At 44.4% G+C, this 60,898-nt stretch overlaps 2 protein-coding genes across 2 annotated transcripts; both read right to left on the minus strand.

Annotated features, from left to right (window-relative positions):
* Nucleotides 1-16,474: 16,474 nt before the first annotated feature.
* LOC121922335 (tubulin alpha-1B chain) lies at nucleotides 16,475-25,313 on the minus strand. The gene is made up of 4 exons (XM_042451628.1): nucleotides 25,162-25,313; nucleotides 20,360-20,582; nucleotides 20,123-20,271; nucleotides 16,475-17,663 (listed from the first exon to the last, which is right to left on the minus strand). The coding sequence occupies exons 1-4, from the start codon at nucleotides 25,162-25,164 to the stop codon at nucleotides 16,683-16,685; spliced, it is 1,356 nt and encodes a 451-aa protein (XP_042307562.1). The 5' UTR covers nucleotides 25,165-25,313; the 3' UTR covers nucleotides 16,475-16,682.
* A 16,413-nt stretch (nucleotides 25,314-41,726) lies between these two features.
* Nucleotides 41,727-50,123, minus strand: TUBA1A (tubulin alpha 1a). The gene is made up of 4 exons (XM_042451561.1): nucleotides 49,976-50,123; nucleotides 45,868-46,090; nucleotides 45,130-45,278; nucleotides 41,727-44,629 (listed from the first exon to the last, which is right to left on the minus strand). Exons 1-4 carry the CDS (start codon nucleotides 49,976-49,978, stop codon nucleotides 43,649-43,651), a joined length of 1,356 nt encoding a protein of 451 aa, XP_042307495.1. The 5' UTR covers nucleotides 49,979-50,123; the 3' UTR covers nucleotides 41,727-43,648.
* Between the last annotated feature and the right edge of the window lie 10,775 nt (nucleotides 50,124-60,898).

The raw sequence follows: 60,898 nt of genomic DNA on the forward strand, positions 1-60,898 counted from the left end.
AGAGTATAATATATCACCCCAATCGGCGGCCCAAAATTGCTGTAAGACAACCATCACCTTTGATTTAAGCAAAGGGAGAAGCATTTTTTTAAAATCGGTTCCGCAAATGTGAACTCTCATATGGGAGAGAGCAGCAGATTTGAAAAAATTTATCGGTGCGAAATAATTACGGAAAATTACATGCGTTCCTCGCCTTACGCAGGGATCTTCTGGATCCCTCTGGTAGGTGAATTATGCTATGCTCAAGCCCTTGTAAACAATGGGGCTAGTGCATGGCGCGCATGCGGCAAGCAGAGCGCCGCGGGGTGCAACGGGCACGCGCACCCATACAATTGAATGGACAAAACCACCCCTTATGCCCCGCGCAGCCCCGCGGCTTGGCACATATGCTCAAGCTGCGTTAAGCGCGCCCGTGTATGACCCGGGCCCGCTGTCTTATAACTGACTCTGGAAATGGTTTGGACACAGTGTGGCTACATACTATAACAAAGATAATTCAAAATATTGTTGGGAGAGCTTGTCAGGAAGTAGGGTCATATTCCAATGTGGTTGGGCAATGTAAATATTGTACAAAAATTTTGGGGGAAATGAAATAGTATATTAGCGATAGAAAATATTAATAATATAAAGATACGATAGAAAACCAAATCATCGTATTGTTCTCACTTACAAAAAATTCTCGGGAAGTGGAATGGAAAGAAGAACAACAAACCTTGTACCAAATTTGTTTACTGCTGCCGATTTTCCTAAGCCAAGAAATGGGAAAACAAAACATAAATGTGAATGAAATTGGATGATTGGTATAAGAAAATTGGCGTTAGCATTAATGATAAATTTACATGTAAATTGCACGTGAACAAGGATTCTGGACAAAGCAATGTTTTTGATGAACATATGGTAAAAATTATTGAACATGTACTAAGAAAAAGAGATGTGCAATACCTCCACCGGGAGGAATTAAAAATTTTGGATGGAGTATAAGAATGGAAGGGCTCCGGGGGTGGGGTGCACATGAGGGGATATTTAGGTTTTTTTTTGTTAAAAATGAATAAGATGTAAAAAGTACATATATGTATGGATAAGAAATCTAACTCTGTTTTGGTTTGTAAAATCTCAAAAATTACTAAATAAATAAAATAATACTAATCCTTAACTGTGATTCTAAGTTTCTAGATCGTTTCAAACGATTTAAGAGGGCGCAACTGCTTAGCCCCTGTTTTATTATGTGACGAGGGTCTTATGGGGATTGGAGCAAGCTAGTTTTCTGCTGCTCCAGAGAAAAAGGACCCGGAACAATGGAGCAAGCTGCAGGAGAAAAGAGATTTACCTAAACATTAGGAGAACTTCTAAGGTAAGTACTGTTTCACCCGTGGAACTGGAACACACTGGAAGGTGGGGAGTCATCCTTCATTTGGAGTGGTCTTTAAAATGTAGAGGTGGATGCAAGGAGGAGTCCGGGGGGGGTGGGGGGTCTGGTCTCACCTCAGTCAGGCCTGGGGGAGTTAAGCGACTTCCTCACCCAAAACTCCTCCTCTCCATTAAACACGGCGCTCGAAGAGGGGAAAGGGGAACGACAAACCAAGCTCTTTCCCTTGCGTTTCCTATGAGTCGCGCTTCCATACTCTCCTTGGCTTTTGCCAAAATAAAAGTATCTTCCAGGGGGGGGGAGTGATCAAGGCACTTTAAAACTCCTCCGTCCCCTCCATCAAAAGGCACGGCGGACTAGAGGGAAAAACTTCGCTCGGGAGCAGGGAGGGCTGGAGGAGAGCGAGAGAGGGAGGGAGGGGCGGGGAATGGGGGTGAGGAGGCGCTCTCCTCCCGCGCCCTGGCACGCCAGGAGGAGCCAGTGCCCCACCCTAACGTCTGTGCGGGGGGCCTGGAGGGGAGGGGGGCCAACAAAAGCCCGGAGGAGGAGGGAGCGATGGGGAGGCGACAGCGGAGGCTGCCTCAGGCTGGCCATCCCACTCAAGACAATAACCAGGGTTTGGCAGCGATTACTCTTTTGGGCTCTTGGCTATGGAATTCTGGGAGGTTAGCATGTTCTGGGGGTCCAGACGATCAAGGCTGGCCCCTTTCGGCTCCTTCCAGCCTTGTTTTTTCTCATTTTTAAAATAACAAATCAAAATAAAATACACTGAGCGGCCCCCCTTTTCAGCTATCAATGGGGGATTGCTTTGATTGAGAGTCCTGCATGCCGCAGCATGGGGTTGGGACTGGTCAGGGCCTCTTGGGGTCTCTTCCAACTCTAGGTTCTAGGATTACATAATTAACCCAAGGACTCAATCTAAAGTCTTGGCCTCTCTGCCCTCCTGCCTTGGAAGGCAAAGTCCTGGAAGCCTCTGCGGTTTTACTTGCAGGAGTTTTATCTTTCCTTATTTTGCCCTTCTTTAAAGGAGTTTCCCAAATTCGCCAGAGGATGGAATTGGGCTCTGGGCGTCCTATGGCTCTGCTCCAGGCCCTTGCTAGACTGCCGGTCCCATCTCCGGCAGCACCCAGCCGGCTGGGAACTGCCGTCTATAAGGCTGCACCCAGCGCAGAATAATCCGTTCAACCCACTTAATGCTATGGAAATCCTGGGATTTGTAGTGTGGTGTGGCACCCGCGCTCTCGACACGAATGCTCAATATCGCACAAACCTCCACTACCCAGTGTCTGTTCGTTGTTGTTGTATTTTCTTACATCCCGCCCTTTCTCCCCAATACCGACTCGGGGGGATTCCATGCCTTCACTATGATATCTTTCTAGGGATGCCGATGGACCCCCCATACCTAATTTGTGCAGGATGCTTTGACTGGGCGTTCCTGCCATGGCAGCGGGGGGGTGGGGTCTGGACTGGATGGCCCTTCTAGGGGTCTCTTCTAACTCTAGATTCCCTGATTCTGTCGCCACTCTGCGCCTACTGTGCTTTTAGTTTTAATGCTAACATTTAAAGTTATAAAGTCTTTATGCAAGCCCTGCCTGATGGACCTATTGCACAATAATTTTGTATTTATTGCTTTATACCCTGCCTTTCTCTCGGAATAGGATTCGTCTAACGGGTGTTTGTTTTTTAAAAAGAAAGGCCGGCATAATGTCTTGGCAATTAACATATGCAGACAGCAGACAGCGACAGACGGACAGATAGATGGTCTTGGAATTCAAAGTGCTGTGTGTGTATGTGAGAGGTGGTGTGTGTGGTGTGTGGTGTGTGTGCTGGAATTAAACTCCCTCTTGCGGAAGTGGGAATGACAGGTGTGTGTGGATGCAGCCTGGGTCTTCGCTCAGCTCAGAAGTGGCCTGCAGGTTCTCAAAGCATGAGCCCGAGTGTCTCTGAGCCCGAACAGAGTGGCTGCGTCTCTGCTTGAAACCGCTGCGCTTGCTTTCCGCGTGAATTTATCGTGTGTAAACGCCTTCAGCGGGGAGGACTCAGTTGCATCTGCCACTGAAAAAACTAATCCCGTTTGATGGCCCACTTTAGCTGCCCTTGCGCACCATTGTGGAATGACTCGGGACTTGTGTTGGTTGTGGCCACCTGCACAGCGAAGGCCCAACGCCTTCTCGCAACTACACACTCCCAAGATCATCAGCCCGGGGGGCCATAACGGAAGTTCAGAAGTCGGGCCCTTGCCATTCTAATGTAAACGCTCACCCCCTTTTGTGTGGGGGGGGGCTCTTCGCCTCTCAAACTGCGTGTCACTTAGTCGTGGACCCCCCCTCCAAACCTGGCTACGTCTCTTGCTGCGTGGCCTCTGCCAGGGATGCTTGATGTGATTTCCTGCAGACAGCCTGGCGTTGGACTGGATGGCCCTTGTGGCCTCTCTTCCAACTCTATTATTCTATGATCTACGATTCTATGTCTATGCTAGCCAGCTGCCACAAAACTGAGGGGAGATCTTCGGGGGGGGTCTGGGCAAGTGCCTGCCCTGGGGGGACTGGCCAGGAAAGCCGCGATGGTGTAGTGGTCTGCGTGCTGCTACTGACTCTAGAGTTAGGGTTCCGTTCCTTGCTTGGGCATGGAAACTCCAGCTGGATGCCTGGACAACACACAGTCTCAGTGCATGACACTGGCCCCCTATGAAGGGACACATGCCAAGCAAACTTAGCCCATAGGTTCACCTCAGGCAGGGATTGTCGCTGGCTTTCTGGAAGGGCGGGCGGGTCCCGACTACCAGGCCACCCTTCAATGGGGCTTGGGTGCCGGCGGCGCCGCCGCCGGCACACACCCCATTCATTTTCTAATGGAAGGGGGGAGGGGGGTCCGGACCCCAAGACCCCCCCCCCCCCCCCCTGGCTAGCGACGTCACTGCCTCAGGGTTGCCCTAGTTGGCATGCCCTGAAGGCACCCAACACCACTAACTGCCATTCCCAGGATGTGGCTGGCGAAGAGTCAGGAATACCTCTTCCAGAACATGGCCACCTAGCCCCAAAATCCCACAAAAAACTATGGAGGGCTGGCCATGAAAGGCCTTGACTCATCAAAAAGTAGACAGCCTCTGGACGCACTGTGAGGCCCTCAGTCCTGGACTATGTGGGCCAATTCCCCCTACATAGCTCCCCACCCATGCGAGAAATGCCAGCCAATAAACTCACTCTTTGGGGTGCCTACACAAAACAAAGGCAGGCAACCCAGTCAAACCTGTAGTTCCTTAAGACAAGCTTTGTTAGTTTCCATTAGAAAAGAACGGTGGGAGGAAGGACTCTGTGGGGCTGTTGAATTAATATTTTTTAAAAACCTAGATCCAATCCCTATTCACATGCATTATGGAATACACTTGTACCTGTGGTCTGATGTGCTCCACACTGGATTTAAAGCACGTGGCAGCCCACCAAATCCTCACGGAGCTGCACTGTCCATAGGACAGGCCTTGCCAGGTAGCATGGCGAGCCAGGCCTTGCTGTCTCCCTCCCTCCCTCCTACCGCTTCTGTTGACCCACTCTCCCACTCTCCATTCACTGTCTCGCGTCCCACTGGTGCGGCCTGCGCCCAACCTATGCACACCCTGGGAACGTAGACGTCCTTTCTCTCCGCCCCCCCCCGTCGCTATTTCTGCTTCTTCTACCTCTCACAGAAAACAAAACAAACACCACCCTATCCAATCATAGTAAATATTTAAGAGTCAATTATAATAGAAATTGATATACCGTAAATAACTAACAAAAAAATCATAGTAATGCCAATCTTACACTAGCCAATTTATCTTTGCACAGTTGAAATGATATAATATCTATAATGTAAGGTCTTTCCATTTCTCCTTCTAGTACTTTACTACTGGAAGACAGTCTTCTTCAATGTTTAAGAAATTTGTTATTTAACAGATTAGAGAGTTTGTTCAGTGCTACAGAATCAATGAGCTTCACCAGCCATTCTCATTGTGCACTTCTTATCTTTCCACTTTTAGCAAAGAGAATATGAGTCGCTGTAATCATATATAACGCTATTCTCCAATATTTACTTTAATTCTTTTTACCTAAAGTATCTGTCATATTTAAAGAAATACTCTTGCTTTAATTGAAAATTCCTTCCAATAGTTTGGCATATTACTAAGGGCTATACAGACCAGCACTTTGTGCCGGCCTTGGGTGGAGTCAGGTCACCGCATCCTCACGGTGGATACCCTAACTCTGCCCCCCAGGGCACCATTTGGTGCACGCTGGTTCCACAGCATGTGCCATCATGGCGCGGACTCCAGCACTGCATCCACATAATGCAGCAGCAAAGGGGTTCATAAAGCTGCGCCATGGCGGCTATGGTGCCCCTTGAGGTTGCAAAAAGGAGCCACTTTCTTTTTGGTCTTTTTTGTGCCCTCCAGAGCCAGATCAAGCCATGGTGTGAGGTTGCCCTGGCCCCGATTCAGCCAGTAAAGGGGCAGCTGCAGGACGCCTTGGGACAGTCTGTATAGTTCTAAGTGTATATCTTTCCAGTATTCTTGGCTTTTGGGACAACTCCCACAAAGGTAGAAGAAGGTCTCTTGTCTTCCCAAGGCCCATTCTAGGCCTGCTTGCTATTAACACTGGTTGTGGCAACGTCATAGCCTCGGCGTTAACATCCTGAAAGGAAGAGATCCTGACTGGACAGACATGTCTGAGAGAGAGCTGAGGTTGCCAGCCTTTCACTTGACACGGCTCCTGGCCTTGGCTGCCTTGACAGTAGAGTAAGAATAATGGGTGTGGTGTCTCTCCTGGCTAAGGAGAGACACTGCACGTGGGGGAGGTGGGTTGGTTGGTTTCTGTGTCTGTGTGTTTTGGTTCAGAATGGCCCCCGATGCATTCTAGGTGACGGGGAGGAAGGCTATTTCCACTTCATTTGGAGCCTCCCTGAGCCTCCCAAGCAGTCAAAAACAAGTACTGTCAGCCTTTTCTGTATCCCACAAGTTCTGCATCCATGGATTACAACCACGCCCGGTTTGGGAAAAAAAATATATATTTTACAATTCAAAGAGCAAACTTGATTTTGTCATTTTATTTGATGGACATTTATTTTACTAACCCTTGCATTTATGGGCATCCATGGATTTTGAGCCTCCATGGATTTTGGTTACCCATGGGAAGTCCTGGAACCCTAACCCCAGTGGATAACAATGTTTTAAAAAAATTAATTCTCCCAAAACATCTCCATAGGGGGGCCAAGAGGTGCATTTCCACCACAATTTGCTGCCCTTTGACCAATTTAAACCAGGAGAGGGGGTTTTTTTAAATAAAAAAGAAGCCCAAAAACTGCTGATTGAATTTGCCACACAACATACTCTACATCCACCAACTGTACCCTAAAAGCATTTAGGGTGGCAAACTTCTTCTTCTTTCTTTCTTTCTTCTTTCTTTTGCCTTTTTTAGCCTCCTAGGGAGTTAATTGTGGCCCCCTAGCTTTCCATAGTTGCCCACCCTGCCCTAGGGAACGCCACAAGTATCCTGGTCCCTTCTGTGCTGTTGACCCTCCCCCCAACAGTTTAGGGAAGTTATTTCGTTTCTACAGCTCCCAGGTTTCTTTTGTCAGAATGCAGGGCAGGACGTCTGGGGAATTCTAGGAGCTATGGTCCAAATCCCCAACTTTACCAAATCTCCTCTCTTTGATCAGCTTCAGGTATGGCCACAGATTCTTTAGTGTGGGAGAACAACCTGGGGAGCGAGCAAGGACAGACAAAAATATTATAATGGTCAATAGCTTGTTTCAAACCAGTATGGACAGTAGGGACTTGTGAAATGAGAGGGGGGTGGCACCACCTTATCCTGCCTGCTCCAGGACTGGAAACCTCTTCCTCAGCAGAAGATTGACATGAGCCCCATTTATACACACCTGTACAGAGTGGATGAGTGTGTGGGATGTTGTGTGGTTATATTGCGAGAGAAACTGCCCAGCAATCAGCATCCTGTTTCCTTGTCTTTTGAGGACAGTAGCTCATGTGTACAAATTTCATGGGCAGGCATCCTTCCAACCTTCTTCCTCATCGTCAGTCCAGGAATAATCAGAGAGGGGGAGGGAGAAGAGAGAAAGAGAGACATCTAGCGTGTCCTGCAAGAAGTTTTAAAGACTCGCGAGGGCTTTGTTCCAAGGCATGCCATCAGAAAGTTTGTCTGTGTTTACTCAAAAGGCATTCAGTGTCTAGAATGTGCATTTTAAATTCTTTGAGAGATGACTTCCGGAGCTGCTCTGAACATCCTGTTAAACGAGAGAGCACCTTTGAGTATGCACAGGTGCATTTCATTTTAACTTGATTTCAAGCCCGTACGAACCCACCAAGAAGAATATGTCCAATAATAACCGTGTTGCAGCTAGCTAACTACAGGTGAGTCTCCCTTATCCAAAATGCTTGTGACCAGAAGTGTTTTGGATTTTAGGCTCTCTCTCTCTCTCTCTTTTTTTTTTTTTTTTTTTTTTTGGATGTTGGCATATTTTCATATGTCGTTGCTGTTGCTAACTCTGTTTTGACTCATGCAACCCAGAGACATCTCCAGATTCCTGAATCCCAATTAATTGCTCTTCTCAGCTCCTGCCGGCTGAGCTGAGGCATCCCTGATTGAGTCTAACCATTGGCATGTTCTTCCTATCATTCTACTTGTTCTTACTTTTTCTAGCATCATTGTCTTTTCTAATTATTTAGTTTTTTCATGGCTGTGACTAAAGTATAACAGCCTCAGTTTTGTCATCTTGGCTTCCGGAGAGTTCAGGACCCATTTTTAATCTTCTTGCGCCCATCCAGGTCACCTCAGCACTTTCTCCAGCACTCACACTCGAATAAATTTATTTTATTTCTCAGCTTCTCCCCTGTCCGCTCTCACATCCGTACATGGTGATGGGGAATACCAATGGCTTAGGATGTCTTCACTACAGTCTTCAAAGCTATATCTTTACACCTTAGGATCTTGTCCAGTTCCTCATAGTGCTCTTGCCAATCCAGTTCATTTTGGTTTTTAGACTGCAGTCTCCATTCTGATCATATTTGATCCTAGGCATGGGAAACTCTTTGACTATTTCAATTTCTCTGTATCTAGTCATTCTCGTTACGCACTTTTGTAGATCTTCTGCAGTCATTTTATTTTGTTTCTTAATGCTCAGCATTAAGTCTACTTAGTGCTTTCTTTCCTTAACTTTTTCAGTAGTTGCTTCAGATCTTTGCTGGTTTCTGGTAGTACGTATTGTGTCTTCTGTGTATCTTAGGTTGTTAATTTTCCTTCCTTGTCTTCTCTCTCCTTCTTCTGAGTCTTAAGCGCTTTCATATGATCTTTTCTGCTTCTAAGCTGGAAACAATAGGGTGATAAAATGCAGCCTTGCCTGACCCCTTTGCTGATTTGGAACCATTTTTTTTCTCCATTTCAGTTCTGATTGATGACTGACTCTTGTCTTGAGTACCGGTTACGCATGAGGGACAACCAAAGTAGTGGCACACCCATTATTTGAGAATTCCATAGCTTTTTTTGATCTATTCATTCATTATTGTATTTGCTGCAGTAATCATGTGCATGCAGTCTTTTTCTGGATGTCCTGTTGTTTCCATTATTCCATATGTTTGCATGTGATCTCTAGTGTCTCTTCCTTTCCTGAATCCTGTTTGCCCTCTAGGGTTTTCTCTCCATATATATGGCAAGAGTCTTTGTTCAGAATTTGAGCATGACTTCACTGCATGGGACAAATCAGGCAATGTCCTGTAGTTATGCAGTTGGTCTTTAATTATAAAATAGAAATATTTTGGAGATGGGACCCAGTCTAAAGATTATTAAACTCCACGTATGTTTTCTATCACCCTTATACACATAGCCTTACGGCAATGTTTTATACATATATTTTACATTTTGAACAAAAACAAACCTGACACAAAGTTTGTTACAATAAAAATCCAAATGCAAAGGTATCACTATCGCAGCCAATGGACAAATTTGTATTTGAAGTTTTGGATTTCAGATTCTGGATAAGGGAGACTTAATCTCTGTACTTGAATGAACCCTTTATTGCTCAGGGAGACTGAAAGTTGGGGGTAAAGAGATTCTAAGGCCAAACCATCCCAGGGCCACATTTTTAAAAGCCCTGAAATTAATTTTCTAAGTGCTTTTTATCATTTAAGCAGAGTAGTATCCTTCTGCGTCAGGATGCTCCAAAAGGTTGCCTACCCCTGCCCTATAGGAACCTGCCAGAGTCTTAAGATTCCCCAGGAAAGGTGTTTCTCTCAGTCCCACCACCATCATAGACCTCATCTGGTGAGGACTTGGGACAGGTGGCTTCCAGTGGCTGCTCCCAGTCTGTGGAACTCTTTTCCACTGGAGGCTAAGCTGGTCCCTTGTCTATTCTACTTTTGTTAACAAAGAAGCTTTTACTTTTCTAAGCAGGCATTTCATTAATAATTGGTAACAGGGAGCCTTTTTACACTGTGTGTGCACTGTATTTTTAACTATTGTTAAGTGTTCAAAATTATTTTATAGTTTTAAAATGTGATGGTTTAATTGTGTTTTAATGTTTTTTTTATGAATCAAGGTTTCAGCTTGTTTTAGTCTTTTGTAAGGCAGTCCAGTCCTATGCTGGGAGAAAGGCCACATATAAATAAAATAAAATAAATTATTCAGTCTCTTCCCTTGTTCAGCTCTGTTTCTTAAAGGAAATATATATATATATTAAAAAAAGTGATCCTAGAGTAGGGGTGGGGGGGAAGATAGTGCTCTGAATGAGATACAGTCGGCCTTTCATATCCAAGGATGTTTTATCCATGGCTTAAAAACATTAAATATATATATACACAGTATATACCGTATTTATTCGACTATAAGTCGACCTCATGTATACTTCGAGGGCAAGTTTTGGAGGCAAAATGATGGCTTTTGATATGACCTGTGGATAAGTCAAGGGTAAAACTTAGTGGCATATAACAAAGGATCTAAAGGATGATGCAAAGGAAAACGATGCCAAAAAAATTCTGGCAGGCATAACTGTTTGTCTGCATCCTAAAGGCTAGATGGATGAGAGAGAACAGGGGACCCCTGTTTCTTTTTGGTGCTCCCAGGATGGACTAAGCTCTCACCTTTTTGCACTCTTTTCAGAGAAAAGGGATCTCTCTCTCTCTCTCTCTCTCTCTCTCTCTCTGTGTGTGTGTGTGTGTGTGTGTGTATATATATATATATATATGAGTTAAAGTAAAGTACATTACTTACATTGACTCGTGGATAAGTCAATCCAGGTTTTTTGGGACAATTTTTTGACTAAAATTTCTAGACTTATACATGAGTATATACAGTATACACACATTCCCAAAAGCAAACCTGTTTTTTGCCATTTTGCACAAGGCAAAATTGTATTTAATGGGACTTGGAACATCCACCGATTTTGGTTTCCACCGGGGATCCCTGGAACTAAATCCCAATGGATACCAAGGGCCTACTATATAAATATACAGAACCATTCTAATGCATTTAAAATAGAAATCAGTACAAAAAGGGAATGTTTAAGGCTAGCTTTTTTCAAACATGATCCTTAAGAGGGAACATGAAAGAAAACTGATCCACTTCAGGGGGCAAGTTTCACACACATTGCAGCAGAGCACTCAATTAAACAGTGATCCGATTACTGTCAGGTGGCCAGATTTTTTTTTTTACCCACTGAATACACAATGAAGCTTTGTCATGCTGCCAGTTGTAATGTGCACTGAACTCAGAATGGAAACAAAACTTGTTTTCTGTGGTCTAAATCAGTTCTAAAAGGTTTCCAAGCTCCCATCCATTTGCTCTCTGTATTGTCAGTATTTACATAGTTTACCTCTCATTAGACTAAGAAAAAGGAATACAGTTATATGCTCAGCATGGGTGGAAGAAGAGTTGTGTTAAAGTATTATGCTAAGAAACCTGGTTTCAGGTCTGGTTAAGGGATGGAGACAACATTGATCACCTTGATAGATAATCTTCTCATGGAACTGGACAGGGGGAAGTGTGTCCCTGTTGGTTCTGCTGGACCTCTTGGTGGCTTTTGATACCATCGACCATGGTATCCTTTTGGGCTGCCTCACTGAGATGATCATTGGAGGCCCCATTTTATTATTTATTTATTTATTTATTTATTTATTTATTAACCTTTATTTATGAAGCACTGTAAATTTACACAGCGCTGTACATACAATCTTTTTAATTAGACGGTTCCCTACCCTCGGGCTTACAATCTAAAAAGACATGACACAGAAGGAGAAGGGAGCGGTGGAGGGAAAGGGTAAGAGGTCCAGCAGTTCTTCTCTACCTCCAAGGCCTGGACCAAGGGAGATGGACTGGAGGGAGGGTTTGGCTTCATAACGGATGGTTACATTCCTTCCTGTAAGGCCAAACCCAGAAGGTAATGCTTTGGGATTCCTGTTCAATATATCAATAGCAAGTACATTTCTATACCACTTAGCAGTGCACTTAAGCACTGTCTAAGCGGTTTACAATGTGTAAGTTAATTGTCCACAACAAACTGGGTACTCATTTTATCAACGTAGGGATGGATGCAAGGCTGAGTCAATTCTGGAGCCTTGCAGGATCAAACTCACAACTTTGTGGCTATGACAGGCTCCAGTGCCAGCATTTAACCACTGCATCACCATTCCTTGGTCATTGGCCTGTGGAGTCCCTCAGGATTCTGTTTTGTCTCCTATGCTATTTAACATCTACATGAAACCAATGTGAGAGATTGTTCAGAGTTTTGGGGTTAGATGTCACCAATATTCTGATGATTGGTGTTGCTGTTGTGTCATTTCCAACTTATGATGACTCTAAGGCAAACCTATTATGAGGTTTTCTGGGGTTGAAAGTATGTGACTCATCCAAGGTCATCCAGTGGGTTTCCATGGCCAAGCTGGGAAGCAAAACCTGTCTGCCAGTCTTAGTCCAATGCTCAAACCACTATACTATGCTGATGGTACCCAGCTCTCTTACTCTTTTCCACCTAATTCCAAGAAAGCCATTTCTGTCCTAAACTGGTGCCTGAGAACTATAATGGACTGAATGTGGGTGAATAAATTGAAGCTTAATTCAGACAAGATAGAAGTGTTCCTGGACAGTTGAAAGACGGATCTAGGAATAGGGATTCCACCTGTGTCAGATGGAGGTACACTCCCCCTGAAAATGCAAGTTTGCAGTTTGGGGTACTCCTGGATTCAGTTTGGGATACTCCTGGACCCCAGAGAATGGATGCCTAGGTTTTGGCAGTGACAAGGAGTGCATTTACACAGTTAAAGCTAGCGCACCAATTTGCAGTCATTCCTGGACAAGCCAGATCTGGCCTCAGTAACACATTCCTTGGTTACATCCCATTTGGATTACTGTAAAGAGCTTTGTGCAGGGCTGCCTTTGAAAACTGCTCAGAAATGTCAATTGTTCCAAAGAGCTACTGCCAGATTGCTAACTAAGGCTGGGCCACAGGGAACAAGCAATTCCCTTGTTCCAACATCTCCATCACCTGCTGGTCCATTTCTGGGCACAACTCAAAAGTGCTGGTGGTAACCTTAGTTCAGGCTGTTTGGAGGACCATATCTTCCCTTGTGAGCCCATTAAAGTACTAATATCTTCTGGAGAAACCTTTTCCTCCTTCTCAGCCTCCTTTACTGAAGCAAAGGAGAGGCCTTCTCTGTGGATGCTTGTCTTTAAACTCCCTCCCTGGGACAGCCAAGAGGGCTCCTTCCTTGCTTGCTTTCCTTCAGCAACTGGAAACATTATTGCGCCACCAGGCTTTTGGAAACTGAATTGGTTTTTAATGATGTGTTGTGTTATTTTATTTTTAATGTTTTAATTTTAAAATTGATTCAACTCTTTTAAAAAATAACTTTTATATTTATATATTTATCATACTTTTGTAGTTTTTAAATATGTTGTTACCCACCATTTATTTATTTATTTCATTTATATGCCACCTTTCTCCCTGAAAAGACCCAAGCTGCTCACAGATTTAAAAAAAAACATTATAATAAAATTTAAAACAGTTAAAATAATCTAAAAACAATATAAAATCACATTAAAAATATACAGAAGGTAAAAGGCATGACAAATACACATGTTCAATATAAAAACCACTATGGCATGGTTATGTTTTAAATGCTTGCTTAAATAAAAATTACTAAGCCTGCCATCGAAAGACAAGCAGCTCGGAAACAGATCAGTAGCCAGTTAAGCTGTTCCAGCAAGGAAGTTATATGTTCCCTATAACTGGCTCTGGCCAGCATTTTGGCTGCAGCATTCTCGACCTGCTGAAGTTTCCGAACAGTTTCCAAAGGCAGCTCCACGTAGAGTGTGTTACAGTAGTCCAAATGGGATGTAACCAAGGCATGTGTCACTAGCGCCAGATCTGGCCTCTCAAGAAATGGGTGCAGCTGGAGCACAAGTTTTAGCTGTGCAAATGCATTCTTCCTGGCCACTGCTGAAACCTGGACATCCAGGCTCAGAGTAGAGTCCAGGAGCACACCAAAAGTGCAACTTTGAGATTTCAGTGGGAGTGTAACTCCATTTAGTACAGGCAATGATTTGCCTTATGACTGATGAGCAGCACCTCTGTCTTGTCTGGATTAAGTTTCAATTTGTTTGCCCTCATCCAGTCCATTAATGACAGCAGACATTGGTACAGTACAGATACAGCTTCCTTGGAATGAAATGGGAAGGAGAAAGAGTTGGGTGTCATCTGCATATTGGTGACACCTCACTCCAAAACTCCAGATTACCTCTCCCAACAGTTTCATATAGATGTATAATATCATGGGGCAAAACAGAACCCTGAGGAATCCCACAGGCCAATAGCCAGGGGGTTGAACAGGAGTCCCCCGACACCAATTTCTGAGTTCTCCCCTCCATGAAAGACTGGAACCAATGCATAACTGTGCCCCAAGTCCCATCTCAGACAGGAAGTCCAGAATATCATGGTTGATGGTATTGAAAGCTGCTGAGATCTAACAGGACCAGCAGGGATACTTCCCCTGTCCAGCCCCCTGCATAGGTCATCCATCAAAGCAACCAAAGCTGTCTTTGTGCCATAGCGAGGTCTGAAGCCAGACTGAAATGGATCTAGACAATCTGTTTAATCCAGAAGTCCCTGGAGCTGGGAGGCCACCACTCACTCCAGAACCTTGCCCAAGAATGGAATATTAGTGACCTTGAGTCCCATTATTGGGATAAAGGCAGAATATAAATGAGTAAAATAAACTTGTCACATAACTAGAACTATTTAAAATGTAGCTGATTGGTCATCCATGTAATAAAATCATAGGGAGAGATATATTGATGCTTTTTCCAGAATTTTGACAGTATATTTGGAGTAATAATTCATCATTTCTGTGTGGTTTAATGGCTTGAGCACTGAACTACTAAATACCAGGGTTCAAACCTTCACTTGGCCATGGAAATCCACTTGAATAACCTTGGGCAAACTACTCTGTTTCAGAGCAAGCCAAAATTCTACCAAGAAAACTCCATGCCAAGTTAACTTTAGGGTTTACCATAAATTGGGAGGCACACAATTTCATTTTGGATGTCAAAAGTCTGAGAATAGTTCTCTATTGCTTGACCTGTAGGTCTTGTCACACCACAAATTACCAGCTCTAGTGTAATCACTGCTTACAAGGGAGGCAAACTAGTTCAGTCCTGAGAAAAGCAGACAAATTTACCATAAACTCATAGGCAAGTACAATTTAATGATATAGCCATTTTAGTCTCTGGAATCAGAGATGTAGTGGCTAGTTTCTCATGCCAATCTGCTTTTGCCACTTCATTTCCAAAAAGGTTACTTCCAAATGACTTTGTTCACAAATGACCAGTTAAAACTGTGCTTGCCACTTCATTTCCATACACATACGATTTGAAATTTGAATTGGCATTCTCACATACCAATGGCATCTGTATCTGTCCCTGGCTTCCACTCCACCACATGCATCTGAGTCTACGAATGCTCATGCTCCCAACTTCCGTTAGTCTCAAAGATGCTACAAGATCTCTCTACGTCTCATTGGTGCATTCCGGACAGGCCCTATGGGGCACCGTCGTTACACGTGAGGGGCGGTGCTTCCTGATGTGCCTTGCCCCTCGCGCGTAATTATGTAAAAATGGCGGTGCCGCATACAAATGGATGCTGCCATTTTGGCGTCATGGATGCATAGCATCCAAACATTGCGCACCGGAAGTGGCGCCGCGAGTGCCACCTCTCGCCTTGTGGCGCCACTTCCAGGGCCCAGGAAGCGCCATTTTGGCGCTTCTTTCTGGCTGCGCCTGGGAACTGTGCGGTTTGGCTGCTGCGGTTCCCGGATGCAGCAACCGGCGGTGGCGGCAGACCGCCCATTTTGGGCAGTCTGTAACACACCACAGGCCCCATACAGACAGGCCAAAATAAAGCTGCTTCAGGTCACTTTGGAGGTATGCTGTTTCAATGATGCATACATCCTAAGAGTCCAAAGTTGTGCACCAAAGCCACGATCTAGTCCTAAAAGCTGGTGCACAGCTTTGGCGCAACTTCCGGACTCCAAGAACGTGTGCATCATTTAAACAGTATACCTCCAAAGTGACCTGAAGCAGCTTTATTTTGGCCTGTCTGTATGGGGCCATAGTAAAATATGCAGTTAGACAATGAACTTAACACTGGGAAAACCTTGGCGTACCTTTCAGGGCTATACTAACCTATTAGAAGATATGAAATGTCAAGCTTGGTTTTACATACTACAGACAGGTTAGTGTGCTGGATCTGTGGAGAGATTACAAAGGGGACAAGTGGGGTACAGCTACCTTTCTTTAACACAAAACCCTAAGCCACCAAATGGTACTCAACGCAGGACATAAAGTGGAAATATTCAAGGTAAGACTGATTAGAGGCATCACCTATCCACAAAAAAATTCTAATTTTTGTTATCCAGTTTATAATAGCAGTGTACATGGGACTGAGTAGGGAGTCATGTCAAGGAACTGGATGCAGAGCAAGTATCAGGAAGAGGAACATGACAGGAGCCAGCACTTCTGATACCTTCTCACTGAAACACATTATTACTTATCATGACCATGTTTTGAATTAACACACAGCCACTATGTTTTTAAAGCCTTTTATTTCACAGACATGATACGTTTACAAAGACATGGAAAAATGACATTCACATAGTGGAATGGCAAGACATCCTACTGAAGATTGCTGCACTCCATAGTAACACTGCCCCAGTTAACAAGCAAGCTAAGTGTGTTAAGCTGAAAAGAACATGGAGATGAAGCATGCAGCCAAGAGATGTAAGGGAGCATGTCTAATATTCTTCTCCTTCCTCCTCCCCTTCTCCTTCAATAGAATCCACACCCACTTCTTCATAATCCTTCTCAAGGGCAGCCATGTCCTCCCGAGCCTCTGAGAACTCTCCTTCCTCCATCCCCTCCCCAACGTACCAATGGACAAAGGCACGCTTGGCATACATCAGGTCAAATTTGTGATCCAGGCGAGCCCAGGCCTCAGCAATGGCTGTGGTGTTGCTCAGCATGCAGACCGCACGCTGTACTTTGGCCAGGTCGCCTCCAGGGACCACAGTGGGGGGCTGGTAGTTAATGCCCACCTTGAAACCAGTGGGACACCAGTCCACAAACTGGATGCTACGTTTGGTCTTGATGGTGGCAATAGCAGCATTGACATCTTTGGGAACAACATCACCACGGTACAACAGGCAGCAGGCCATGTATTTACCGTGACGAGGGTCACATTTCACCATCTGGTTGGCTGGCTCAAAGCAAGCATTGGTGATCTCGGCCACAGAAAGCTGCTCATGGTAAGCTTTCTCAGCTGAGATGACGGGGGCATAAGTAGCCAGAGGGAAGTGGATACGGGGATAGGGTACCAGGTTGGTCTGGAATTCTGTCAGATCTACATTCAGGGCACCATCGAATCTCAGGGAAGCTGTGATGGAGGACACAATCTGACTGATCAGGCGGTTGAGGTTGGTGTAAGTGGGGCGCTCAATGTCTAGATTCCTGCGGCAGATGTCATAGATGGCCTCGTTGTCTACCATGAAGGCGCAGTCGGAGTGTTCTAGGGTGGTGTGGGTGGTCAGGATGGAGTTGTAGGGCTCAACTACGGCTGTGGAGACTTGAGGAGCTGGGTAGATGGAGAACTCCAGCTTGGACTTCTTGCCATAGTCAACAGACAGCCGCTCCATCAGCAAGGAGGTAAAACCAGAGCCCGTGCCACCACCAAAGCTGTGGAAGACCAGAAAGCCCTGCAGGCCTGTGCACTGGTCAGCCTGTGGGAAAGAAGAGATATCCAAGGTTTTTTTTTTTTTAAATAAAAGATTCTGAATGTAATATTAAATATCTGCTTCAAACCTCATTGGTATATAGGAAATAACCTTTTCTGATTATGCTTTAATTTGTGCACATGACATTGGGCAATGGCTACACTGAAGCATCATTTTGTTCAGCTGCATGGTTTGTTGCAGGTTGGTCTCTGCAGCCACAGAAAGCCCGCATGTAATGTAAGTTTCCCAATCAAAGCACTGACTGCAGGACCAGGTCAGTTTTGTCTGTCTTGCACCTTTCCAATTTGGGGGGGGGGGGTGAGTCCAGTAAAACACTAAGGGGGATCTACCAGCTGTTGTTTCAGGTTATGTATCTCTGCCCAGCCATAGACTTATTAATGAAGCAGAGCCTGCTTCCATAGGTCTATAGGGGCACTTTTCAGATGGACTGGAAAGGATAGCAAGGGCTGCTGCAATGTACATTTCCTACATTTGGCAGGCTGCACAATTCCTATCCCTAATTTTAAAAGTAGTTGGTGCCGTTTGAACTAATGTTATTGTGAATGCTACCATCTCACTTCAGTTTTGCTTTGGACTTCATGGCCAAATCCTCGGTACTAAGCTGGTGATGACAGACTGCAGTAATTTCATTTCAGTTACTTTGCTGTTGGTTTATAAAAAGGCATAAAAAAATCCAGTAGCATCCACGAGAATAACTGAAGAAATGTCTGCCATAAGCTTTTGTGAACTCAGTCAACTTCATCAGAGTTTTAAGATGCCCAGTTCAAATTTGTTTCCTTGTAACCCCAATCAGGGATGCTGGGGTAAAGAGAAGAGCAAGGGGTCTGAGGAACTACATGCTATATCACAATAATATCTATGCATAAACTTGCAACTGAGAATGTCAGGCAACAAGAATGGAAATGCCAGCAAACTTGTGTCAACTGGCTATTACTAAAGTGTGCTGCAAATGCTTTCCCACAACCTTTAACTATTTCCATATGCCATGTGTTGCTTGCCAAGTAAATTTAAAGTATGTTAGCCCTGCAGGGGATGGGGGCTTTTTAGGACTACTGGCTCTAAACTATGCCAAGTCCTTCACCAAGGAAAAGCTGTGAAAATAAAGATAAAAAGAGGTCCAGGCAGATATGAGAACAGGGATATTCCTTCTATAACTGCCCCCCACCCCCAGCCATACTTAGCTCTTTTAACTTGGTGCCAGAAATGTACTGGTAAAAAGTAAAGGATAAAAAAGGCAGTTGATGCCTAGGCCTTATGTAAACAGCAAGCTACCAAAGCACCACTCCCTCTAATGCTGAACAGAGGCCCAGGTCAATTGTTTTTTAGTCAAAACAGGACCACCTACACAGAAACAGGATGATTAAGTATTGGGGGAGGAGCAAGTATGCATGTAAAAACCTAGTTCTGCAAATACAGTTTTCTATCCTTTCACTGCCTGGCAGCTGTCAGGCCCTGGGTTGGGCCCTTACTGCTGTTGCTTATTAGCAAGGAGGGATTCGGACCCTGGAGCAGCTGGTCTCAGTTGAATCGGGTGAAGAAATGAGAGTGCACTCTACATTGGAGTACACTGGTCTTTTTCTTCCCCCATAGAAGTCTTATCTTCATTATTTGAATCACTTCCTATCTCCTCTCTGGTAAGAAAAAAACAGCAAAGGCCCCTCCTGGGAGCTGACAACTGCAGGATGGTGGGAGACTGCTAGACAAAGCGCAGGAGCAAGAGCACAGGAGTATCCCATCCAAAATGGGGGCTGAATGCAAAAATTCCCACAGAAGTAATAGAAAATGACAGCACACGTAATAACCCCTCATAATTTCTCTTCCATTCTGACCAAAGATCATACTATTGACTTTCTGGGTCTTGCCTTCATACGTACGTATGTCTAGAGGTTAGGAAGCAAACAGTGTTGGGTGGAAACACTAAGAGAAGACATAAATAGTGAGGGGGAAAGCTGGCTATTACTTCATGTGGAAACTGCTTTCAGCAGTTCCAGTATGGTTGCCCATGTTTAAGACAAAACCACTATTAAAAGGAGAGCACTTAAACCCTTACCAAGTAGGTTACAAGAGAAATAGTCCTAGCATTTTACAGTCCACTAATTTTTAACTGCCTATGGCCTGTTACAGACAGGCCAAAATAAAGCTGCTTCGAGTCACTTTGGAGGTATGGCATTTCAATGATGCATGCGTCCTAAGAGTCCAAAAGCCGCGCTCCACTCATGCATCATTGAAATACCATACCTCCAAAGTGACTCGAAGCAGCTTTATTTTGGCCTGTCTGTAACAGACCTATGTGTCTATGGGCTATTGATTTCAAGGCGCAGACAATATACACATTCTACCTTGAATGTCTTCAACTCCTGAAATAATATTTTCTGAACCCCTGCATACATTCTCCAACCAATCATCCACCAATCTTGATTCAAGCCTGCCCCCAAGTTATTTACCAGCTTTCTGATCCTGTCAAGGACCAAGTCAATGATCTCCTTGCCAATGGTGTAGTGGCCCCTGGCATAGTTGTTGGCTGCATCTTCCTTGCCAGTGATGAGCTGCTCAGGGTGGAAGAGCTGGCGGTAGGTTCCAGTGCGCACTTCATCTGTGGAAAGATTTCAATAATTAAGATATCCTTCAGTGTATATATGCAGAGAGACTAAAATGCTGTTTGGAGTGGCTCCTTTGCTCACCAATCACAGTTGGTTCCAAATCTACAAAGACAGCTCTGGGGACGTGTTTGCCAGCTCCCGTTTCACTGAAGAATGTGTTGAAGGAGTCGTCTCCTCCCCCGATGGTCTTGTCGCTGGGCATCTGCCCATCAGGCTGTATACCATGTTCAAGGCAGTAGAGCTCCCAGCAGGCATTGCCAATCTGGACTCCGGCTTGGCCAACATGGATGGAGATGCACTCACGCTGTATAACAGAGGGGGGGGGGAGAGGGAAAGTAAACATTTGAGAAGTTTAATAGGTTTGTCTTACTAAGACCAAGCAACATATATAGGTTTGCAAATGCATGAACATTTATGACAAAGAGGCTGAGTGGAGAACTAACAGAGAGCCTTGCCAACTGTTTATGTAGTCCTACTCTTCCCAATTTTCCCAGTTGCAAAAAGCCTCAAGTCTAGACTGGAAGTTTTAAAAAAGATTGGTTGCGTGAACCAAGGAAGACTCTATGAATGCCTATTTGCAAAGTGTAAGTTCAGACAAGATATGCTTCTGAATACCTGTTACTGGTGACAAGAGTACTACTGCTGTGCCCTTACTTGCTGGATTCTAGGGCACATGGTGGGGGGGGGAGGAGGAGACAGCATGGTGGGCTAGACATGCATTTTCTTCTGTTAGCAACTGTTAGAAGCCACCCTGCCCACTCCCTTTCTATCCATATAAGAGTTTTTATACCACATTCTGCCTATTGGTATACTTGCCCTGCTAAACATACTGAGACTGCAGAAAAAGGTGGCAATACTCTAGACCTTAGTACCACTGGGTGCAGTTTATAGCTCTCTGGCAGTTAGCATATCCATAACCTCTACTCAGCTGGATCAGGCTGGGTTAGAAGCTGGATGGAAGAAGGCACGTGGATTCTGCTTACAGGTTACTCATAGAACCACAATCCACTTGGCCTCTCCACGAAAAATTACTAGTGGCAGAAGATGGAGGCAGCAGCAAACAGATCAGTGTAACCATTTAGGCAGGAATGCTCACTGGTTCTTAACAACTGCAGCATCATTTTTTTCTTAAAGTGTAGTCAGGCAAGGATCATGTTTACTATTTTTGCTTTTAAAATATTTTATCTTTTTCTTACGACAAAATGGTATTTTCCCCAAAGCAGATGTGATTATTTCCTTTTACTGAAGTAGCCAGAATGAGTGTTATGATTTATGTCACCTTAAAATGTGTTGCTGCACATTTTCAGAATATTTTTTAAATGAGGGTTAGCAAATTGCTTTTTCTTTATTGGTCTAACATAACTGGCACACAGAAGCATTTGCAGAACACAGAATAGTGGGCAAAGTGTTAGTTTTGTGCTCAAGACAATGGAAATAATACAAATGGCCATCCAAGTAGAGCTCCTGTTAAGTCCAGGGTCTAAAATTACCCAGTTTAGTGTGCAGCTGCCCTGATCAGACCGTGGTGAGTGGCATCAGAGCTCTGGGATGAAAACACTTTTTTTAGACTATAGTGCCCAGAATCCCCAGCTAACATAGTGGCCGTGAGGAGATTCAGTGTTTCTGTGTACAAAGTGAACTTTCCCAAGCTTTTCCTGGCATTCTGGAGCACAATTAGCACTACAGAAACCAAATTCATTGATACTGTTTGTTTCTGAATTTTCATCTTAAAAAAAGGATAGCAGTGTGGCAGTTAAAAATTGCAAGTTTTTTTTTAAAAGAAGAGAAATTGGGTAAAATTTTGGTATTTTGTAGAAGAATTCTCCCAAGCAATTTTTAAATCAGCAGTTCTTTAAAGAACTTCTTTAGAATATGTTTGGAGTTAGAGGTGCTCTAAAGCTATCCTCCATTTTGTTCTTGAATTTGACTACAGCTTTGTGTTAAAATGCTGCACTCCCTCAACCTTTTCTGAAGGAAGCACTACAGTTATGTAGAATGCACTGGGCCAAAGAAAAGGAAAAAAAAAGGTATGACAAAAAGACTGATCTAGTTTAGTTTGCTGCTGAAACAAGGCAACAGTTTAGTTTGTGGTACTCCTCTGGCTGGAACACTTCTAACACTAGTTTTTACAGCATTACGGAAGACTCTGTCACAGAAAGGAATTTTGTGATCTATAATAACATCATAAATAAGCTGCTCAGCACAAATCAGTGAATGTACTCTTTTCCAGCTACCACCCTGAATGGCCTGTTGGCAGTCTCACCACTTCCAAAACAACCAGCTGACTCAGAAGGAAAGCGGATGCAGCAGCCAGACACCCGTATCTGCAGAGCATGAAGTGCAGAGGGAGGAAAGATGATGGGCCCAAGCAAAATGGCAGTTCCACAGCAAGCATGGTATTTCCTCTGTCAAGACATCTGCCTGCAGCCTGTCGCTAGGATTATCTCAAGGCCCAGCTCTAGATTCCTTCTTGAATGCCTTTCCTTCCACCCCTTCTTCCACTTGGTTCATTACCACAAACCCCACCCATCCAACCCAATGCCACCTGCTTCAACACATTCCTTTTAGCCCTCGGTAATAATCTTCCCAGCAACAGATGTCATCTGCTGCTGAGAGGCTTTCAGGAGTTGGGAGACACCTAAGCCAAGAGTTACAGAGGCTGCTGTAAGCACCCCAATAATTTAAGAGCTATTTAGCAACTTCCAGGGCAGCCTGCAAGGCTTGGGCCAGACCCTCCCTTCAGCCTTTCACTACCTTCTCATCAACTGAGAAGCTGGAGAGGTTCAGGAAGATTTTTACATTAGTGCTTGAGGGCATTTTTGTGAAACTCACTCTACATTCATGGGAAAGAGCTGCATCTCAGCCAGCTATTTATGACTACCATAGGATTCCCCCCCCTCACTTGCATATACTGCCCAAAGCAGCTTATGTAACCAAGGTTTTGTTTGGTTTCACAGGCTGCCTTTCCAAGCTAAGACCAGAAAAGTGGTTTTGACTATACAGTGGGCCCTTAGTATCTGACACTGCCCCCTCCCATGGACACCAAAATCAGTGGATGCTTAATTCCTATTACATACAATAGCATATAGTAAAAGGATATACCCCTTATACAAATGACAAAATCAAGGATTGCTGTGAAGTCGAAGGCTTTCATGGCCAGCATCCAGGGTTTTTTTTTGGTGGGTTTTCCAGGTGATTCTTCTAAAACACTTCTTCTAGAACATGGCCTCATAGCCTGAAAAACTCACAAAAAACCTCAAGGTTTGCCATTTGGAATGTATAAGTAACATTTTCAAGCTGTGGATACTTGAATCTGTATCAATGGCGGGCTCTGTATGGGCTACAGGAGCCTGGTTGTGTCTGGATGGGCGGCTGACTGCAGTGTCTTGCTGTAGTAAATGCAGAGGTTCATACTGCAAAAGCGCAGTGAAACTAGCAGGGAAGAACAAATGTGGCGCCCTTGGCGTCTTTGTGCAAGGGAATGGGAATCAACCTGGCATGCAGAAGATACTACTAAGAGTCCATCCACACTGGAGAAATACTGTATCCCGCTTTGAGTCCACTTGAACTGCCACAGCTCCATGCTATAGCATTCTGGGAACTGTAGTTGGTTGTGGCACCAGAGCAGCCTCCCGGCGGGTTATTCCTCCAGTGTGGATGCAGCCTTAAAGACTTCTTCCTCAGAAAGAGCGGAACCTCTGCAGTCCTGCTACTAATGCTGCAGCGGAAGCAGAGGTCCGGGAGCGCGCCTGGGGGGTGGGGAGCGCGCCTGGCCTTTTTGGGAGGCCAGCTCCTGCGCGGGAAAAGAGTAACGGCCGGGGCTGGGAGGAGCCAGAGGCAGCACCCCATCTCCTCCACGTGCCTTTGCCCCTCTCAGCCTGGCTGACCATCCTCCTGCCCTTCCTAGCCGAGGCGGAGCCAAGGGTTAGGGTCAGGGTGGCCCCAAGTCCTCACCGCAAGGGAGGCACCGCACCAGCCCCAGGGAAATAGGAGGAGGGGGGGGCATTATACGAACACTCCCCGAAATGCCAATCCCTGCTCGAAAGGGACCTTTGGAAGTTCCTCCTGGACAGACTAATCAAAGGGAGGGACGCGTCCAGGAAAAAGGGAGGGCGGCTGGTCACCCTGTCCCCAAGCAGCCATGGGTTGTTCCCTGGCCCCAAATCTTTCTTCCTAAGCCCAGGCTACCTCAGAGGGTGGCTGTGAGAGTGAACGGGGCTTGGGGAGGAGGAAGGAACTGAGAAACCGCACCTCTCTGAACCCCCCAATATTGCCCCCTGGCGCGCTTCCTCTGCTGCTCGCCAGTCCTGCCCTTGGAGTCACATTTCGAGGAATGGCTTTCGCCACTCTCTAGAACCTTCGCCCCCAATTCCCCCCCCCCCCCCCGAGGCCAGAGAAGACCCGCCACGTTTCCACCCGCCCTGACCGGGTTCCCCACACCCACTTTAACCCACTTCGAGAGCGTTTCCCTTTACACCCCTTTTAAAAATCCACATCTCCACCTCCTGCTCCTTTCTCTCCTCTCCGACCATCCTGTCTACCCCCCAAAACCATTTCTAATGGGGATCTCTAGAGTTCCCCACATCAAACCCCTTCTTTCTCCTTTGAAATGACCTCAGACCTTTCCATCCCCTTGGAAGCCTCCAAGCCGGCCATCTTCCTACCGGCATCCTTTTCTAAGCCTCCATAGGTTTCTGCTCAGCCCTCACATTTTCTCCTTCCTTCCTTCCTATCCCACTCCCAGAGTTTTAGCCATGAGACCCCCAGGTTTTCTGCCCCCAACTCCAGCCCCCTCCTTTCCTTTCTTCCTTGGCTCTCCTCTTGCGCTTCCATCCCCCCTGTGCCTTTCCCTGCTCTCCTTCAGCTGGCCTCGACCCACTCACCATGACTGCTGACGAGGACGAATTGCAGGAAGCAGGAGAAAGAAGGGGGAAAAAGGAGGGGAGCAAAAATATATATATACTGTATCTAGGAAGTTGCTGATGTTACTTCTCCCGACAAGCTAAGAGTCGACGTAAGTAACAGAATGGGAGAGGAAGGGGCTGCCCGGCTGCTTTTATATCACAGCTCCCTCTCGGGGGCTGGGCGGGGAAGCGGCCCTCACAGGCATTTGGGATCCTTGACTCCTGGCGCGGCTGCCATTGGGCAAGAGGACACGTCCATCTGTGAGCTCACAATCGGGGATTGGCTGGGACCGGTGACCCCCTTTTTGCTGGGAGAAAGCGGAGGAGGGTTTTGTTTTGTGTGTGAGAGAGAGAGGGAGGCAGACGTGGAGGAGAAGAGCAAGGCTTCCTCTTTCGCAGGGAGAGGTCCATCTTGGGATGCAGGGTGACCAGAGGGGCTACTCCCCCGGGGCAGCTCCGGTTTAGCCTCCTGTCCAGGAGGAATCCCCATGCCCTCCCTTTGGAGCATGGCTGGGAAGCCGGAGTTTACATTGTTAAGAGTGTTATTCGCCTTTATTTGGCCATGACTCCCATCGTTCTTGAATGCCCTCCCTTTGGAGCATGCCTAAGAAGCAGGCATTTACATTTCTTATTCCCTTTTAGTCATGTCCTCCCTCTTTCTTGAATGTCTTCCCTTTGGAGCATGCCCAAGAAGCAACAGTTTCCATTTCTAGGAATGCTTTTCACTTGTATGTCCTCCATTTGGCGGTGCCTTGCCCTCCTGTGCGGTGAGGACCTATCTGGTCCCTCTGCTTTAGAGAGCACCAAGCTCTCAGTCCATTGCCTCCGAAAAACCTGACAAGACCAAAATGCAGTTATTAATTTTCAGCTAGGGAGAGGGATCGATTTGCTTTCGAAGTAGTCGTTCTAAATGGAAATTCAGGAAAGATGTGTATACTGTGCTACTGTATAAGACTTTGTATTTGAAGAGCTGAAACAAGTGGAAGAGATGCACACAGCAGCACACAGCAAAGCCGCCTTCAGCGTCTGGGTTTTTTCCCCCGCCGGGGCATCATCATGGCGCCTTTGGAGCTAGTGTTCTGTTGTGTAGCCCTGCCTCCTCAACACAAAAGCAGGGCTCCGGTGGCATTTGGTGGAGTACAGAGAGGCATGGATTCAAAGCACGTGCACAACCCCCCTCTTTTCCTTCCCCCTTTTTTCCTTTTGCACTCACACACTTGAAAACCGACACAAAGTTAATGCATTTTGTACTTTGTTTTTAGCAAATTTTCTTCCTCCATGTTACTAATTTCTACTCGCTCAGAGTGGCCAGATATCTTAAAGGAAGACGAGGCACCACAAAATGGAGGGCATTCAAGGGAAAAAATGAGGACGTTACAAAAGAAGAGCGCGAAACACATATTTCCCTTTTGAGCATGACTAAGAAGCATGAACTTATATTTCTATAAATGCATGTTTCTTAGTCATGCTCAAAAGGAAGGACGTTATTGAATTCATCCCGGACAGAAGGTTTGAGATGGAGAAGGTGTCCTGGAAAAGGAGGAGGGGTGGTCACCCTGGGCCTAGTGTAAAAAGAACCAGTTCGTCATTGCAATGTTTAAAATAAAATTCACCCTATATTGAAGATACTTTATTTTAAAACCACCCCAAGACTTGGGCCTGCTCCCTCTCTGGCAGAATCCGGTGGTGGGTGGAGAAGACAAATGGCTGACAGCTGCAAAGGCTGCTTCTCCCCGTTTCATGTGCAAATAATTGGGATGTTTTTTGTGGCGGGGCTTCGGTGTGAGTGGATTTGAAGGGAGATTCCTAAGAGAGCTGGCTAAGGTTACACAATTGCATTGGGATGGAGTCTTGTCATTTCTGGAATTTGCCACAACTGAGGAGGTTCTAGCAGGCCAACAAAACCCATCTAACCAAACCGGGGGGGGGGGGGGCGAGGGGTATGAACATTAAAGGAGGACAAAAGGCACCACAACATGGAGGGCCATCAAGGAAACATTCCTTATTCTTCGTCACGCTCCAAAAAGAGGACAGGAGTTTGAATTGGAGGACCTTTGGTCACCCTGACCGAACCGCCTCAGCCTCTCTGGCTAGATGTGTGTCTGTAGGGTGACCAAAGGCCCTCCTTTTCCACGCCAGTTCAGCCTCCTTCTCTGCCCAGGAGGAATCCCACAATGTCCTTCATTCTGAGCTTGACTAAGAAGCAGGCATTTCCATTTCGAGGGGGAGTGTTTTGAGCTTTGATTGGGTCATGTCCCTACATTTTTCTTTTTCCTTGAATGTCCTTCATGTGGCGGCCTCCTCCTTTAAGCTTAGGGCTGTGTCTGGTCACTCTGTGTGTTTTAACAACGTGGTCGTTTGGGAAAGGCTTTAAAGGCGCCCAAAGAGAAGAGCCTGGAGCCCAATGGGAGGCAGGGGGGAAATATCCCGGATGCTATAAATCATGGCAAGAGCCGCAGCGCGGGGGCGAAGGAGGCGACTGCGGCTCTATCCTGCAGAGGAATATTGCGGCAAGTGCGGCAGTGACGATGCATGGCAGCCCCTCCTGGAAGACCACCAGGACCAGGGGGACCCGATGCCCTCGCCGCCAAGGAGGACGAGGCCCCGCGAAATGGAGGACATGCAGGGGAATGTGTGCGATTAAAGAAAGGCTCAAAACCCTCCCAGAAAGAGAACATTCCTGCTTCTTAGTCATGCTCAAAATGGAGGACCTTTTGGAACGCCTCCTGGACAGAAGAAGGCTGAAATGTAGGACGTGTCCTGGAAAAGGAGGACCTGAGGAGGAAGAGGAAGGAGTGCAAGAATAGCTTGGCGCTTCCTTTGGCCCTTGATGAAGCCAGGGTCGGCCGGAGACTTGGCTCCCGGCGGCGCTGGTTTCAAGAGCAGGAAGGCGGGTTTGACCGTTTGAGAGCCGGGGGGGGGGGGCAGAGCGCTGGACTAGAGTTCGAATCACGGCTCGGCCATGAGCCTGGGCAAAGTCACACTCTCTCAGCCTCAGGGGAAGGCAGTGGCAAGCCCCCTCTGAAGAAACTTGCCAAGAAAACCCCGGGATAGGTTCTCCTTAGGGCCGCCATAAGTCGGAAATGGCTTGGAGGCACACAACAAAAACTAAGGCTGATTTAGGCTGCTGTCGGGTGGAAGGGGAAGAAGCGAGGGCGCCATTTTCGCCCTGAAAGGTTGGCTGCCCTTTTGGTCTGGAGAGCTGGTCAAATTCGGCCTTTCCAGGACCCCCACATGGCAGGCTCTCCCCCTTGACTCCGGCTCCTTGAAGCATGTTCCCCCGGCCTGCAGCTCCTTCCCTTCTTCTCCCCCCGATGCCCTCCCCCTTCCGCCCTCGTGTCTCCCCAGGCAGCCTGCCCTCCTCCCTCTCGGCGGCGGGGTGCGTGGCCACCAGGCGAGGGAAGACGTGGAAGCCAGCTGGATTAGGCGCTCTCTTCTGCCTCTCTTAAATCGCGGCTAAAAATGGCAGAGGCAAGAGTGACCCATTTCTCTGGCCTTGAGCAAACCAACCCTGCAGGAAGAGCGAGGGGGACCCGGGGCCCTTCCCATTCCCGACGCCAGCCTGCCTCTTCTCTCGAATTTTGCATCAGTGCAACCAACACTGGTCTGGCATCTTTAAATAGGGAGGGAAATCATAAAAGGGAAGATCTGAGCATCTTGGCATGGCACCAGGTCTGTAATCATACCCAGGAGTAGCAGCGTTGGCCATATAGCAGAAGTACTGTACCCTCCAAAATCCACAAAACGCTGACATCTCAGGCAAAATGCACGTTATACATATTGCAAACTTTCCAAGCTCCACTGGCTTCTTCATCAGGCAAAGGTGTTAAAAATCATTTGGTCAAGATGTTGTGTCCCGCCATTGTCCCCAGTTTAGATGGTATGGAAGGGTATTCATGCAGGCAGGCCTCTCCTCTTTTTGGCCATGTGGGTGCTGGGAGAATCAGTCTGGGAAATAAACGTGAAGTCTTTTCTTTCTTTTGGAGGAGAAGCCCACCTGCATGAATACCCTTCCATAGCATCTGAACTGGGGACAACCACCACAGTATCTTGACCAAATGCAGGGCTAGGACTAGCATTGCCAATTTTCTTCCTTTCTCCCAAATGATTTTTAACCCCTTTGCCTGATGCCAGTGGAGCTAGGAAAGCTTGCAACATGTATAGTGTGCATTTTGCTTGACTCAACAAAGATAACTGTTTTGTAGATTTTGGATGATACTGTCCAAATCGGTAACAAAAGTGAACTGTGTGTTTTGTAATGGGAGAGGGTTTTTCCTTCCTTTCCATTTTTTCCTGAGCTGATCAGATAGCAAGGAGCTATTGGCACACTGGCCTGTTACTGATAATATGACCAACACAAATTTGAGTTTCTTTGGTCCTCACAGGATTTCTAGGGAAGCTCAGTTAAGTCAGATATTTGAGGACCTACCTAGTACTGTCGGAAGAGACTACAGGAAGACACCATCTTTCAGCTGGAAACTCTCTTTGTTGTCCTTCTTCTAATGATTCTTGAATAACTGAAGTGTATCTTTCTCCATCTATCAGCTAAATTTTGAAGTTATAAACCACATATATAAGCCACATCCACCTTCCATCTTTTAATTTTAAAAAAAAATAAAACACAGCATTTTGTTAATACTGAAAACATACTGAGGGGTAGCCATGTTGGCCATAAAGCAAAGTGCAGTAACATCAAAAATCCACAAAACACCTTTATTGGGACAACCAAAATGCACAAAAGTACATGATGCAAGCTTTTGAAGCTTCACCGGCTTCACAGGCCTACATTTTGTCAATAAGTTGTTGTTGTTGTTCTCAGTTAAGATGGTATGGATAGCCATGCAGACAGAGGCCATTCCTTCTGGCCATGTGGCTTCGGGAAACAAAGAGTCTTTAAGTTCAGGAAATAAAATTTAAACTCCATTAGCAACACAAAGATATGTTTCCTTATGGCTGGACTGTACATTAGGAGGATCCCAAATGCCCCAAGGCATGGCAGCAATGAGGACCAAGCCAGGGAAATGCATCCCATTTACAATAATGAAGGAAAGGGAGGAACAGCAGCACACAAGGGGTTCTTCAGACCCTCTTACTGTCTCCTGTTTAGACAAAGCAAGATCTCCAGAAGTCTTATGCTCTTGGAAGTGGGCATCCGATTGAATGGACCCAACCACTGAATATCAAGTTCTAAGCATACAGAGATAGCAGGCAGAGGTCCTACTTTCATGCATTTAGGAAAGCCAAGCAGGTACTTCTGGAGGAAGAACTTTGTACAAGGAGGATTAGATTGATGTGCAAACTGACTCATTATGGTCATCATTTTGGGCTATTTCTATCAAGCAGTGGTGCCAGACAGGCTGGAGGCCTCAGCACCACCTCCTAGCAGCAGCCATTGCTGGGGGATGGTGTCTTCTGTTGAGGGTCTGGTGCAGCTGTTTTCCCAAGTAAAACGTGTTAGGAGACAAGCTCCATGTTTTCTGAGATGGTCAACTGTTTATTCAGTATTTTTAAAATATACTGAATAAATATTTGACCATTTCAGAGCATGTGGAGCTTGCCTCGTTGTTTTCTGCTTTTCAACATGCTTTTCATTACTCACTTCATGACTGTCCACCTAAGTAGCCACATCAGAGCCTAAATGGGCCCATCCAGAGGCCTCAGCAGTGCCTCTCCCGAAGAAGCAGTCTGGCCAGGTGGCAGGGGCAAGTGAGTGAGGCAGCAGGAGAAAGAGGTAGGGTGCCACCACCACCCCATAACAGGTGGCACCAACCACAATAATGCCACTGATTATAAGCCTGGTGTGGTTTTGGAATGCAAAGACTTTCAAATGGTATGGGAGAAGCCTGTACCAGTTACTTGTTGTAACTCTGGATTGTACACCTGTCCAAAAAGGACACTTAAACACCAATGTATGTTTTGGGGAATTATGAATTAGCTCAGATGTAGTATTATACAGGACACCCGCATCATATGCAGGTGCGCTATACAAAGGGGAAATGGTGCATGCTCCACAGCACACTGCGTGCACAAGCCCCATTAGTTTCAATAAGGCTCAAGCATATGCAGAACTTGCCTTATGCAGTGGGGTCCGGAACGGATCCCTGTGTAAGGCAAGAGCACACTGTATAGTGGCTGGATTATTTGGCCTTGGGACCAAATCCTTATATATACCAAGTCCAGAGACGCAAAGAATTTCAGAGGCAGGTTTCCAAACTAGTAGTATTTTATTTTAATAGGGGATTCAAGAATCATACATAACACGCATAACCACACATGCTCACAAGGACTAATAAATTCAAAGGTGTTTACATGGGAATAGAATAAAACTTACAAAGAGATACTTCACCTCAATGGAGCTACTTGCTGAGGGTCCTGGATGGGATGGAGGACTCTGCAGCTTCCATGGCGGTGGGGGGTGGGGTGGGGTGGGGCAAAGGAGCCTAAGTCAGACAAACTGGCAGCATGCTGCCTGCTGCTGGACTAAGCAGATGAACAAAGGAAAAGCGCGCGCACACACACACACACACACACACACACATATATATATATGGACTTTTAGCCCTGGGGCAAAATTCAGGGTATAGAAAGAGCCAAATTTGGGTGCATCCTCTGAAGTGGGTTTGAATCACTTTGAAGTTGGCTTTCAGAGGTGGTAACACTGAGATGTGAGTATGAATGATGGAAGCACATTTCCAAAGTCAGATGGATTAGTGGGCAAAGATGTCAGGGCGGTTGACTCTTTGGCATCATCCAATAGTGGGCATTTCACACCTTTTCAGAGATGTCTGGAAAAACAGGGCCCAGGCAACTGCTATTGCTATCTTATGTGCAATGAAGGAAAATGGCATTCACAGTAGAGGGGCAAATTGACCTGTATTTCTGATATCAAAAAAGGGGGGGTGTAAGGAGGCTAACACTGTCGAGGTTGATCCTTTTCCAGTTATCAGAATAGCTATTATTAACTTGTTTATAATTCAAAAGCAAAACTAGATGTGATTATCTTGAAGCATGCATTCAACAGAGAACAGATGTGATTGGTTGAAAGTAGAAATATGCAGATAGACCAAGTTCAGCCTTAAAGCCCTCCAAAATGTCAGTGAAACAGCTTGGTGCAGATCAGAAGAGCCAGTGTAGCTACATCATTGGCCTGGGGTATCTTTGTTGGAACAATGGATTTGAAAAGATACAAACTGAGACAAGGTACTATAAATAAGGCTTTCTCTATCAATGCTTAAAAGAATAACAAACAATATTTGTAACAGAATCATACAAAACCCATATATACAAAGGATACAAAATAAACCACAGTAGTAATGGCAAACATAATAATAACAAATAGCAAGTAATAATACAAACTATATAATACAAACAAATAACACAAGTATAATGCAATAGAAAAGAAGGCTGAGAATAGAGTGATCAAAGGAGAGAGAGAGAGGCTACAAAGCTAGAGTTAATAAGACCAAAGTTGATTAGAGCTATTCATACACAGCTGGAAATCATCTGTTCTCAGTAGCTCTCCATTAACCCTGTAGTGGTCATTAACCCTATAATGGTTCAAGTGTAGAGCTTGCTACTATTCCAACAATCTTCACAGTTGCTTTCCTGGGGCCTCCCTATAGCAAAAGGGAAACATAACCTGTTCCATGGAAACTGCTTTAGATATATAGGACTTGCTCTAGCATTTATAAATGTTGCCTGCTAGTTAATAAATCTGTTAAGCCTTCCATCCATTGGTGTGTTTTTTGTCTCTGGACCAAAAGAACCACCTCCGTTTGCAAAACTATATTAAATATGAATAAAGTAAAAACATGGTACTAAACTCTTTAAGGTGTCATATTCACATGTAAGAATTTAACCACACATAGCTTTTCTGGATTGTAAAATGGATGGAGTACCCAAGAAGAACTTTTTAAAAAATGGCACCCATTTTTGGTGATATGTGTAGTAGCACACTCTACCAGCATATAGGAGGAAGGTTTCCTTTAGTTGGGCTGTGAAGATGACTGAAGAAGCTTCAGGCCCAAAAGTTTAAGGAAACGGCACACTGAAATGTAGCTCTACATCACAAGAGGTTCTCACTGAGAATTTTAGTACAGTACGAAATTGGAGGTTTCTGACAAAAGTTTCCATTTAGTTGAGCTACAATTCTCTGAAGCTAATTTCTTCCAAAAATGTGAAAAAGGAGAAGCAGGTTAGCAATAAATTACATTATAGATTAACTGCACATCCTTTGATTGGTGGTATTTGGCATTTTGAGTCACACACATGCAGCATTCATTTTGGTGACAGATTATACAACATGCATAATTCAAAACAGTCACTTGCTATGACAGTCTGGTTAAACCGCAATCTATACTAACAGAGGCCCAATACAAATGGGCATGAAGTGCCGTGCTGGTGACGATTTTAGGGTTAGGGACTGCATGGCAACCGCACGGTCCCTAACCCTAACATGGTGCCGTAACAATGGTGGCACCCCGTGTACATGGGTGCCGCCATTGTTACATAAGCACCACATGGTGTCTGCACGTCGCCGCATGGCACTTACATAAGAGTGCTCCAGTGGCACACTTATTACATCAGCCCTGCAGTGCAAAAAGAACCCAGTTTTTCCGGGTTCTTTTTCCTGGCGGCTGTGGCTTCCCTCTGGAGGAAATGAGGCTGCCGGCAGGCTGCCCTTTTCAGGCAGTCTGTCCTGTGCCAGAAGAACCTCTAGATGTGGAAATTAAGCAAGTTACTTGCTTTAATGTAACAAGCAGGGGAAACAAATTTTCTTTCAAAGCCTTTTCAAAGTCTGCAGAAGATTATCTTTGGGTTTCTCCTGCTGCAGATGGATAGCAAAATAATAATAATAATAATAATAATAATCATCATCATCATCATATATATATTTTAATAGTGTCCACTTTATTATTTTTTCCTTAGTATGTCACATCTCAACTTAATGGAACTATTCCCTCTTGGGACATTTTTGTTGCAAATGTTAATGTGTTCTTCTTGGTCTTCTTAACTTACACATCTCAAATTTCAGACAGATCCTTAGTTACTTTTCATTATTTATTTAAAATATTTACTCCTTCCTCTGTCTGAAACTCTGAGGAAACACAGTCACTTTAAGCACTTTACAGAGCAACCTTGTGCATGGCTACTCAGAAATATCCCTTGGTGGTTTGCAGGGGACTTATCTCCAAGTAGGTGGATGTACAATTTCAGGTAAGAAATTTATTGTGTTGCCTGTGAGAGCTTCTACTTCCCCAACTACTACCACCAAATATTAGGGCTTTCCACAGTCTCTTTGCTATGGCCACCAAATGTGATTATTTTCACTAATCCCTCTGTTGCCTTCAAATGTGAGGGCTTCAAGTTATCCCCATTTCTGCTGCCAGTGTTTGCACATCCTTCTGCCCCACTGCTCTTGTCATCAACTGTGTGGAGCTTTCAGATGTGTTGTAGGAGAAAGGCTCACATGTATAATACAAATATAAATATGTATTAAATAGAAAGTGAACATAACTTCATAGATTACTTAATACATATAAATCCCAACTGACGCTAACATACATCTCTCACTTTCTCATATCCTAAGTAGACTGACCATACGTACCATTTTAAACTGGACAGTATCTTTTTCATATTTACAGACTGTCTCATGATTTTAATATAAATGTCAGTGTTGTCCATTTTGAGAAAAATGCCCTGTTATGTTGCAAAAATGGTTTGAAGATCCCTGTTTGAAATTGTAGTACTGTATCATGGATTGAGAGAAGTTTTATGATAAGGTGTGAAAGACCAAAATTTGCTGTGTAAGATTACTCCATTGGAGAAATATTCATGATACGATTGTCGTGAAATACAATCTGCCCTCTAGGTCTACCTAAATATTGGAATGAGTTCTGTCACTGAAACATAATTGTTAGCTCAGTATGTTCATGTAATAAAACTTTTGTTATTGTCTTACTTTTTAATGAACATGGAACATTACATAACCCCATCATGTTTTTGCCATCCCAATATCCTGTTTTTGTCTCAAGGAAGTATGGTCACTTTAATCCTAGATAACTCTAACCCTGAGTCCAACTAATCTCTGTCTCTGACCCTGACTGACTCTCCTAACAACTCAAACTCCAATCAATTAATTCCCAGTCATGGCAGACTCCACTCACACTCCCTGACCAACTGTCATACACCAACTTTTCCAAAAATCCCCTCAAACGTTCTGCCAATCATTCTCCCAACAGTCCATTCCTTTTTATATCTCCATATTGTTGTTGTTGTTTGATATGGTTCCATCAATTTACATGGTGCTTTATAGGTAAAACATCTGAAAACAATGGTTCCTTGCTTGAAGTGTACAATCCAAAGTGTATCCATGCATATACATACAGAGGGAAGGAATTACACTTGGCCTTCCACATTTGTGCCTTTGACATATGTGGCTTTGATTGTTCATGGATTTTATTAATATGTTCTCTCTAGAAATATCTAGGTCCTCTAAGGCAGCTCTGTGGTTAACTTTAACCAAAAGTCACACTGAAGGAACTAGAGATTGTGAAGTCGAAGGCTTTCATGGCCGGCATCCATAGATTTTTGTGGGGTTTTTGGGCTATGTGGCCATGTTCTAGAAGAGTTTATTCCTGATGTTTCACCAGCATCTGTGGCTGGCGTCTCCAGAGAATGCTAACGATTCCTAGAGGGAACACTTCACTAGGCGTTTGTAGCTCCTCCAGTGCATTCTGTTGACAATGTCTGGCATATGTTGACTACAGGGTTGCACTGGAAGACCTAAGGATTCCTAGAGAGCTGTTCTGTCAGGTCAAAACGCAAGTGTTTTTGTTATTTGCAGTTTTTCCACATTCATGAGGGCTCTGTGCCCCTAACCCCAGTGAATGTGGAGGAACAAGTGTAATAATAAAATAAAACTATACAATATAGTTAAGAGCAAGCGTGGCATAGTGGTTTGAGTGCTGGACTACAACTCTGGAGACCAAGGTTTGATTCCCAGCTCAGCTATGAAACGTACTAGTGACCTTGAGTGAGTCACATTCTCTCAGCCTCAAAGGAAGGCAATAGCAGAGCAGTGCTCTCCCCTTTCAGCCACTGCCAGCCATGTTCTGGGAAGCTAATGGATGGACAATAGCCTCATCATCAGGATTCAACGCAATTCATCACCCTGGAGGCCAGTGGCAATCACGATTTTTGTGTGTGGCAGGGTTTCTTGCTCACCAGGGACGTTGCTACATCAGCAGAGCCCCCCCCCCCCCGCCCCAATGCTGGGTGACCAAATATCTTCATTACAAAGGAGGGCAAGGCACAGCAAAATGGAGGACATTCAAGAAAAATTGAGGACACAACCAAATAAAAGCTAAAAATACTGTTATAAATTTTTGCTTCTTAAATCATTCTCAGAGTGGAGGACATTCTGGAAGCCCCTCTTGGACAGATGGCTGGAATGTAGGACATGTCCTGGAAAAGGAGGGCATCTGGTCACCCTTCCTGTGCACAGTCCATGTGCTGCCCAGACTATAGCAGCCTCCTTCCACCATTGCCCAGGGCATGCCACGAAATAAAGTTTCTTTGTGCTTTTCTGGAACCAGTGGCTTGGGACTGGGCGGTGCCATGATTTAAGTGCAGCAGCTGAGTGGGCTGAAAAGAAGGTGCTTTGTCTAATGTACCAGAGGTGTCCCACCCACACTCCTAGGAAATGCCTGGTTAATGCTGGCACCACCTGCAAAAGTATTATCACATCTGAAGATGAAAAAGTCTCATTTCTAATTTTTGAACTGCAAGTTGAACCATATGCAATATTGCTGGCTGAACAAACTGAACTTTTAAAAAAAGCTTTTAAATCAGTCTAAAATGCAAATCTAAATTGAGCAATTAGATTCTGGTATATTCAGGAAAAAATGAGTGATGACTTGTGAGCCACCTTGGGCCCCTTTTTGGGAGAAAGGCAGCCTAAAAATGAAACAAACAAACAAACATGACTCATCACTCAGTATCACAAGGCACTCTTTCTCTCATCCCCTGAAATTCCATGTGGCACCTGTTGGTTCCAGGTTGGGCACCCCTGTGGTAGTGGATTCTTTGATCCTTGTGACCCTGTATTCATTGGGCCTTGCAACAACAAGAACATCTCTTATTGGAGGTCCTCTTATTAAAGGTCCTTCTTCAGCACCAGTTCACTCCATCTATCTGAGGACATAGACCCAGTTTGTGAAAGCTTATGCCACAACTTCTTAGCCTTAATGGTGCTACAAGATCACTTTGCATAAACATTGACATGGTTCACTTTGTACACAGTCCCATCTTCATGCCATATGTCCACACTCTTTTCATGCCAGTTGTTAGATGTTCAGGGGCTTAGCCTGAGATCCTTACTTCCCCTCAGCATCCTACTATGTGACCCCTCTTTTGTTAAAATTCACAAACTCCTTAAAAGTTACCTATATGCTTTCAAATCCCTTGCTGAGTCATGGCAACCTCATCAATTTCATAGGATTTTCTTCTAGCTTTTTCATCACTTCCTGCTGACTGAGTTCTCCACACTCCCCCGCCAATAGCAAAACAAGACTCACTCACTCAACATTTTTGCTGAGTTCCAGGATATTCTAAAGAGAGAGAGCAAAGTTAAAGGAGTCTTCTTTTCTGAGCAGCTCTGAGCCAGCTGAGTATCAAAAGCTCTTTAACTGTTTGCACACTCAGGATGATAACTGATCAGGCTGATCAATAATTGATCAGAATGGAGACTGCAGCCAAGAAATCAGAAGGAGGCTAGGACTGCTATGAAAAACAAGACCCTAAAGCACAAAGATATATGACTGAATGTTAAAGTTAGAATCATCCAAGACATAGGAGTATCAGATGGGGGGGAAAGCCAGGAGTAAAAGGCATACTCCTGGCATAATCATGTGATCACGATGAAGATTTTCAGACTTCCCCATGAATGGTTTGTTGCTGGAGCATTCCTGGATCTTCACTGGATAAGTCCTGGATGACAGCAATGTGTTCAAAAATCTTCATCTCGATTGCACGATGATGCCAGGAGTATGCCTTTTACTCCTGGCACTCCCCCATCTGATAATCTCCATATTGTTTCCCATCACCATGTATGGATGTGAGAGCTGGACAGTGAAGAAAACTGATAGAAGGAGAATTAGCTCATTTGAGATGTAATGCTGGAGAAGTGTGCCATGGACATGGACAGCCAAAAAGACCAACCAGTGCATCCTAGAACAGATCAGGCAAGAACTCAGTCTGGAAACCAAAATGACTACACTGAAACTATTGCACTTTGGCCACAACATCATAAGGCAGGATTCACTGCTAGGAAAGGTGAAAGACAATAGAAAGGTGGATAGACACAATAAAGAAGGCCATGGCCATGATCCTGCAGGAGCTGAGCAGAGCAGTTGAGGACAGGAGATCTTGAAGGTGTTTCATTCATGGGGTCACCATAAATTGGAGTCCTCTTAGAGGCAATTAACAATAAGAATTCAGGTACTCTTGTTTAGTGAAGCAAGATCATACAGAGAATAATATTACAATTCTCCCTTATTCATGATACAGCAATTTATAGACACACTCAGAACCAAGAGGGGGAAAAAAGAAGATGGAGGGAAGGGAATGTAGCAGCAACTTTAAGACAGATTTTTATTTTAACATGATCTTTTGTGGATATCAATGCACTTCTTTAGATGCAATACAGAGTGACATTAAAGCCTCGGGTTATTAGCCATATTTATTAACTGAAGTTGTTGGATACAATGTAGTAGGATCCTTCAAGATGGAAATTGTGACCTCTCAAAGGGAACCAAATAAAATGGGAAATCTGATTACAGCCTAAGGAAGGCAAATATGCCTGTAAACTCTAGCAATTTCCCTCCTGATTGTGTCAACTAATGTGGTTGAGGTAAACAAACAAAAAAGCAAACCCCAAGGCACACCCTCCTCTTCTTTTTCAACTTTTCTCTAGGCCCCTGACTCAATTCCAGTGGATTACTATATCTACTGGATCTTACTAGATACTCATTGGATAAGACATAGCTGATACTCAGCCTTGAAGTTCTAAGAGGAGTAAGATGGGTTGCATGTAGCCCTCAATATAAAGCCCTCTGCAAGTGGGGGATTCAGGTCTTTGAGAAGAGTACAGTGTTTCTTGCAATTCAGCTGGCTGGCTTTTAAGGGAAAGGGAAGAAAAGTGATAGCCACACCCACTTTGAGTTCCTACATTGCCACCTTCTTTTTTCCTGACAAACTGCCCAAAAGAATTAGGGTTGTCAGCCGAACAAGCTATAGGGATCCTATAGCTTTAATGACTGTAGAAGAGGGGATTTCAGCAGGTGGGGGGATTTGTTTTCACCTGGCATCTAGAAAAGTAGATAAGTAAAAGGAAAAAAGAGGAGTTTGAGCCTAAATAACCTGAAAGCATCAAATCCCTTCTGATTTTGGAAGATAAGCAGACTCAAACCTGGCTAGTATTTGAATGTGAGACCGCCAACGAATACCAGAGGCTGTAGGCTTTCAGAAGAAGGAACTGGCAAAACCACCTCTGAGTATTCCTTGCCTAACAGAACCCTATGAAATTAATGTGGTTGCCATAAGTCAACAGGCAACTTGAAGGCATAGGATCTGGTGCCCTTAGGCCATAAACTTACTTCTCTCCTCCTCCTCCTCCTCCTCCTCATTATGCAGAGTACTGGCACCTTACAAAGTACATAGAAGAAGGCATAGATGGCGTCAGGTACTGAGTTAGCATCACAGATCAAGTAGAGAAGTCAAATAAGAGTGTAGATTATTAACAAGAAGTTTGTTGTATTTTAAATAAAATGTATTTGCTTTGAACCCCTACACTGCATTCTTCAGCTTTGAAACGTTCTGCAAAGCACTGACATAGCTAATTATGGCTGACGTCCAATTTATGAGTTATGATGGTATTAATCCAATGTACATCATGTTTTGTTGTGGTGGTGATTGCTGCAGAAGTCAGAATTCTCTACTGACTTCACACAGTGACAAAAATGCCACCAGGACTTATCTTTTAGGTGTTGCAGCCCCGCACTCCACAATCATTTCATGGCCAGTTGAGAGCAAGAGGCATAAGAGAACTGATTGCCTCTATCCTTATACCTAGATGCAGAACAATTACATCATCTGCTGAGACCTTCGTCAACCCTCTAGAGTTCTTGGAGGATGATATCATTGTTCTGCATCTGGTTACAGGGACACTGCCAGACACTTATTTGATGATTTACCACTCTCCACTAAATGATTCTGGAGTGCAGCTAAAATGAGGTCTGGAGAGATGTGGGGACATGGTGTAGTTCTGCCTGCAGAACTTTTACACTGTCTCTGCAATGCAGGAATTAGGCGTGTACCTAGGATAATGCCTATAGACCCATAACCTGATTCAAGTACTGTAACAGTGACCCAGTTTCCATGCTATCTCAGGTATCACTGTAAAGTGCACATGGTTGGCTTGTGATCCAAGCGGACAAGGGGCAACCTATCCCAAAATTGGGTGTCCCTAGAGTGCTCATACCATGAGCCAATGGCGATAGCAGTTAATTCTAGACTGCTGTTGGGCCAACTTGCTTATTGCAAGGGGTAATGTTGCAGACAAGGGACTTTCTAGCAGTGCATCCAAAATTATTCTGGCAAAACAAGAGCTAATAGGTTTGTATTCTCCCCCACCCCCATTCCTCTGCTACCTACAGTTCCAGGGACAGGAACATGGCTGGTAGGGTACAAACTCCATGAGCTGTCCCTTCACTGTACACCAAACAGATACCTATAACTATCTCCCCCCCACCAGCTCCCTCAGTCTTACCCTCCAGTCCCGTACCATACCATGCTATGTCTTCCCATGAAATTGTTCAAAATGACATCCTTAGGAGCATGTGCACAATTTCTTCTATGTCTCTATAACTGTTCTGACCATCCCCTCTTCAATGAATAATGGCTATCAAGAAAAGAAAGAGTTTCATGTAGATTAGAACAGGCAACTTCCTTAAGCATGTTTGTGCCTGCTTTGCAAACCTCACGGAATGTTATTGTTTCTTGTTGCTGCTGAATTTTGTTGCTAGAGCAGAGGAGGAAGATGTTTACTCATGGGGAGATTAAAACAAGTGGCCCCTTAAACACAGCTGCACCTACTTTAATAAAGAGCATCACTGGAAATCCTTGGATGCACCTGCTGCCATTTTCTCATTTCTTGCACATTTCAGTGGGTGAGTGAGAGCAATATGGCTGGAATACATTGGGGCTGAACTGTATGGTTTGGCTCCCTCTGTGGCCATGTGTGCATAGTAACTTGCACCAATGCTGGTTCATGGGCTATTTTTCCAGACACTATAGATATATCTTTTAATCTTCCCATTGTTTGTGTGTATTTCCGCTGCCTCATATCAGATATGACAGTGATTCCACCAGTGGTGCATCCCTGTCCTCCACAATGCATGTACAGGTTTACTTTGTTAGCTCCCAACCCCAGCCTCAGAATGTGCAGAATAATGTTATATATGTTTAGAAAACAAGACACAATGTTTCTAGGACAGGGAATGCTTTTTATTCACAAAGCCATCATATTATTGGATGGCTTGGGTCTGTAAAACGTTCATGATTTAAAGCGCAGATCAGTTATTGTAGGGCAAACAATTTACACAGCTACGTAAATTAACCAATCAGACTAGTACTTGAATGTTGTTAAAAACAGTGGTGAGAAAAAGTTCATGAACCCTAATGATAATTATGGATATTCCATATTTTTAATAGGACATAATTAAATCCAGCATTATTCTAAATATCCAGTAAGGTTTAAATTAACCTATTATGTTTCTTGTGTAATAAAATAATGTATAAATTAGGCAAACAGTGAGTATATAAAAAGTCCAAATAAGTGCAAAAGCAAGTGAACTTCTGGCTGCCTAAGTTCAGTTAAAGGAAATAATTAGTATCATTCCTTAAGTAATTTGATATGTCTGTGGGGTGAGTTGTGGGGCACTCAATAAAAGGATCAGAAACTTTGTGAGTTTGGTTGTCAGCACATAGTTGTGTGGAAACATATTACACCACAGTCAAAAGACATCTCTGAAGACCTCAGAAAAATCAGTTACTGCTACTCACCAGTTTAGAAAGGGCTATGAAACAATTTCTAAGCATCTGGGGATGTACCAACCCATTGTTAAGACAGCTAGTCTACAAATGGAGAAGGTTCAAGTTCACAGTCACTCTATTCAGGAGTGTTTGCCCTATCCAAATCCCTCCAAGAACTAACCAGCACATCATCCAGTCACAAAGAACCCCAGAGTAACGTCCAACAATCGGTAGGGCATGCTTGCACACTGTGAAGGTTCATGATTCAATGATCCAGAAAAGACTTAAGAACAATGTTGCCAGGAGGAAACCACTGCTTTACACAAAGAACACTGCTGCCCATCTGAAGTTTTTTAAAGATCATTTATGATTCCCCCAAGACTTCTGGAACACTATTCTCTGGATATATGAGTCAAAGGTAGGTTAGGGCCTCAACAAGAAAATTTGGTCAAATATAATGGGTTCAGTCACTGGGATTCCCCTTGTCAAGTATGATCATCAGACAGTGTTGGTTTGGGCCTGCTCTGCTGCCTCACAACCCGAACATCTTGCTATCTTTTATATACTCTTGAATTCTTCAGTGTATCAGAAAATACAAGAGGAGAACATCAGGTTACGACTTCCTAGAGCCGATGGTGAACCAAACCTGGATCATGAAACACAAAAATGATCCTAAACATACAAGCAGATCTATCAAATAATGTCCTTAGAAGAATAATTTCAGTGTTTTAGAATGGCCTAGTCAAACTCTAGCTCTAAACTCATTAGTTTAGACTGGCCTAGGCAGGTCTAGGCTGCTTGCTGTGGCAGGACCTGAAGTGAGTTTTTAATGCAACAAAGGCCTTTATTCAGAGGAAGCAGTTTGGCAACTCCTCGAAATGCTTATCTGACATTATTGTTACTCAAGGGGTATCACTCAGTCTAAACATTCATATACTTTTTCACACTTGGATATTGACTAATACAGTGATGGCAAGCCTTTTACAGACCTGAGTGCCCAAACTACAACCCAAAACCCACTTATTTATCACAAAGTGCCATGTTCCCCTGGCTTTCTAGTAACAAACTCTGTGGTGGGGTGACAGAGCATGTGCCCACAGAGAGGGCTCTGAGTGCCACTTCTGGCATGCGTGCCATAGGTTCGCCACCACTGGACTAATATATCAGTCAGATAAATACATTTTGAAAATGTATCATCTTTAGGTGTCAATTATTTAATCTAGGCATCTAATATATTTAGGATTATGGGGTTACATTAAGATCTAGTAACTTTTTAGGTGAAATAATGGCAACTTTAAGGGGTCGCAAACTTTTTCTCATCACTGTAGCTTTAAAATTCCCTGTAAGAGCAGCACCATTGTGACATTTTCATTTAGTATTCTTCTCCTTCCTCCTCCCCTTCTCCTTCAACTGAATCCACACCCACTTCTTCATAATCCTTCTCAAGGGCAGCCATGTCCTCCCGAGCCTCTGAGAACTCTCCTTCCTCCATCCCCTCCCCAACGTACCAATGGACAAAGGCACGCTTGGCATACATCAGGTCAAATTTGTGATCCAGGCGAGCCCAGGCCTCAGCAATGGCTGTGGTGTTGCTCAGCATGCAGACCGCACGCTGTACTTTGGCCAGGTCGCCTCCAGGGACCACAGTGGGGGGCTGGTAGTTAATGCCCACCTTGAAACCAGTGGGACACCAGTCCACAAATTGGATGGTACGTTTGGTCTTGATGGTGGCAATAGCAGCATTGACATCTTTGGGAACAACATCACCACGGTACAACAGGCAGCAGGCCATGTATTTACCGTGACGAGGGTCACATTTCACCATCTGGTTGGCTGGCTCAAAGCAAGCATTGGTGATCTCGGCCACAGAAAGCTGCTCATGGTAAGCTTTCTCAGCTGAGATGACCGGGGCATAGGTGGCCAGGGGGAAGTGGATACGAGGATAGGGCACCAAGTTGGTCTGGAATTCTGTCAGATCTACATTCAGGGCACCATCAAATCGCAGGGAGGCTGTAATGGAGGACACAATCTGACCAATTAACCTATTCAGATTTGTGTAAGTGGGGCGCTCAATGTCTAGATTCCTGCGGCAGATGTCATAGATGGCCTCGTTGTCTACCATGAAGGCGCAGTCGGAGTGTTCTAGGGTGGTGTGGGTGGTCAGGATGGAGTTGTAGGGCTCAACTACGGCTGTGGAGACTTGAGGAGCTGGGTAGATGGAGAACTCCAGCTTGGACTTCTTGCCATAATCAACAGATAGCCGCTCCATCAGCAAGGAGGTAAAACCAGAGCCTGTGCCACCACCAAAGCTGTGGAAGACCAGAAAGCCCTGCAGGCCTGTGCACTGGTCAGCCTGTGGAAATAAATTACTGTTAAATAATTGTATCAATAACCATCTAAAATAGGGTTGGGGCAATATAAAGTCCTCTAAGAGTTGGGGAACTGTAAACATGCACCAGCCCCACCCAACATAGTCCCTTACAATGTATAACAGGGGTTCCAGTCCAGCACCACTTGGAGGGCCATGAGTTGCCCATGCTTCATGTAATATGCACAGGAAAAAATAAATAAATTGTCTGTCTATATTAGAGATAGCATAAAGCTACCAGTCAGCACTATTTGACACTGGTTGGGATTTTCCCAGTCTAATTTGGCAGCTAGTGAATTCAGAAGATATTTCATGCACCTATTCCAATTAGTACATACTTGCAACTTTACTATTAATATGTATGCTAACCATGGCTATGTTCTTTGAATGTACAATTTGCAACTTGCTAATATTCTATGTGACAACATGAATTACTGGTGTTTTAGTATCATGTCCAGTTAATCTTTTAGTCAAAAAATGTTTACCAGCTTTCTGATCCTGTCAAGGACCAAGTCAATGATCTCCTTGCCAATGGTGTAGTGGCCCCTGGCATAGTTGTTGGCTGCATCTTCCTTGCCAGTGATGAGCTGCTCAGGGTGGAAGAGCTGGCGGTAGGTTCCAGTGCGCACTTCATCTGCAGAGAGTCAGGAGAAATGATTAGAATTAGCTTACTGTAAAAGGATAATCTAACTGCCGGCATTGTAGTTATATCTTTTAGGCTTTATCTGGAAAAATGTGCTATTCCCTTGGTATTCATCAACTGATAAGTATATAATAAAAAATACCAGTGATATTATTAGGTCTTTTTTTTTAAATGGAACCTATGGAAAGCAAGAATTGTAATCAAATGGGAGATGCACTGAGATGTTTAAAGAGGATTTATACAACACTTTATAAGTATGTTGGAAGGATAAAGCAGCTAGGAAAGGAGACACAGATGTCACTATAAGCTTCCTGCAGGGAAAGTGAGATAGAAATATAAGAAATAAAACCCAGAAGTAATATTCCTCATATTCAGGAAAAGCCAATGTCTTGGAGTCTGAGCCTTCCCCAACCTGGTGCCCCTACAGAGAATTTGGAATACAACTGTCATCATTCACAGTCACCACAGCAGGGGATGGAAGAAGATGAATTCTAACACATCTGGAGGTCACCAGTTGTGAAAGGCTGCTTTTCTCCTTAGGGGAAAAGCTCATGCTCAGCAAGATGGAGTTTACACCTACCAATCACAGTTGGTTCCAAATCTACAAAGACAGCTCTGGGGACGTGTTTGCCAGCTCCCGTTTCACTGAAGAATGTGTTGAAGGAGTCGTCTCCTCCCCCGATGGTCTTGTCGCTGGGCATCTGCCCATCAGGCTGTATACCATGTTCAAGGCAGTAGAGCTCCCAGCAGGCATTGCCAATCTGGACTCCGGCTTGGCCAACATGGATGGAGATGCACTCACGCTGTGTAAAAGAGAGGTAAGAGAAAGAGAGAAAAGAAACAATTGAGAAGTTTAATATGCTTAATTTACTGAGGCAAGCAACACATGTAGGTTTTCACATGTAGGAGGAAGAGGCTGAGTAGAGGACAGAGAGCCTTGCCAGCTGTTTATGCACTCCCGCTCTTTTTTCAGTTGTAGAAAGACCCATGTCTAGATTGGAGATTTTTAAAAGACTGGATTAATAACGAAAGAAGACTCTATCAATGTCTGTCTGCAATATGGAGGTTCAGATTAGGTGTGCTTCTGAATACCTATTATTGGTGACAGTGGGACAGAGCTACTGCCTCTGTGTCCTTATTTGCTGGCTTCAAGGGCACACAATTGTCCATGGGGAGGATGACAGCATGATGGACTAGAAATGGCATAAATGCACTTTATTAACTGGGTTTCTACTTTGCTGTGTTACAGTATTTTAATAACCACATCTTTCTCATTAAATAAAAACACCAGAAATCTACCATAGTCCTTTCACTCGACTATAGGAATAAGACTTCAGATGCTCTTAAGGTTTGTGATGAATGCTCACAAAGCAAAAAGAAGAGACCAATGTAACAGCTACTTGTTCATTGTTCAAAATTCTGTTGTTCAAATGAGGATACAAAATAAAAGATGTATTTGTAGAGAAGGCACCAAACTGTTCAGCTCTAGGGAAAGATAAATCAATTGCAACTAAAGTGATTTAGTTGTAGCATCATACCTTTGAGTGCCAGGGTGCCACACCCACCCTTTGTTCCTGAATACTGCAAAGCTGTGTTCAATGGATTCCCTATCCAAATTTCTTTTTGATATCCATGTTGAACTGGAGATAAATTATTATCCATCAATGTTCAACCTCACAATATTGGGAAGAGACTAAATTTTGAGAAAACTCCAAAGTTCTGCAGCCCCTTAGCTTTGGGGTTGTATTCTTTCCTCCCTGCTTTGCAAGCTGAAATGTGCTCATCCTCAGGTACTTTTTCCTTCTGTTCTTCTATTGTGCTACAGAATATTCAGCCATTTGGTGAGAGAAAGAAATGGGTCTAGGCCACACCCTGTCTAGCAATACTGGCTATACTCTGTAGTAGGAACAAGATTCGAACCATTTTCTTTTTGCCGTCCACACCTACATGGATTGCTGGTGTCTGCCATCTGCAATGGATTAATACAGCTGGGTCTATTTCCAGCATGATCTCATTATGCTGTTTTGCCTATTTTCCCTCCTCTGACCTCAGCTCAGCTGAGAACACGCTTGGGAATGAAAGAATTGAATGCGATGGCTGAATCAGAAGACAAAGCTTCTACATCGCATGCCAAGAAAGTATGATTATAAGGGAGCAATGTAAGTGGTGGAGACAAGTCTCCAGTGTCCATTTCCCCCCCTCTGTTAAATGGACCATGCTTTCAAAACTTATGGGCACAAACAATTTAAAATGTCTTCTTCTTTTTAAAATATTGGGAATGTTGCACAGGGTTAAAAGTGGAACCTTCCAATACAGCAAGGGTACAAATGGGAGCGGAGCACAATGGATGTGGAAGGGAGGCACTTGTTGAAAAGAGAAACCAATACAGTTGGGTTGCTGCATTGTCTCCCAATTAATGATATTCTGGTCACATCTGCCAGAGGAGCCACCCTCTTTGTCTGCCTGTCAGCCATCGCCTTCTGCCTCCTATTCACTGGGGGACCAATCTGCTTCAGGGCATCTGGGATGCAGGGGAGGAGGGGGAGGGGGTGGGAGGGAAGGAGGAGGGAGCCCTGTCTGGGTGATGCTTCCCACCCCCCCCACCCCCCCCTTCCCCCACCCCACCCCTCGGCACAGACTCCTTTCACAAGGCTCCTCTTTATCCAGGGTCCCTGGCTGGTGCCCGGCAAAGGCTGGGTGTGGTCTCTCCTTGCCAAGGCAGCCCTTTCTCCATTCCCAAAGCAACTGGGTGGAGGCAAACTCCTTAGCCCCTGGCTACTTCCAGTTCCTGATCCAACCAATGTACAGCTACTTTTTAAAATTGTGGTTTGCATTTTAACATGTTGTACCCTGCCTTGAGCCTTGAAGAGAGATGGAAAAGAAATAAAATTATTTATTATTATTATTGTTGTTGTTGTTGTTGTTGTTACTATTGAGAGCCAAGTCCCACTGGGTTCAATTCAACTTATGCCCACCAAAGTTGAATAAATGCTGTGCAGCCAAGGTGCCCCTTTTGTGGCATTGGGGGTCCTCCCTGCCCATCCATCCCTTGCATCCCTACGCTCCTCTCTCCCCTCTCTTCAATGCCTACTAATGCATGCATCATTCAATAGAGGGAGCATCTACAATGTAGAAATAATACTTTGACTGCATCTGTAGTGCATTAATAATCCAGTTTGACACCACCGTAACTGCCATGGCTCCATGCTATGGGATTCTGGGAAGTGTAGTTTGTTGTGGCACCATTTGGTGCCACAATAAACTACACTTCCCAGAATTCCATAGCTTAGAGCCATGGCAGTCACGGTGGTGTCAAACTGGATTATTAATGCACTACAGATGTAGTTTTTGATCCCACTTGAAGTGCCATAGCTCTATCCTATATAATTTGGGGATTTGTAGTTTAACAAGGTCTTTAGCTTTCCCTGTCCAAGAGGGCTGGTAGTGCTGTGCAAATATACAAATCCCAGGATTCTGTAGAATGGAGCCAACGGCAGTTAAAGCAATGTCAAACTGCATTGTTTCTGCAGTGTAGATGCATCCCGTGAGATCTATCTATCAGCCTTCCTGCAAAAGGGCTCCAGTGATTTAAAGCACGTCTCTTTTGAAAAGGGGCACGAAAGAGAAAAAACCCTTCTCCCCCCCAGCCCCCCACTCCAGCCCAGGGTTTGATTCCCAAATGGGGTTTTTTTTGCCTGAAAGGAGCTGAGAGCCCAGAGCCAGTCAGATTTGGCCTTTCCAAGGCAGAGTCAGAGTGTGGTCTGAGTGTTGGACCAGGACTCTGGAGACCAGGGTTCGAATCCCGACTGGGTCATCATGGAAACCCACTGGGTGGCCTTGGGCGAGTCACACTCTCTCAGCCTCAGAGGATGGCAAGGGCAAACCTCCTCTGAAGGAACTCCAGGCAGGGTGGCCTTAGGGTCTCCAGAAGTCGGAAACCACCTGAAGACACACAGCAACAGCAGCAACAACAACGGAAGATGCTTAGAGCCATAGATGGCCAGCCTGCCCCCTCCCTCTCCTCCCGGGCCTGGATTAAGCTGCCCAGCCTCCGCCCGGGAAGGAACTGCAGCTGCATCCTCACTGCAGAAACAATCTAGTTCGACACCATTTTAACTGCCAGGGCTCCAAGCTATTCAAGGCTGGGGGTGATAGTTTCGTGAGACATTTAGCCTTCTCTGTCAGAGAGCTCCAGCGCCACAGCAAACTACTGTTGCTAGAATCCCACAGCGCGGAGCCCTGGCAGTTAAACCGGTGCCAAACCGGGTTATTTCTGCAGTGCGGATGCAGTCTGGGAGAGAGAGCGGCTTAGAGCGCACGCCCTCCTCCGCTTTGCTCTTTTCGTCGGCCGAGAAACTGGAGCCCTGCGGGAGAGCATCGGGCGAGAGAGACCACGTTGGGGCGTCGTCGGGGAAGGAGGGAGGGAAGGAGAAGAGAAGAGGAAAGAGAGAAAGAAGGAGGAAAGAAGGTGAAGGAAGGAAGAAGGAAAGATGGGAAGAAAAGAAGGAGAAAGGAAGGGAGAGAAGGAAGGGAGGGAGGGAGGAAGGAGGACAGGAGGAGGAGGAGGAAAGAAGAGAAGAAAGAAAGAAAGAAGAGAAGAGAAGGCGGAAAGAAGGGATGGAAGGAACAGAGGGAAGGAAGGAAGGAAGAGGGAGAGGAGGCAAAGGGGCCCGGCCGCCTCTGCTTACCATGGTTGTGGTTTCTGCTGCTGCTTGTGCTGCGGTCCTTGGCGAAGCGGAGCCGGGGAAGGGAGGAGGAAGAGGAGGAGGAGGAAGGCGCGGGTGCTTTCTTACAGCGCGACTCTTAGGGGGTCGATGTAAGAGAAGGTGTGGGGCGGGGGCCGAGGCGGCTCCCCTATATACAGCCCCGTCGCCATGGGGACGGACCGGGCTTCTTGCGGTTGGTGGAAGGGCAGCCCAATCTGGCCGCAGAAGCCGCTGGAGGAGGACGGGGATTGGCTCAGGAGCACCAAGGGGATGATGAGGTCATCTCTACGACCCTCCCCCCAGGCAGACACACAGCCCCCCCCCCTCAGCCCTGGGTCTGTGTGTGTGTGTGTGTGTGTGTGTGTGCAGCATCCTCCAGACAAAGGGAGCCGGGGGAGGGGGGGGAGGAGAAGGAGAAGGACCCCCGCAAGAGTTCAAAGCAATTGCCTGGGGGGGGGGGAAGGGTTTTTTCTCTGGAGAAATGCAAAAGACTATGGCTGCATCCTATCTGTAGAAATAATACGGTTTGATACCGCTTTATCTGCCAAAGTTCCATGCTGTGGAAGTCTGGGATGTGAAGCTTTAATGACTTGTATGGAAACGAGGCAGCGTGGTTTAGTTGTTTTGAGTGTTGGCCTGTGACTCTGGAGACTGGGGTTCGAATCCCCCCCCCCCTCCGGGCATAACCCTGAACCATCCCTAAGGGGTGCGGTATGAGGCTGTGCTTTATTTTCCTCTGCAGCGGCGGCGGCGGCGGACGGGTTTTCCCGGCTTCCCCCCCGCCTTTTCTTTCTTTCTTAGCCTGGCAGCCAGAGACAGCGGGGGGAAGGAGGGGAGAGAAAGCAGGTGGAGAGGCTGGCCCTGGCCCTTTGTCTCTCTCTGCCAAGGGAGACCGAAAGGATGCCTTCTTCCCTCCAGCCCCTCCGCCTTTCTCCCATCCAAGCTTCTCTGTTTTCTGAAGATTTCCATCTCCTCTAATCCTGGCCACTAAGGCTGCGCCCTCACTGCAGCATTATTCCGGTTTGATACTACTTTAACTGACATGGTTCCATTATATGGAGTTCTGGAAAGTGTAGCTCAGCTCTGGTGCAACAAAAAAACTAGACTTTCCAGAATTCTATAGCAAGGAGCCATGGGAGTTAAAGGCTGCATCCACACTGGAGGAATAACCTGGTTTGGCACTGCTTTAACTCTTTCCTGGCTCTATGGAATTCTGGGAATTGACGTTTGTGCTCTGGGCCCCACAACAAATGCCAACTCCTAGAAAATGCTTGACTTTCCCCTGCGTAATGTGGCAGCGATAAGTCTGGAAACATTGGAATGACAATAGTATAGTCCAGAATTAGGGAAACAGGCAGATCTATGTTCCAGGACCAGGAATCATGGCATAGTCTGAATGTTTGTGTAGCACAGGCGTGATCATGGCAACACTAGTAGGAATCACACTGAGATCTTACTCAGGTGCTATGCAGAGTGGAAATATTTTCAATAAACAAGCAAGCAAGCAAATAAAAATGAAAATACTTTAGACTGTGCACATTTTTAGTTGGACACAAATGCCCATCTCTTATGGGAGAAAGAGGTTCATTAATCTGCAGCTCAGACAAATCCTTAGAAAACTCTAAAATGGAGTTGAAGGGGCTTTCTTGCAGTGAGGGTTCAGTTCTCTCACGTAATCTCTCAGGGGCAGCATGTTGGCTGTTGGCGGAGCTGGAGCCGGTGGTGGATAGAGCCAGACCCATAAGTGGGTGGAGGGCACCCTTTTCCCTCACCTTTTCAATCACCCTCTTGTTTTATAACCCTTTCTTTCTCTTCTGATCTTGGAAGCTAAAAGGGGTTAGCCCTAGTTAGTACTTAGATGGGAGACTGCCAACAAATACTAGGTGAAGCAGGCTGCATTTCAGAGGCAGGAACTGGCAAAACCACCTCAGGATTCCTTGTCTAGGAAAACCTTATGAAATTTATGGAGTCGCCATGGGTCCACGGGTGACTTGAAAGCACACACACACACACACACACACTGTTTCTTTTAATGCTACTCTTTCCCCTTCTTTTGTCCCCAGTGGGTTACCAGGGGAGGCACAGATTGGTCTTGCCAGATGTCTGAACTTGCCAAAGGGTTTTTGAAATTACACCAGAGCCTGAAATGCTTTTTTCTTCTTACTACTACTTACCTGCATTGCTAGATTTTCTTTTTTTAAAATCTAACCCTTCCCTAAATTGCTCAATAATGTAATAGTGTTTAGTGTTTAGTGATAAAGCATGCTGAGAGGTTTAATTTGCATCATGGTTGTCAGCTGGTACCAAGTGAGGTTCAGTATTTGACTGTGACCAACCTGCCTTATAATGAACACATGAAATAGGTTAAACTGACACTATCACATAGTTAATGTACACCAGATCTTTGAATTTGCATCTAGGAAACCCCTGAAATATGCATAGTCCAACTCTACTAGGAAACAAATAGAATATGGGGAGAAATAAACTGTATGTACAGTGACGGATTCAATGCCAGGATCCAAGATACAGTCAGACATCTGTATCCACGGATTCCTTACTTACGGATTCAGCTATCCAGAGCTATATATACCATACCTTTTGTCATTTTATATAAGGGACACCAATTTACTACACCACTGTATTCAATGGGACTTGAGCATCCATAGATTTTGGTATCCACAGGGGAGCGGGGGGCTGGAACAAATCCCAGTGGATAACAAGGGCCCACTGTACTTCATTCACTTTCTTCAGTGCTTTGCTGAGATACAATTTCCAGTATTCTATTTCTCATCCTGAATGATGATCTGTACTTTCTGAGCAGGAATATTACGTGCTTATTTCCCAGCAAAGTGGGAAGGGGAAATGCAATTCTCAACAGACTGGCCGAGTTCTCAGAGTAATTTTACTTTGGTTTGTACCATGTTTTTTTTCTGTGCATTTGTGTGTCTTGAGGGAGGGGGAGATCCAGCTTGGAAATGAGATCTAGTTGAACACTAGCTGACAAAAAAACATTTTAAGATGCTGAAACAGAGCACAAGAAACATTTCTTGCTTTTGATGTTATTTTTTTTTTACGGCATATCTGTAAAGACCAATATTTTTGCTGTGAGCTTTGGCCTACACTCTAATACACTAAATTTCCTTCCTGCTGACAGTTACTAGTGTAGTCAGATTAATAAGACAGTACAAGTGCTCACAAATGCATGAGCTAATGCCACCCTATGCCAATTTAATGAGCTCATCATGGAATGAAGTCTAGAATTCCCAGTGTGAGGCCACACCTGCCTTTTTGCAAATGGCTCAGAGACATGACAGATAGCACATATGTCTGCAAGAGGGCTGCAGACATTTTCAGAAACAGGTGTCCTGGATTTTAAAAAAATGATTTCCTTTTAGACAAAAGATAGCAAATAAATACGTCTCTATTGTTGCATGTCTTTTACCTCTTGATTATTTCTTCATAATGTTTCCAACCCACCTTTCTCAATCAATGTTCTCTTCAAAGCAAACTAACAAAACCTTTAAAAAACAACAAATAGAGCCTTGTTTTAGAAAAGAAGAGCCTTCCTGAACCCTATAAGGAAACACTATTTGTCTCTAAAACAAGGGATGTACTTCCTGAGTTCCTCTTAACATGTAAAGGTGCTTTTAGCAACTGGAAGCATTTTTTTGGTTTCCTGTTGCTGCTGCATCACTGAAGTTTGGTGGTGTATGCTAGCAGGAGGGAGGTGGCAGTATCTGAGGGGCTCAAATTGCCCCAAAACCTACCAGTTGCTAATTCCTGGTAGCATACATATTATGTTCTGTTTTGAGGTATAGTGATTTCAATGGGAGACTAGGGTTGAAGTACCTGCTCAGCCATGAAAACTGGCTGGATGGCCTTGTGCAAGTCACTCTCTCTCAGCAATAGGAAACCTCTGAAGACATCTGGCCAAGAAAACCCTAGGAAAGGGTCCCCATAAGTCAGAAATGACTTGAAGGCACACAACAATTATATTGTTGTAAATGTTGAACCATGACACTTTGGAAATCACACCCTCCTTTTATTGTTCCACTTCCATTGTGGAGAGTTTGGCCAGGTTAGTCCCCCCTAGTCTGTAGTAATGAATTTCTCTAGGGGAATTTTAATTAGCCCAATTAATTACTAGTTGTGATACAAGCAACCCTTTTGGAATCGTTTCCCACTTGTATACCAAGACAAAAGAGATAAAAGGAATTTCGCAGAGGCAGTATTTTCTAAATGGAGTGTTTCTTTTATTAAGGGGGGAAATCACACAACAATCCATGTTCACTCACACATACATACCCAGGATTAAGGAAATCAGGAGTTAGCTTTGGAATAGCTGGAGGCTGAACTAACGTCAATACTTATACAAGACAAGGCTTGACTCTGAATCCAATTGTGTTGGGTATAGCATGGGGCACGGCCGTTCTGGTGAGCGGAGGGGGAACAGACGTATTGGGACCAGTCAGAGTGGCAGAGTGTCCCCATGTCTTCCAATTAGCTCACTAACAAAGGATTTTGGAGATCTTTTATAGGCCAAAACTAGCCTGAACAGTTGTTTGTCCTACATCAAAGGAAATCAAATCTACATTGTAAAGGATCGCTTTGTCTGGCAATGTCCGGTGTGAGAATGAAGTTGTAAATCGGCCTTATCGGCTTGTCCAGCAGAGCATCCTGCCTAAATCACCTGTCTTCCTGACTTTGGACGTGTCAAACCCTTCTGTTTGAAGTGCTTATAGGATAATGTGGACATGATCACTTGCCTCAGAGATCATAGCTGCCCAGAGTACAGAGTCTGTTTGGGGCCATAAGGAGAATGTACACACACCAAAATTCAGAAGACTTCAGCGCTGGTAACAAGTCTAACATGGTTCCATAATGGCCAATCAGAAGACAAGGTGGAAGACATAAATACTACAGCACCTTCCTTCTTGTGATTTCTTGCTATTTAGTATTGATAGTACATTGTATGAAATGTGCCAGGTGCATAATTAGGCACGTGGGCATACATCCTTTCATTTTGTTCCATGGTTGAGGTCAGACTATGCTCTTGTACTCCCTCAGGAACAAAGAAAGAGAGAGCAGAAGGCTACAATTGAGTGAGATGAGGCAAAATGTACCACATTCAACCTTTGGCATGCTCAGAGGGAAAGGCTCCAGTCTGAGACTTCACAGAGTTACTTTGCAAATAATACCAGTCTTTGATGAAGTAAAGTTGGGCTCAGAAAAGATAACTTCTCTATGCACTGTCCATTATCATCTTTCCTCTTGCCTCCTCAAGTTTTCCATAGACAAAAGACTGGCAGTGGATTAGGAGGTGGCTGCTCTGAGTGCAAGATGTGTTATGGCCTTTCCCACACTGCCAGTTCATTGGAGTAAATCATCATATGACAACAGCAGCTTCCATCTGGATGGACTGGGAACCCCCTAGCTAGGTGGCAATGCCAATCACTACTCCATGTTGTTACTCTCCTGGAAAGCCTCAGCTCAGCCCTCTGGTTGGTTGACTTCTTGAATCAGCTAGTCAAATTTTGCTTATCAATGACAAGCATAGTTAGGGTGCAACAACAAAAGAGTCTTGTCTTTACAGACTAAACATGCAAACGTTTCTGGACTAGGATCCATTAAGTGTTAGTGTGGTAGGAGAACAATGGTGCGTCCTTTTTGAACTGGGGTGCGGATTGTACTTTCTCCAGATGTGGTTGGACAGCAACTCACAGCATAATGATGAGGAATGCTGGGAGATGCAGTCCAACAGCATCCAGTGGCCAGCATGATTCCTATCCCCAATGTTTTCTATAACCTGACAGACAGTTAGCACTACAGGCACAAGTCACCACAGGGGAAGCCCCAGTTGAACAGGTTGCCTTCCTGACTCCTGATAGCAACCAGGGACCCTCTGTTGGCCCATATTTTGAATACAACTCAAAATACAGTCCAAGTAAAATAGGTGAATGAAAGCAGGTCACTGCTTTCCAGGAACTCACCTTTCACCTCGAGGATCTCTTACCTTCTGTTCATTCTGACTGAACCTTTTTATGCTTTTTGCTCACAAGTCAACACAAGTACATTGTAGTCAGCTAATGAATTCTTCTCATCACTCTCATGGATTGATTTCAAGGATCAGTTCTGGCTAAGACCCAAAGACAGATGCCCAGCTCCTCTCATCTCTTCTGTTGCAACTGCCCCCACTTCCAAGTCCAAATATCTCGACCATCTGGTCGCACATGAGCTTGAGCAGCTCATCCCTTCTTAGGATCAGCATAGGTCAGAGCAATATTACCAGAAATAGAGGCCCCCATAAAGGGTCAATCCTGGGTTCTGCTAGGTTTTTATTCCATTTCCCAAACTACAGAAGCCTTCCAAATATGCAAGGATCTAACTTCAATTCCATTAAAAATCCAATGGATCAATTGCTAGCTTCTAACTTGCTGTACTGCACACTTACTTGAAATGATAAAATCATAGAGTTGGAAGAGACCATAAGGGCCCTCCAGTCCAACTCCCTGTCATGCTTATTGTGGATTGATTTGTACAGTTATGCTGTGCACTGGTTACCCAGAGACACTATCTTTACATTTCCTTATAAATATTGGAATACACTGATTGGAGGAGACACAGAATGATTGAAAATTAAAGTAATGGCATTAAAGTCTCAGAAACTACTGGGCAAAAGAGAAAAATGCAGATAAAAATTCAGTGCAAGAAATGAACAATTAAACATATTGAAATATTTTAAAGTTATCAGTATGTAACATTATCCTCTAATTAGTGATTGCATTCAAGAAAGAGACCATGGCATCATTTTAGCATTTGAACTAAAATGGCTTCCAGACAAAGCTTTTATTGTGTAACTGTAGTGTTCCACTCACAGAACTATACAAGGGTCTTGTCATGGTCCCACTTGTTCTTGTTGTGTGACTCTAAGTCATTTTTTTTGGACACATAGCGACTCTTGGGTGAACCTATCAGGCTTTTCTTGGCAGGTTTCTTCAGAGGGGGTCTGCCATTGCCATCCTCTGAGGCTGAGAATATGTAATTTGCCCAAGCTCACCTAATGAGTTTTTATGCCCAAGAGGGGATTAAAACCCTTATCTCCCAGCATCATAGCCCAATATTCAAACCACTACACCACACTGGTCCTCTACATCTTCCTTTTTTTTTTTTCCTTAAAAAAAATGTTAGGGAGAAACCAAGATGGGAGGCCTGAATAATGTCTTTTCACACTTAACACCAAAGATGCTTCATATGGGAGTATTCTGAATAGACAATTAGAAAAAGAGTCCTTCAGTGCAGTTGTTAAGAAAATTTGCAGATGAATCAGGGGCATCACTGGTGTGTGTGTGTGTGTGTGTGAGGTGGGGTTCAGACTGGGTGACATATCAGTGGGGGGGGGGGTTGTCACCTGGTGCACTGGTGGGAAGGAGCTGGAAAGTGAGTCTCCTTCCTCTCCCACTTGCCCAGCAGTTCTCCAGATGTGGTAAGGTTGTGGAGTGGAAGCAGCAGCAGCAGCTCAATCCCACCAGTGGTTGCTAGTGGGACTGGGCTGCTTTCTGGGTCTGGTTGCTCTGTTGGTAAAGAGAGTTGCCTCCCTCTCCCACCCACCCAGTAGCTCTGCCAGACCTGGAAAAGGCTGTTGAAGAGAGCAGGGGGTTATTAATAAAAATGTTTCACATCAGGTGCCTAAAAATACTAGGTAAACCACTGAGAAGAACAAAGGATGGCTGAGCTCTTTGTGATATTTATCTTTGTAATATTTTGTATGCCTTTTGTTCTTCTGCTTGTTGTCTTCTTGCATTTTTATGCTTTCCTTAGCTTGCGGTTCCTTTGGCCTCTAGTGTGAGGTGCTTAAAATTTGCTAGCTAGCTGACTGTAGCAATTACTGATTTACAGTCATTGTAGTTAAGGTACATATGTCAGACTTTCTTGCTGTTCAGCCCTCCCTGTGATATAAAAGTGACTAAAGGATAGGTTGATAAGAAACTTATCTTTCTTAAAGGCAGTGGTCTTGTTGACTCTGCTTGTAAAGCAAATAATAATTTTTTTAAAAGAAGGAAGGCAAGGGATTACATTATGACAATTGCAATGTAAACTGAATAACTACAGTTGGATGGGAAATAAAATTGCAGCTGCATTCTCTGTGCATTTAGGCTCCAGCTCTATACTGAAAATCAGCCATGTAGGACATGGTAGGACCTGATAGAAACCTTGCAACACAAGATAGCCTATATCAGGTATCCTCTTTCTCTAGTGCTATCTCATTGGCAAAACAGAAATACCATATATCATTCCTTCGTGCTAATGCATGGCACACCCCTCATCTCTTATCTACCTTTGATTCTCTTCTAAAGCCCTCCCTTTCATCTCTCCCTCCATCTCATTCTCTGTTGATGATTTTGTTACCTTCTTTCATACTAAAATAGAAACTGTCTCTTCTGATCCTGATGCTCTTATGTCTGTTTCTTCTATGCTTTCTACCCCCTGTCTTGTTAGATGAATTATCCAAGATGATGATGCCTTTGAATCCTTCTACCTGTTCCTGTTGCTTCTCGCTTCTTAGTAATTGCTGCACCAGCCATCCTGCCTTCTCCTCTCCATATCACTGTTAATAACATTTCCATTTATCCTAGGAAGGCAGCACATACTTGGCTTCATTTTTTACTGTTCTTTGTCTTTTGTTCCTCACATTGAGGCTGTAGCAGTCATGCTGCTTTTTTCTTTATAATATTGCCAGAATAGGACCTTTTCTTTCTGTTTCCTCTGCTAAGACTTTAGTTCATGCCTTGGTCATTTCCCGCCTTCATTATTGTAATCATCTTTTGATTGGGCTTCCATAATCTCGCCATAGTCCTCTGGTTTCCATTAAACATTCTGCTGCTAAGACTGTCTCTTTGGTTTGCCATTCTGATCATGTTACCCCACTTTTAATAGCTCTTCATTGGTTCAGGATTCAGCATATACTTCTTGTTTTAACTTTCAAAGCCCAGCATGATCTACGATAATTCTCCCCATCTTTCAGCTCTGATTTAGATTTGCATTCTAGGAATTCTAGGCTTTCCCACCCAACCAAGGATTCTCTTTCTTGTCTTGGCTTCATCTTTTTCATTCACGTCTCCACAAATATGGAATTGCCTCTCTGAACATTTGTGGACTGCTCCTTCCTTCATTACTTTTAAATTAAGTTAAAAACGTTATTGTTTTCCAAAGCTTTTGGAATGTTAGTTTAATGTTGTTTTATAATCTTGTATATTTTGATTACTTGTCAGTTTATTTTATATTATAATGTTGTTGGTTTTTTTAAAATATATTTTTATCTGGATAATTAACTGTATGCCTGTATTGTTTAGTTTTGTATTTGTATCAGTCCTTCCCTTCCCTGTATGCGTATTTTAGATTGTGAGCTTTTGGCAGGGCTCACTAATTTTGCTTGTTTTATATGTAAAGCACATGCACATTGATGGTGCTATATAAATAAATGATGGTGGTGGTGATGATAGCGATGACCATGATATCACCAGATATGCTTACCAGGTAGTCAGACATACCAGTAAAATGGATGAAATGTGGAGGAGTTGTGGATGAGATGTGTGGAACACAGAAAATAATAAATATGTGCCATATTCTATACCCTTTCTGTTAATTGCTACACTGCAACCATTGACATTAGTATGAGGAGGTCCTTAGTATTAGGAGGGAGGCAGCTTGCATTTCAAGAGGAGCATCTCTTTTTGTCTTGCTAATGGGACTAATTGTTTTATTTCCTGGAGTACCCATATGGCCAGGATGAGGAGGTGCCTTCCGGTTCCGGCATGAATATCTCTCCAATACTACCTGAACTGAAAACAGCCACATCTGGACAAAATGCAAGCTTTTGACTAGTATTGTCATATTTTCCCCCTCTGGTATGATTTTAAATATTTTTGTCTCATGAACAAGCCAGAGGAGCTTTAAAAGCTTGCAATATGTATTTTGTTCATTTTGGTTGGCCCAATAAAGGCATCACCGTTTTGTGGATTTTGTTATTTTACATTGACATTAGCAGGTACTTAAATGATTTGGGGTGCTGACTCTTATAGATTATTTGCATAAAATTTGCATAAATACATAATTTGCATAAGATGTATAGGCATGCATGGAAATTCTTAATTACTATGATTTCCATTGTACAGATGGTAAGACCATTAATTTCCCACCCAAGTAACCCTAATTAATGTTAAAATAAATTTGGACCCCCATCCCCAGAATATCCAGGTAGTTAATTCACTAATTACTTGCCAATTTATTTCCAAATCAGATCTGGCTCCAAAATAAATTTGTCCTTGCTTACAGCATTAAATAAGCATCACATCAGTACCTCCTGAAATGCAGTTCAAAATAAATAAAGTACAGACAGTGCTTCCATTTGAGTGGGAAGATGATAGTATGGAGAGATGAAATGAGGTGACAAGTGGTTGCCCCCACTTTTTTTTTTAATTTACTAAGCCAGAGGGAAGCTGGCAGCTGAGCTGCTGATCCTCTTCCTGCACCCCACATGCTGTGTGAACTGAAGCTGCAAATGGTCTTGGTAACAGAAAGAATGCTATTTCTTGCTTTTCCAGGGATATTACATAGAGAAAAATGATTATTAGAACACAGTGCATGGAACACAACAGCTGCTCAGTTGCCCACTTGCCTCTGCTTGAGAATTTAAAAGCAAAGAAAAAAAGACTTGATGACCAGTACTACTGCCTCCATCAGAGCAGCTGCCAGCAGATCCAGGTCCAACCCAAAAGACTCAGACATACCATAACAAAATCCCTGGGTGCAACAAAACTCCAGACCTGACCCTAAAACACACACACACACACACTGTCCTGTTGATTTAAATGCCTGTGTGTACAAGTTGTATATGTCAAATAGCAA

The sequence above is a fragment of the Sceloporus undulatus genome, chromosome 2, assembly GCF_019175285.1.
Source record: "Sceloporus undulatus isolate JIND9_A2432 ecotype Alabama chromosome 2, SceUnd_v1.1, whole genome shotgun sequence".
Lineage (NCBI taxonomy): Eukaryota > Metazoa > Chordata > Lepidosauria > Squamata > Phrynosomatidae > Sceloporus > Sceloporus undulatus.

Excerpts from the sequence above, each read along its gene's own strand:
- TUBA1A (XM_042451561.1), bottom strand. Across the intron at positions 45,279-45,867 it reads TTTGGAACCAACTGTGATTG|ATGAAGTGCGCACTGGAACC; the intron begins GTAGGTGTAAAC and ends GACTCTCTGCAG. Across the intron at positions 44,630-45,129 it reads TTGACAGGATCAGAAAGCTG|GCTGACCAGTGCACAGGCCT; the intron begins GTAAACATTTTT and ends TTATTTCCACAG.
- LOC121922335 (XM_042451628.1), bottom strand. Across the intron at positions 20,272-20,359 it reads TTTGGAACCAACTGTGATTG|ATGAAGTGCGCACTGGAACC; the intron begins GTGAGCAAAGGA and ends ATCTTTCCACAG. Across the intron at positions 17,664-20,122 it reads TTGACAGGATCAGAAAGCTG|GCTGACCAGTGCACAGGCCT; the intron begins GTAAATAACTTG and ends TCTTTCCCACAG.